Below are 72,089 nucleotides of genomic sequence, written 5' to 3'. Positions count from 1 at the left end.
ACATGCCTGCCTAAACAAGCAGCAGCGGATCAGATGGTTCTAAGAGCAGACATTATCGACATCGAACCAATTAACCAATCGAACCCAATTAGCAGACATTATCGACATCGAACCAACGGAGCTCAATAACGTTTGCGAAATTACAACAATATCGCTCTTTACAACGCCCCCAATATTCACCCGACTTGGGGTTTCTCACGGGAACAATCCCAACATCAATTTTAATTGTGCACTGGATGGGCCCAGCGTCCCTGCGTCGGTCTTGGGTGGGCACGACCTCGATCGATCAATTGGAGTCGGCGCGAGATCGGCCCAACGCCAATTAATTATCCCCAAAGGAACGGAAAAATGCCGATTAGATGTCGGCAAGAGGATAGTCACATGTCGGCTCGAAGTTCGATCTTATAAAACCACTTGCCGATTTAGATCTGCCATATCTTCTCAGAGGGTTCCACACTCCATGTGTGGCAAAACGATCCTAGCAAAAGGGAGTAAAACACATAGGCCATGATCGCTGCGGTGTGCTTTCTGGGACAATGTAATAAACGTTTTATATAATGTATTATATGCAGTGCCAACTGAAAAGGACGGACGCTTCCCAAAGAACCCTTTCAGGATTCCATGCAAAACATTATCTCAAATGAGCTCAGGACTATCTACGCGGCTTCATTTTATTCTTTCACTTAAGGAAATGTTTTTGTAATCTATTATAGCTTGAAAATGCTGCTACGGAGTTCTTCCAATCATAATACAAGGCTGGATCCAAGAAGAAAACAGTGATAGGTTAGTAAATACAGCAGTTATTTACTAATAACTTTCCAAACACCTTGTTCAAATACACGAGGCAAGCAGCAGAACCTTCAGATTGGAGAGACGCCTCGGCAAACTTCATATGCTAAGCAGTCATTGCGGTCCTGCTGCATATTGGAATGCGTTTCAAAACCGACACTTCGTGATGTAACTTTTTACTACGTTGAATAGGACGTTGAGATAGGACTGCAAGTCACCGGAATATCGGTACTGTGTACGCTGCACGTCAGTCTATTCCATGCATTCGTTGCCACCGTTTATAAGAATGTAGTAGCACCTTAACATGAACATGTGGTGACGCTGGGTGATTTCATGAGGAACGAAGATTTAGGTAACTGGCGTTGAAATCAAAATGTACCAGCAATACGGTGAGCCATATTCAAACGCTACTGTGCGGATGGACCCTTAAATTAAAAGTTAACGTAGCCCAGAATTCAACTAAGGCATTTTCAAGAATTCGTCATCAGGCGCCTCTAATGCAATATTGATATATATATATATATTTTTTCCATTTTGCATGTTCGTTTTTTAACAACTTAGAACTTCAGACCGTAAAAAAATATCAAAATCTTCACTGGCACAAAGATGCCTCAAACTGCTGAAATAGAATGGGCCGTTCACGCTTTCCTCAGATGTCACAACTACTTAGCACTACTTAGCTGAATAAATAATAAGAATCTCCATGTTCATCATTTATCGAGGAGTAAACACTTCTTCCTCATTCTCTTCTTAAACATGAGGCAATTGTATCTTCTGAAAAGGTATTTGATTTTTTTAGGAATATTTATATCTTCAAATATCATTTAATTTCAGAGCTATATACTTCACATTTAGCCCGAATCATTGAACAGCCTAGCCACTTTTTCGCTTCTACACCATTTGTTTTATTTTATTGGCGCTTTTCAACAGAGTTCAGATTTGTAACTTTAGAAATATGCAATAACTGCTACGACAGCAACATGACTTTATGTTTCAAATTGTCTCAATGCAGATCATACTATTGAATTATCGAGATTACGCTACCGACCATATTATTGCCAGAATATATTAAACATGTGTGTGACCTTGAAGAGAGCTCCCATCCGTCGTGTCAAAATAAAATCATAATGGTAGGCTGATTGCAGTGCAAACAGTTTCTTGGCTAATCCTTCTTGCCTTTAAAATTAGACATTGTCAGATCACGATGTGGGTACCCATTATTTAAGACTCCTTCCATGAACACTAAATTTAAAGAGAAAAATACGAAACATTTTAATGTTGCTAAAAAGACGTGGTGCCCCCCCCGCCCCCAGATCAAGGAACTCACTGTATGGCGGTAGTTGGTATACACGACGAAAGTGCATCAACATTAAACTAGAACTCCAGCTGGCATTATCTACGTAGCACGTTTCACTTTGTGACTGTTGTGAAGAAAGCGCGTGAACAGCTGAAAGTCAATGCCCCCATTGCACTGGAGCAACACAAAAATAGTGAATAACAAACAGCAACTAACATACTGAAATATGTCTCCTGGCTGGATCAACAGCCCCAGCGATACGGTGCCACGACCGGCTGCGAGGTAGAGTTTATTCACACGCGTGTTGCTTTGTTTGGTGTCATCGAACCTTACTGTTCCTCTATAAAATAATAAAAAAAAATTGTTTAAGTTCATTCACTCTCTTGTTGCTTAGTATGAATTTTTTTTCGACCTGTACTGTTCCTTTAAAAATTTAAAACAGTATTTAGGAGGAGGATTAAGCAAAAGGTGATTCATGTGGGCTGACTAGCCCCATCCGCTTGTACATTTCAGCAACGCAGCAGCGTAAAGAAACAGAAAAACATTACCTAGTTGTGTTTTTGAAATAAATTGCAATAATAAACACCTGCTTGAGCTTATTTGTCTCACATTTTTTATGAATTGAAAAGATACCAATTGGGAATACTGTCGATAGTGCAAAGAAAGAAATGATACAACGAAGAATAGCACACTAGCCTTACCTTAAATGATAGAAAGAAGAATAGCACACTGGGCTTTCCTCATCTATTATAATTTCTGCAGTTGGGTCGGCTCATCCAGAAGTTAACTAGAATCAAATGTCGGCTCCATAAAAGCCTGATTGTAAAACAAATACACGCGGAGAATAGAATACGCACGTTTATTTTTACCATTCTGCTTTGATATATAACAGCTCAAACGTTTCTTTTTTCTTTTTTTGTTTCGAGCAAAGTTTTTAAAGAACTGTTTTTTCTATTGCAAGCGACGAGCGTTATCAAGATTTTAAGGCATATAAGGTAGGCAGCAAAATATATCTCAAATTCTTCTTTGATTCTTTTGGCTTCTTGTGGGTATTGCCGACTGAAAATGATATCACAGCTCGCTAGCACTTGGCTGTCTTCAACCGGCAATATATAAAAATGTATCAAGTGAACGTCCTCTAGACGTGTACTAGCAACTATCTTACCGGAAACTCGGTTATATTTTTATACAATCAAGAAATGTACGATGATACGTTGAGGATTGCTCGCAGCGCCAGTCGTCGCTTAAAAAAAAAAGTATCCTTTAGGAAAGTAACTAATGTGTGTGTGTTTATGCATGTGTGTGTGTGTGTGTGTGTGTAGCGCTCGTGCACGCACGTGGTTGTGTGTGTGGGTTGGGAGGATACCTAATTAGTAAATAAATCATCCTCTGCCTGCGTTAGGGGAAACCTGAAATGAACGAATGATCTTAGAAGAAAATAAGGTAAAATAATCTGTAGTGCAGGAAACGTTTTACTGAATGAGTAATCGCCTTATAACCTAGAACAAATACATTATACTGGAGTCACTGACATTTTAAGAAACGCAAGACGTGGGCAGTTCGCAGGACTTCGTCATCTCTCTGTACCCAGTGAGACAGCAGCATTAGCAGATAAGAGGACCAAGGAGCAAATCACGAAGCAAGAAATGGGAGCCTTGTAAGCCACATCATGTGTTTCGTAAACTGTCAAAGACTAAGGGGACGCATCGTACCACGCACCACACGTTCCAGTGTTCCGCATCAGTGAGTCTACAACAAAAGAAGAATAAAACTTACGAATAACAGAAAAGCGAATTACTCGACAGATTTGTTCCCCCAACGATGACTAAGATGAATTTATAATTAAACAAACGTCAGTGAAAAAAAATAAACGTGCGTTGTAACAATCAGAGGAATGCATTTCAGGGTTCGCATGGTTGAAGATGGCGAAACTTATTTTTTAGATGTCAAACGCTGTAGGGCCTTGCTAGTCGGCATCCACTGGGAAATTCAAAACATTTTGATTATGTGTGAGGCCCGATATCGAATGCGCAATTTTTCTCACTTATTCCGCCCAAGTAGGACGAAGTGCGCTCCAGAAGGGGGGCCGACAGGTCTCCCACGTCGGTTCTGCAACTCGGGCCCAAGTCAGCCCCATAAGATGCCCACCGGGCTTCCTCCGTGGGATCCGCAACGGGCCTACTGGGGCAGCCCAACGTACTTGATCTCCCCCGCGGGACCTAAGGGGGGCTACCGGGCCAGCTCACATGGGTTGCACTCGTGCTACCTATTAAGTCGTCAACGAAAGAGCGGAGACCACGTCGTTCCAGATGAAGGTTCCATTTCATAACCATTAAGGCCGGTTCTCACATACAGCGAAGCGCTGACGTAGCGCTCCTCACGTGTCATCAGCTACTTATCGTATGCCATGAGCAACAGTTTTACGGTGCGATACAAAGCTGGTGAACGCTGTCGTCAGCACGCGCTTAGCGCGAGGTTAGCGCTATGCTTGTAGCGCTCCGCTGCATGTGTGAACGGGCCTTAAATCCGTGCCAATCGCGAGCTACGGCAGCGTGGCATGCGCCAAGCTCGCGCTGAGATCGCGCCGCAAATGACTGCTGGCATGCCGTCTTTTACAGTGTACAACATTCTTCCCCCTCAGGAGAAGTTGTCCGAAGTGAACCGGGAAAGGCGCCTCCGGGCTCGAGAGCCTCGTCGCAACGGAACATTACCTTGAAATGGCGATAGTTCCGATGACGTGGCTGAGGCTGTCGGAGCAGACGAACCGAAGTGTCTGGAAACTCCGAATCATTGGCAATTGAACTAGCTGGTCTTCTTCTCGGACTGTCTAGCGTTTCTTGCGATGACGGCGAATCGCCGAATGAACGGTTCCGTTGGTCTAAGCAAAGCGAAGTACTTGGTGGCTCCCGAGGTGTCTGCCGACGTCTAATGTGGTCTGCATGCACGAAGTGTACCTTTCTCTGCACCTGCACGAGATAAGTCACAGGGCTGACGACCTTCTTCACCACCCCTTCCTCCCAAGAACACTGGCCTTAAACCGCCTTGACAAACACGTTGTCGTTGAGTGTGAATGATCGCATTGGTGCACGATTTAGGTCAATTGTTTGTTTCCGTCGCGACTGCCTGTCGCGCATTGCACATATAAAGTCGGGCCTCAGCGACGAAAGTTGAATTCGGTGCTGCCTCTTCAAAAATAGCTCTTCTGGAGATCGTTTTGTCACCATTGATGGCGCGTTTCTGTAGGCCATGAGAAAGGCAGACAGCTTCTCTTGTAAGCTTTGTGTGGACTTGGTAAACTAATCATAAAGCACTTGCTTCAGCAATGCCTTTTGTGTGGTTTAGACCACCCTTTCTGCTGCTCCGTTTGAAGCGGGATGGTAAGAAGGTGTTCTGGTATGGGTTTGATTAGATTTCGTTTAATGAAATCCGCAGATTCATGACAGGAAAATTGTGGTCCATTGTGAGTAATCATTTCTTCTTGCAAACCGAAATTTGCGAAGGCGATGTGGAGTTTTTGCAATGTCTTGGTGGTGGTCATGGAACGCATTGGGAATACTTCAAGCCATTTAGAATAAGCATCCACAATGATCAAAAAATTGGGGGCGAAGTTAATGTGGATTCGTTGCCAGATTTGTTGTGGGTTCGTCCATGGATGTAGAGGTACAACCGGAGCGGCTGCCTGGACAGCTTGGCAAACTTTGCAGCCACGAACGCACTCTTCGATGTCCCTATCGAGATTCGGCGCCAAAAGAAGAAATCCTCGTGCTAGCAGCTTCATGCGGCACGTGCCGAAATGTTCTTCGTGTAGCAAGGATAGGACTGTACCTTGTAGTGTCGTCGGTATTATGAGGCGTAGCCTCCATGTCAGGCAACTCTCTTTCACTGAGAGTTCACTTCTGCGAAAGTAAAATGTCTGCAAATCTGTTACGTGTCCAGACGTTGGCCAGCCTCGCAGCGTGAAGTGCAGTACTCGGCTAAGCAGATTATCCACCGGGGTTCTTTGCTCACTTTTATGGCGGTTACAGGCAGGGCATTGAAGAGCGCCAAGCACTCGCTCTCTGCGTCTACAGGCTACCTACACGAAGGAAGACGTGAGAGCGGGTCTGCTGCTTCGTGGTCCTTGGCCCGTCGATAACAGAGTCGGTAGTTGTAGACCGACAGAAGCAATGCCCATCGTTGCATTCGAGCCACGGCCAAAGTTGAAGCAGCCTCGTCGTGAGCCAGTATTGCCAAGAGAGGCTGGTGGTCCGTGTATATTGTGAAGAATCTTCCATAGAGATAACGATGAAACCGCTTAAAGCAAAATATGATAGCCAGGGCTTCTTTGTTTCTTTGTGCGAGTTTTTCTCTGCTGGTGTTAAGTGGGCTGCTTCAGGGGGCCCACAAGGAGGCTACTTGGGCAGCCAACAACGACCCTCCCTGTGGGGCCCACAGGGAGTCTAGGTGGGCAGCCCACATGGGCCCCCTCACGGGGCCCGCAGTGGGCCTACCTGGGTAGCCCGCGTGAGGTCGCCCAGGGAACCTCGTTTCGTTCGGGGTCATTTTATAATTTCCTTCAGGTATGGGTAATTGCAGTACATACTAAAATGAACATGCCTCAGTTTCCCAATGTGTCTACAGGAAATATTACTATTTTGATAAATCAGTTAAATCTCTTGAGCAAAATCATAAGAAATTTGGCATTTCAAATGTACGAAATGAAAAAAAAAAAAAGATGCTCACATTTTCTTATAAAACTCTGTTGGACAGGTAATCGGGATGCATATTCAACTTGCGCCACGCCGAATTTTAAAACATATACGACATTGTTACGAGAGTGTTTCGAATTCACTGTCAAATTAAATACTCTACGTAAAAAAATTCAGCTCCTCGTAAAATGGCCTTCCCAAGAAACGCGCTGAGTTCTAAGTTAGCAATAAAGTTTTAGATAGCCTAAAAATTTTCACTCACGCTTAGAAGTACAATCCTCCGTAATGTAGTATAAAATATGGCCGGACTCTTATGTTGATTTTCCAGAACATGCAGTAAACATTTTCAATATTAGCTTCTAAAGTTGTAACACAGTGCGCAGAAGATAAATACACGGAGTAAAAGAACACAGTACAAGCGCTTGTCCTTTGTTCTTCTTTTACTCAGCGGTTATCCTGTGCTCTTCTTTTACTACGTGTAGTCGTGTTTTTGGGAGCTATGTTACAATTTTTGATAATATGCACCAACTAGCCCGAAACGCCACCTTAATTCAATATTAGCGGAAAGTGCGGTTTTGGGAGTTGCACATGTAGTCCAAGTTGAGCATACCCACGCTTGCCCCATTGGAGCCCACACCGTTGCTACTTGGCCCACGTGGAGCCGAGGTGGGTCCCAAGGGGGTTTTGCATGGGCAGCCGAACTCGTGCATGCCTACGCTCTGCCACTGTGGAGCCCGCATTATTGCTTACATGGCCCATGCACAGCTCAGGTAGGACCCAAGGGAATTTTAGTTAGGCAGCCCAAGTTGGGCGTGCCCACGCTTTGCCACCGTGGAGCCGGCATCATCGCTAACATGCCCAACGCACAGCCGGGGTGGGACCCACGAGGATTTTAGTTAGTCAGGCAAAGTCGGGCCTGCCCACGTTTTGCCACCCGGGATCCCACACCGTGACTAACCTGGTCCCCGCGGAGCCGAGGTGAGACCCGTGGATATTTTACGTGTGCAGCCCAACTTGTGGATGCCCAGGCTTTGCATCGCGGTAACTCCATCTTCATAAACGTGGCCTCACAGTGCCGAGGTGGGACCTATACGGAAGTTTAACATGGGCTGCGCAACGGGGGCACGTCCACGCTTAGATGTCGTGGAGGCCACATCATTGCCTTTGGCCCCCGTAAAGCCGAGGTGGGACCCACGGGGGTTTTATATGGGCAGCCCAGGTTGGGCACGCCCGCGCTTTACTGCCATCGAGCCACCATATTCGTACACTAGGCCCTCGCAGAGCCGATGTGGGGTCCATGGGGGTTATACATGGGTAGCCCAACTCGGGTGTGCCCATGCTTTGCCCGTATCTTCGCTAACTCTGCCCCCGCTTTGCCGAGGTGGGACCCACGGAGGTATTGCACGGACAGCCCAAGTTGGGCATGCGCATACTTTGCCCCCCTTAAAGAGCACATCTGCGCAACTCTGCTCGGCACAGCCGAAATGGAACCCACGGTAGTACTGCACGTGCAGCCCAAACTGGGCGTCCCCTCGCGTAGGCGAGGTGGGACCCATGAGAGTATTGTATGCGCAGCCTAAGTTTGGCATGCCCACGCAGTGACCACATGGGACCAACGTGGCTTTCGTAGGGGCTGATCGAGCACCTATCGCCCATGTGGGCCCCATATAGGATATACCACTTGCGCTACCTGGGACCTTTCGAACATCCGTGACCCAGTAGGCAGTAATTGAAATCGTTGGTAATTAGCAATAACGTTGCGCTAGAGGGAGTATGAATCACTACATTGGCTCATTATGGCGATACTAGTTCGGAAAGTGCATATATTTACGATATACAAAAAAAAGCGTTTCTTATGAAAACGTTGGGCTTCCCGACATCACTTCTATAGGGTGTACTTTGTTTGCTTAACTCTTTAAATGGCCCTTTTAGTGACTATTAATTTCGAATTTACCCCTTCTAACCAATGGGGCATATTGTCTCGTGAAGAAATGGCAACGGGTAACAAAGCTTTAACAAATACCGTTTATTTGAAAGAGACTGCACTGGCAGGCCCTAGAATGATGATGCCGACCATTATAAAACAGGAAGAAAATAAAGATCACACAACACATATTAAATTATTTCTAACCAAAACGTGGATATGTATTCCTTCCTGCAAAAAACACTCAAAGCTGGCAGTGTTGAGAAACAAAAACAAATAATACATAAAAACATTGGCAGCAGAGAATGGAAGAAATCGAAGAAGTCCCGTTTGGACAAGTGTTCACAATTTCCCTTCTTGCCAATATTTATACTCACTTTAGTATGATCGTTCATTCCAACGGAAGGACTTTTTGTGAGTCTAAATGTTCTTTGCCTTTATATTTATATAAACTTCCAAATATATATATTTGTACCCCAAAAAAATTTTAGCAATCTCGTTAATTCAGCTCATTGCCTCCTCGTCTCCGCAATTTTTGATTTAAATTACCAGCCAGCTTTACCAACTTGCGTTTTTATTAATCTGAACACCACACATTCAGCAAGCTTCAAACTGTATGATGGTAAAGGACGCTCAAGCCAGTTAGAACTCATCACGAGAAATAAAGTATAGATCTATTTAATATTTCACCAAACCTGAAATTAGGACCCACCTGGACATGCATACACCAAATTAGGCGCTTTGCGTCATCTGCAGCTTCTTTGGCCGTTGGAAGTGGGAGCGGCATGCAAATCCGGAATATCTTTAATTGATGTCGTGAGCACGCAAATGCACCGCCCTGTGTTTCAGGCCTTGTGAAAGTACATTCCTATTTCATCCTTCCCACATCGAACACTCCGTACGATGTAAAAGCAATTAACAACATATGTTGTGAAGAGTATCCAGCATGCATTCATCGAATGGTGCAAACTTTCATAGCATACAAGGTGAGAAGAATCTAAGACCAGTTTTCTGCTTCAACTAGCCGGTTCTCAAAATAAAACGCTAACATTTAGACAGCATTTCCTTTGCACTCACTACTTTTCGCAAAACGTTTTTGTGTGCCTCAGGTTTAATTTTCCTCAGCCACATACGCTATTTACGAAATAACAACCACGTGTGCGCAAGGCTTCAAAGGACACGAGTCAATACAACCCAATGAGGCAAAGTTTATTTTTCAACCCCTATTCAAGGGCAGTAGTTTTCGCAATTCTCGGAGGTGGGCTTTACCAGCGAAGGCCTCTGAGCTCGCTAGATTACAGGTCGGAGTGTACGGCAACAGCTTCGATGGCCACCCGAGCTTTCTGTAAAAACGAACAGAATTCAAACAAATAAATAAAACGACAAAAATGGCAGACCTTTATATCAAACTAAGGGGACGCGTAAAATCAAAAATAGGCTAAGCGTATTTTGAGATACAGCGATTGATGTTATCTCTCTTAATTGAATTCTCAATGTCGCCACTGACACGGCAGAAACTTGTAAACTTTTGTACATACAGAGAAAGGAAAGGCGGTGGTGGGAACATTATAGATATATTGTATAACACAGCAATGTGGTAATTCCATACAAAAAGGACAACCGTCTTTCTGATGAAGCAATCGAATAATATAAGAGCAGCGGGGGCAAAAACCAAGAGGTTAACCAAGGCGGCCTGCATCGGTTGGATGCCCCGAGCTAGGGAGGAAAATGAGAAGACGAATAAGAAAGGGCGGGGGGGGGGGGGGGGGGGGGCGGCGACTTTGATTTTTTGTTTTTTGACTTGAGTTTGGATATATATATATATATATATATATATATATTTTTTTTTTTTTTTTTTTTTTTACGACAGGGTGGGCCTAAAGTATCAATGTGCCAAAGCGGCTTCCCACATTTTTACCGGTTGCGTCCTCAATGACCAAAACGAAAGCAACATAGAGTCACGGGGAAAACTGCGGCTGATGATTCTTTTACGGTATATCTTGCATTGCTTGTCACGTTGTGTGCGGCAAAGAGTTTTCCCGATAACTGGATTTTCAGTGTCGTTTGGGTCAATCTGAACGGGACCAACGCAATTTTCTTAAGCAGGATTTCTGATATAATTTATTTTGATGTACCTCACGCCTCCACCACATCCGAGAGAAACAACATCGTATGAACAAACGTGGAGAACGGAATGCAGCAAGAGCGGGGACGGTGGAGAAGCCTCAAATATAGCGCGGAGGCTCTATAGTTCGCGCGGCCGCCGAGAGATGCCGCTAATATTTAATAAGGTCTATTTGATTTCTAATTTGTCTCGCCCGCAAAAATGTGCAGTCTCGTCCGAAATTTCGAAAGCCCCTATACGTATCGGGAATTCACAACCAAGTATTGATAAAAGTTAGGTTAATATTAAGAACATACACTAGCTAAAAAAAAACATATTGGCCGCAAAGTCACTGAACTCTACGAGACAGATTTTTTGCATTTTTGGTATGTTATGAAAGTGCATCAACACTAAACCAGTACTTCAGCTGCAAAAGGTATACGAGCCGGTTTCATTTCCTGGTTGTCGATGATCCAAAGCGAGGCCTGGTCAGAGGTCATTGTCCCCATTCCACCGAGGAAACACAAAAGTAAGTAAAAAACTATAGACTAGCTTACTGAAATAAATCAGCAGGGTAAAACAACAGAAGCACCAACCCCATACTATGCCCCGTTGCTAAGCAGTGTTGTTACGTGTGCCCATGTCATGGTGATAGCAGGAGACATTTCTCTCAGTCGTTCCATTTTGCTTCGAAATAAAAATCAGCCGTCTGTCGCTCTACATAGTCTCACAATATTTATAGAGTTCAATAATACAAACTGCGAAGAATATTAGTAACAAAAATTACAAAGGGCGACAAATTATTCATTTTTGAACCCTTTTCTTGTTTCTTTTTTGCTCAGATTTATATACAGGGAGGTTCTGGGGTGATTGAAAATTTTGATTTTAAAAAGCATTTGATATGAACAAAAACAATCCTTCGGAATAACGTTGTACACTGGACATCGTGGCGCAAATGGAGAGTAACACTTAGCAATTGAATTGTCCAAACTCCCCTAAACAATATTTAAATATTCGCCTTATCTGACGCAATCTCATTAGGGATGCATCAACATTTATGCAAACATTATGTAGCAGCAGTTGAAAGCAAGAAAACAAAATTTTTATCTGGGCTATTTAATTGCGAATTTGGGCTCTCTAGAGCCCATATCCTATTCAAAACCAAGGGATAACTAGTGCAAAAGCTTTGGAGCGCGAGAAGACATCATGTGCAGTGCGCCTTTTCTACCACCACGTGACCCTTAATTGTCCTTTTTAAAGATATAAAAACGCCTTGTTTTTTTTTTTTTTTTTTGTTCTCCTTTAAAGTAGTGACGTGACTACCGGTGACGTAAGTGACCAAAAGTGACGGTGTTGTCAGGCTCATAAAAGTAGTCAAATTGGGATTAATTCCGCTTTCGTTGACGGAAATAAGAGTGATCTCAGAGTGGCGAGGGTGAATGTGCTGTTCTAAGAACGCTATGAGCTCAAACATGTGGTCCAGACGAGAGCCACTAAATGAGCTGCGCTTAGGGTATCGGCACTCCGTTCCCGGACATTGTTCTGGGCGACGCCATTGTGGTGCTTGTGCAAAGCAGACGAAAACTGCCGATCGCCATTATTCAAAAGTGCGACTTCCTCAGTCTTATATTCGGAGTTAGGAAGCTCATGTAACATTGCTTTGCTTGGTCGCGAACTGTTAAAACAATTGTGGAGGACGGAAAATCGTTTCTTGTGATTTCAGATGAAGATTCAGATAACTGGCAATAACTGGCAACCATGATTTTAGGACACAATATGACCAAGTGTCATTACTTTGAAGCGTAGCTTATTTAGTGGCACTACTCCAGACATCAATCGTACATTATCACGCATATCTACATCAAACCCGCACCATCGAAATTGTCGTTCAGGAGTAATAACCGTGGCTCGGACGTCAAGAATATAAACTGTAATTGATTGCAAGCAAGGCCTCTGGCTGCCACCATGTCTGTGCTCGTGCGGATAGACCCTTTCTGGAATTCAGTGCAATCTGGTGACTAAAACGGCAGTTTAGCTTTTACCGTACTAATGGCGGCAATGAGCCTGTGGTCTGTAGTATTTTATGGGACACCATCACTTTCGCAAGTAAATGGTAAACGAGAATGTGTGCTTCACTGTACAGTTGTTTTTCAATCTCTTTCAGTGTCGATGGCGAAAACGATGCAACCAACCAGAACGAAGCGCGAATCCACATAGACGCCTTGATAAAGTTCCATACGTCAAAGGGCTTTGAAGCCGAGTGTGTGCTACGAACAGATTGACTGGGCCCGAGTTAGAAATGAGCGCTCTTGCATCCAATTCCTGATTCACGTTGCGCTAGCGTCTAGAATGTATCGGCCTCGAATCATCTGCTTAGGAGCATCTTCAGCTTCTTCCTTCATGAGCTAACAGAAGGCCACCTTTAGTATAGCACATATGCCATTTTTCAGATTATGATTGTGATCAAAGTGGCCAGACTGAATTCCGGAAAGGGTCTATTTCAAGCGTGCCAAAGCTATGCTCACGAGCAAGCTGCACGTGCTTGCACTCATGGGGCACCAATCCGGGCGCCATGCTTGCAATAGACCGACCGCACTAAGTGCAACGCGCATGCGCGTCGCCGCCATAACTTTTGTTTACAGAAGGTAGACGGCTGTACATGCAAGGCCTCGTGCCATCTCGTGCTCTACACGCCCAGAGCTACAGCGAGGTTTTCGCACATGCAGAAAGACTAAACTGCCCTCGATGCATTGCAGCACCGGTGGCGTAGTCAAACTGGCTGGTGAGATCGGTCTACAGGATGATTCAAGGAGACGCCAGGCTCTTTAAATCGACCGCAAAATTCAGTTTCATAACCTATCACGCTACGACTTTGTGCAGCGTTGCCCACAGATGGTACATTTTTTTTTTTTTTTGTAAAATTTGCAAAGAGCTAACTTACGTGAGGAAAAAGTAAAGAAAGAAAAAGACTTAGCTCCTATGAAAATGCAGCGACGCCACCGGTCTTCAAACAACACGACGCCGTTTCGCACGGGAGACAGGAGATGGCGCAACGAACGCCACCAACATAGGGTGCCTACATGTCTGTCTGTCTTAGGGTGCCTGCATATCTCTCTGTCTCAGGGTGAAGACATTCATTGTTGCCCTGAATGTGACTGCGCGTGACGCTCTCGCGCACTCGGTGCTAGACTTCGGCGGTAAAATGGCGTCTATGCATTAGGCAAAGGTACGCGCTCGAGCTGAGTGACACCGTATTTCGCGCACTTCAAAATGCATAAAAAAACGATTGGGCGGAAAAATGGCTGAGATGTCACCACTCAAGCAAAAGCGCGCGTGTGTATGAATGCATTCTAGTCCATCTCAGGGTGAAGACATCCATTGTTTTCTGAATGTGCCAGCGCGTGACGCTCTCGCGGACTCGGTGCGTGACTTGGGCGGTAAAATGGCGTCTATGAATTAGCCACAGCTACGCGCTCGAGCTGAGTGACACCGGATTGCGCGCACTTCAAAACGCATAAGAAAACGATTGGGCGGAAAAATGGCTGAGTTGGCACCACTCAAGCAAAGGCGCGCGTGTGTATGAAGGCACCCTACACCAACAAACGGGCACACGGCGCCAAGAGCCGGCGTTTTTAGCAGACAATCTTTTCGACTCAAAAGCGTCGCGCGTTCCGACAGTCGCAAAAACAAAAACAGGCGCGGTAACAACAAGGAAGTGAAGTTCCTTGTCTGCTAAAGACGCCGGCTCTCAGCGTCGTATGCTCGTCCGTTGGCGGCAGTTGGCGTCGCGACCGCTTGCGCCATCTCTTGTCGCCCGTGCGAAACGGCGCCGTGTTGTTTGTAGACCGGTGGCTTCGCTGTGTTTCCATAGGAGCTAAGCTTTTTTTCTTTTTTTACTTATTCCTCAGGTAAGTTCGCTCTTAGCAAATTTTGCAAAACAAATGCACCATGTGTGGGCAACGGTGCACAAAGTCGTAGCGTGATAGGTTAAGAAACTGAATTTTGCGGTAGATTTAAAGAGCCTGGCGTCTCCTCGAATCACCCTGAATTGTCTGTACTCCGTTTAGTTTTAAGGCTGGTTCAGGCATCTCAGTTGGTGGCATTCGCAAGCAACCGAAACAACTGTAACGACAAAGTCACTGGGACAAGTGTTCGCGGTATAAAGCATGCCAAGCGATGCAAGGGGTAGGTTTGCGAAGCAATCCATGAGTCACGGTTGTTGCGGTGTTTTGGTCGTTACGGTTGTTTCGGTTGTGTGCGAACGCAACCGTTGGAAACGGTTGAATCAGCCTTTAAGCTCAGACTGTAACGACAGCTACATGCGCGAGCTAGCCCATGCTCCTGGATTTGAGAAGGGCATTTCTAGCGCGGGTCAGCGGGATAACATTTCAAAGTATCGAGCTTGCGCTCTCGCACTTGAGGCATTGACTGCGCAGGAAGTTTTCAGATAAGATCGAACAATCATGTCCGGTGACCATTTTTAATTTTGATGAAAAAAAAATAACTTGCTGGCTCCATGCCGAGAAGAAAAAAACCAACCCTTGTTACAAAAAAATAATTTTGTCTTTAGAAAAAAAATTGTAAGCACCCTCTCTGTCACTTGCGTGTTTTGCGTATCGCGCAATGTTGGCATTCCAGGCGACTTCCCCGAAAAAACTGTTCTGGCTACGGGTCTCGAAATATTTACTGACAAATTAGGTATAGGAAGGATTGAAAAACGTATTAATCACCGAGTATTAGGGTCGTTCTTTTGAGAAACAAAATCGCAAATATGGCACATTACGCAATAACGCTTTAGATTACAGGTTCTTTTTCTCCGTATCTATAAAAGCTAGGTTTTCAAGCATTGCCAGTGTATTTCCCTGTATATAGTTCAACTGTGCATGAAATATTGTTGTCCTGGTTGGTGTTAGAATTTTGGAAGAATTGCTCACACAGGCCATTTAACTAAACACTAACTAAATATAAATTAAAAAAAGCACGTAAAAACGCTATGAGGTGGTCAGAAAAATAGAAACTGACAGCACAAAGGAGGACGGTAGTTTTGAAGAGAAAAACCTTAATACATTTTCGTTTAACCGACTTTAAACTGTCCGTGGGCCGGAATGATCGAGACGCGCCACCCTGCAACATGTTTCGCGGTGCCTGTTTCTACAGCCGGCGTGTAGAGTATCCGTTTACGCGACGTAAAGGAAGCAACTGGAGTGACTTCGCAAACAGATCAGCCTACAAGCTTGGCGGTAACATGATATAGAAAGTAGGGCGCGGCAGAACCTTAACCTGCGCCGCCCGTGAATGGCAATATATCCGCCGCCGTGGAAAGCCGCACAACGCAAAAAAAAAAATAAGTAAAGACACTGAAAACAAAAATTGAATTGCGATTAAGTGAGATTGTCTGTAACCTAATTGATATGTCTACGGTTTGGAGAATCGTGAAATTCAATATGGGTATGCTCATGTGACCTACGTCATGCTGCAGCAATTGGCCACTTTAAAGGAGCTGTGCGACAGTTTCAGTGCTTTGCTTAATTAATTTGGGAGTTGGTGTCTCGACCTTTCTGAAGTAGAGTACAAAAAACCGCTTTTGCCTGCATGTCCTAGCTTTTATTTTAAAAGTTGACAAAGATTGATGTTTTCAGCACCTCGCAACTAATTCACTATCTTCTGAGTAACGCGCGCTGCGACGTCAATGGGGGACACGCTCTTTCTGTTAAGCTATTTCTCTTGAGCTATCAGTCAGCAGCGAGAACACACCCGCTGGTGACCACGTGAGCATGTGCTTGCCCAGCGCGCGATCAACCTGGCGAGAAAAGGAAAGTCTCGTCCGGGTCCGGCTATCCCCGTCCGGCTCCGCCCCGCCCCCCTTCCGGCTTCTAGCGGCTATTCGCGGTAGCAGATAGAGCTGGCGGTTATGTTGACCTCGGATAGATGGTGCCACTATACTTCCCTTCAATAAATGTTTTGTCGATGATACCAGGTTGTTGGTGCATTTATACGCAGGGACGACAAAATGTATAGAAGAATAATCTTTTATTGAGTAGGTATTTGCACAACTTCCTATATTTTTACAAGTCCCCCATTGACGCCGTGCCGCGTGCGTCTCACGGCCGCCGCTCGCGGCTGCAGGTCAGAAAATATTATAATTTTTGCCTCGCGATTACGGGGCGGAATCGCAACATTTCGAAGGAAGAAGATGTGTTTTCTGTCCTTTGTGACAAGATAAACGATGTCAAAAGTAGAAGATGCAAATTCTTTTAGCGTCAAAATCGTTGCACAACTCCTTTAAGAACAAATACCAACTACAAGAGTTGCAGAGCAACAAGTACACATCAGTGAAGTGGATTTTTTCCGCAACTGAACATGTCAAGAGTACCTGCGATGAAATCGGGGGTCGTGTCAAGCACCAGGCAACGCTTTGTGCAACCTCCGACCGCCCACCAACTCGGTGGTCAAGTCGGCGTCAGAGATGGTTGCCCCACTGAACACTGAACTGCAGAACGTGAAACTAAGCCCCCTCCTGAAAGCTGACGGTAAAGCGTTCAGGAACGTGGAAGCAAAGGAGTGGGACACTGTCTCTGTCGTGCGTAGAATTCAGTCTTGTCACTTGTGGCAGTGTACGTGGTCCGACACTTCGCAACCGCAGCTGTTTTAGCAGGAACAGTAGACGCAGAAAAAGATATATATTTGAAAGTAAAGTCTCCTATGGCAGCGAAAAGCAGATCGAGGTCGCGAGCTTGTAGTGCCACTGACAAGAAACGGACAGTGATCGCAACAGGCACAATGAGAAAAAACATGTTCCTCCTGGGAGTGCTAGGAGAGCGTCGTGACCGACTCAGGTCAGCGTCCGGCAGAAAGAATGCACGCGACAAGCGCCGAATATGCGCGCAGGATCTTGGTTCATTAAACTTGTTCCAATTGCACCACTTTAAATATGTGTTCCTTCTTTTTCCTATTGAAAACTGGTCGTCAGCAGCCCAAGCTCCCAACGAATGGTAGGCTCCAAAATTTATTGATCCGAGGAATCTGTATTTAAATAGTTTATTTGTGCTTCAAACTCGCATGTAATCTTTTGTATGAATTCTTATTTTTCACGGACTTCTTTCACAGTGTTTTCTGTTCACAGACTTCCTAGACTTTTCAGCCCCTTTCTTGCCCTTGTTTAGAATCGGCAACATCTTATCTTTCTCTACTCCCGTTACGGCAATTCTGTATATTTAGCGCTCTGTACATTCAAAAATACAAAAATATTGCAGAGCATATGTGAAGGGCCTGGTAGGACAGATAAGCCTTCCTTCATCTGTGAAGAGTATAATAAAAATTAAGATGGCCTTCCTTTTAAACTAAATTTCCGATGATTACAATATCGGTAACCTGTCTACATTTGAGTGTATTTTTTAGAAAGGTTATCGTTTCCAATTTTAATAATAATTTATGCGAACATCGAAGAAACGCGTCCAGATCATGTAAAAAATGTGAATATCCAGTCTTTTAAGATCTGGATAAATAAAGCTCTGAATTGCTTTGTAATCTGTAATACATGTTTACCTATTTTTATTTTATGTACAGTCTCTGCACACGAAACAAATATTAAATCTAAGGCGACAACAGTTTTTCTTTTATAAATATCAAAATGGACTGTTTCACGCAACTTGCAAAAACGTCCGCGTATACCGACAGCTGCTTTGTGATCTTTGTCCCCCAAGAGAAATTTTATTTTCCGCAAAAAAGTTTGAATATGTATTTCGCGGTTGCACAACAAGAAAAATATATATTTTGGCAACAATAAAAAAAAAATGTCTGCCGGACATGATCATTAGATCCTATCTGAAAACGCCCAATACAGATAATCTCAGTCAGTCGTATTTATTTTTTCAGTATTTTTATTTTCTTCGCGCTTTGCGGCCCTCCGCGTCGGCGACTCTACTGGCGCTCTCAAGCGGCGCAGGATTTGTCGAGCCCTACCTCCTATATCATGTTACCACCAAGGTTGTAGGCTGATTTGTTTGCAAAGTCACTCCGGTTGCTTGCTTTAGTCCACCCAGCACAAGGTATTCCAAGACTTAAGAACAAAATAGTTTATACGGAGGAAGGGAAATCCTCCTCCCTATATCCTCATCCCCCTCCTCCAGAACTCTTTCTATGACACTGTTACCCCTCCCCTATGTTTTTATTGGGGGGGATGGTCCTAGACCCCTTATCCCCCCCCCCCCCCCGGCCACTCCCTCCCGCTCTCCTCTGGTTATCTTTTGTCGCCCCCTCACCTCACATACATATTCGACGCCAATAGCCACGCCGTCTTTTTATTACCCCGGTCGTTGTTGACGGGGCTGAAGATGATCTGCAAAAGCCGCGTAATCCGTGAACGGCACCACAATATAAAAAAGGTTCACTGTTCGCCTTGGTTGAGTAGCGAGGATTTAGATCTCAAGAAACCCCTCTTTGAAGTTGAGAAACGTCGCTTCGTCTACGCCAAAGTTCCACAAACGACAAGTCGAGCGACGAGAAAGTTTGGAGTATTAACAACCCACCTTGGGATAATCTAGACTCAATAGACCAACACAACTCATTGACGTCACGCCACTGCGGTGGCGCTGCTGTCGGTACTGCGCATGCGCAGACGCTTCACTCCTCCCGAATTTAGTTTCTGCGCACGCGCAGTGCCCTCACCTGGTGTGCGCAAAGCGGGCTTATTTGTAAACCCTATGCTGGTGTATAGACCGATCTCACTAAGCGTTCCACGCATCCGTGTCGCTGCCATAACTGCAGTTCATAGGAGACAGGCTCCAGTGCACGAGTCATTTTGTGCCGACTTGTGCTCTGCTCGCGCACACCTTCAGCGGGTTTGTCGCGCGTGCAGAAAAACTACAGACCACACGATGCGTGGCGGCAGCGGTTGCGTAGTGAAACTGGCTATGAGATCGCTCTGCTGACTCATCGCGGCGTACGGATGGAGATACCGGCAGTATGAACGTCGTCGGTGAAGCCGTTCAATAGACGAGCCTTACATGTAGTTCGAGCGCCCTCCGATGAACCTCAATACCACATTGCGTTCCACAATCTCGCTGGAATTAGAGCAACGAGAACGTTTGGATGATGAACATCTCGTCCCGCGTGAGATCATCATTGCAAGAGTAAAATTAGCACGCTCCGCGAACTTCTGCCCCAACTCTCTGTTTCACGAGCCTAGCGAGCCAAGTGTGAGATATATTATATTATAGAACGCAGCTCCTAGACGAACGTTTCCGGGTTTCGCGGCGCCGACGTTGGCGTCGCCGTCGGCGTAACCGCGCTATATTTAGCGGGGAAATATCCCCTCTAAATTTAAGGGGTTTCGTTTCGCCACTAAATATAGCGGGGAATCGAATTGGTGTTGAAGTCACGTGACGTCAAGTTTCTCGCTAAATCTAGTGGAGAAACTGAGAGAGAGAGAGAGAACATGTATTTATTTAATGAAAGGTTCACTCGTCTATGGGTTGGTGTCCCTGAGGCGAGAGGGAAAAGGAATGTAGGGATTTATAGGAAAGGGTAAGTGACAATGAATAAATTTAGATGAAGTGATGGACCCCAGAGTCCCTGATGAATTTGTTCATAGGTGACGTGACACCAAGTGATGGGACGTCATTTTTCCCCTAAATTTTGCGGGAAAACAATTGGTGTTGAGGTCACGTGGCGTCAATTTTCCCGCTAAATTTACCGGGGAAACTGTGGGAGGAGGGGGGGGGGGGTAGGGAGGAGGAGGATGGCATAGTACGCATAAGGGGGAGAAGAAGGTACGGAGGAAGAGGAAGAAATGAGAAGGAGGATAGGAGGAAGGGAAGCAGGAGGGGAATTGCCTTACCGCCGTATCCTCCCCTCCTCCTCATCAAGAGCTGCGCTCTAATTTCGCATTACAGAGATTTGTAGACGTCTTTAATTTTTTAACTTGAATTAGACAAAATGTAGAAGTTTAATTAACTCATTGGCTATATTGTACACGTAAAGGCCCGTATGGATCGATCCAGTAATGAACGTTCTAATAATATAAGTTATCAACCCCCAAGTTAATGGATTTTGAAGAGAAGAAAATCAGCACAAGAGGAACAACATGATCTTTAATATAGAAATATAAAACAGTGAGTTTACTTTAAAGAATACACAATTCCTTGCTGCGAAACGCGGAATACGCCCTGAGTGTAAACCAGAATTTCAACCAGGCGAGCAGGTAAACGCAACATATTACCACGCTCTGCTTCTTCTTTTTTCGTTAATTGGAATTTGTGGTACACGTGAGCGAAATATATTTGCTGTGTATACAAAAAAAAAATGTGTGAGGACAATCAACCCAGAACATATAGTTTTAAAGGGGCCAGCGAGCCAGCGTTCGCCATGTGACTGCACTTTCGAACAGATGTGAGCTTGTCGCTTTTAAGTATAATGAAACCAACAGCAAGAACAAAAATATGAACCATATGTGCACCTTACTCTATGATTGTATAACAGAGTGTGTTCTATATTTGCCACATATATACAGCAACCAAGCTTATACTCGTCGACAATATTCAGCAAAACCAAAGCTCCATCTCGGAAAAGACAACCAGACTTCCATAATCCTCCCTCCTCAGAAATAATGAGCCGTCAGCTGTTCCTGATGTTTCTGGTAAACCTATTCATATTCTCTTTAGAATAAAATTTGGCGCAGGCAGTCCGGTCTGGCAAAAACTATACAACGAATAGTTTCGCTATCATCCGCCTATTCACGAATATACTTAGCTCGAGTGTCGGGTTTCAGGGCTCAGCAAAAAAAAGTACACAGAGTTTCACATTGAAAATGAATAAATTGCTATGCCAGAATAAATTAACTGCCACCTGATAGGCTCCAATTCAGGTGGAAGTGAATTTATTATCTGCCACTCACGACTATTTCTGGTGACCGCTGAAAAGATCCTTCAGGTCTGGGATTCGAACCCGAGGCCCCTCCAAGACTAGCTGAGCGCCTTGCCATCTGAACTAAGCAGGAGCTTTGCTTCAGTAAAGCAAAGATGTTAACAGTTGCCACCAGCCCTGATCGCAGCCACCGAAAGGGTTAGATCAGGCGTTAATAAATAAAAAATGTGTCAAACATTCCACCGGGATAAAGCCATCGACCGTGGCGCACGTCCGCTTACGAGCTGAAAGTGATAATCAACGAATTCATTACCTAGTAACCACTAATTAACTCTTCAAATGTCCTTCTTAGCTGGCAGATAGAAAATGGAGTTGCTGCCAGTCTTTGAGGGATGTCATACTGTTAGAATTGTCCTCTGATCTCTAAGTATATTTGCTAAATCGCGTTTCACCAGCTCCGCCTATGGACGGGAATGCGGCCACGGTCGGCCATCGTTTTTGTAGCGTTAAATTATTTCAGGCCATCATAGTAATATGCCGGACAGCCCTGTGGCGGCAGGCTGTCATAAAAGTAGCCGTGGGTCTAGTACACTGTACCGTGGGTGATATTTTGTGCTTGATTGAATTTTTCCAACGAAGCAGAATCTTAAAACCCGGCGTGGACGGTAGCCCAATCTTTGAGGACCCGGTGGTAGTTTTACGAAAGTGCAGCTTGACTCGAAAGCAGACGCCATACCGCATTCGATGCTGCTTTCCCCAGTGCTACAATTTCGTGAAACTTTCGCCGGGTCCTTAAACATCGGGCAACCGTTCATGCCGGGTTTGAACAATATTTTTCATCGAACAATTTCAATCAATCACGAAATATCACCCACGGCTATTTTTATGGCAGCCCGCCATCACAACTGCCACAAAAATGTCTGCCATGGATGGACGATAGCCAACGTTATTAGATTAGCTCAGTTACGGAACTGCTCATAGACGCCGCATGCACGAACAGTACCCCCCCCCCTCCCCCTCACTCACCACAACTCGCCCGGCGTCGCTCGACGCGCCGCCAGACGGCTGCTTTGGTAAGTGAATCAGGATACGTACGTTTCCACGTTACTAGAAGCGTAAAAACCAACGAGAAAAAAAAAAAAAACTCTTTTTGTATTAACTTCTTTTGGAGTTTAGTACAAAATAAGGGGCGCGTGATGTTTTCTAAAATCTTTAGTTTGCAAGATTTTGCGGCACAATTAATATTGTTTTCATACAACCATGCCTCAGCGGTGATTTCAGGTAGCGCGTCCCGACCTAGGCTCATCTTAACTTCGGTGGAATTTCGCGGCGCGTCCGCTGGGGGGGACGGGGGTGGCACCCCTGTAACCCTCTCCACTGTATCTGTTTCGGCTCCGAAATGGCCGATTGAAACCAAAATAGATGATAGGTGCAGTTCCTCGAGTGACTGCTGCAGGATAAATGGCGGCGTTGTGTTCGCCATTTGGCGCTTCGGCTGGGCTCTTTAGAACACACAGTTATAAAACGAAAATATAAATGGCGCTTCGAACGACGGCTGGTGGATTGAAGTGAGTGAGGGGGTAGCCCCCTCCGCGGGAGTTCCGCAACTGAGGTAATCTAATAACGTTTACGATAGCGGCTGCACCAGCTGTACATTGGCTAGAGGTAATATAACTCTACCAAAAAGATGGCCGTCAGTGGCCTAACTCGCGGAGCGGCCGAACACGACCCAGCAAATAGACATAGAGATCAGTGGAATTCCCACAACTAAATTATGCTCCGCGCCGTTATTCGGCAGATTCAAGCCGGGAACAGGCTGAGATAGGAAAACTGAAAGTCAAAAGAGCAACAGTAGTCCCACCCGGAACTGAACTCAGCCTCCGCGACATTCGCGGTTAGTGAGTCGTCACGGGGCACTTTTTGTATGAAAGAATGCATTTTAGCTTAAATAATTGTATGATTTCTGTAGGCGATGCATGACCGTAAACAAGCCGCACCGTCGCCACCACCTTCCGCAACACCATATATAGACCTTTCCAGCGCTAATCACTCTGGAGCAAAATGCTGAATCATTGGGCTGCGCACGCAAGCGGCGTCTCATATACCGGGGTAGCGAGCCACTGCGCACTCTCAGAACGCGTACCTTAGCCACGTAGGAAAAATAAAGGCATACCACAGAAGGCAATTGTTGGAAAGGTGGAAAAGTGCATACACCGTTCACACCATATCCGAGCGCAGGTGATACTGCAATCCGATTGAGCCAATTATGTAACGCCAAAAGTGCATCGTCATGGCGCTGGTCGTCTCAGTGAACTTGTCAAATCCGGTATATTCGACGTCATCCTTGTCTGTATTTTCCTTTGCACGATTGGTACAGCCGCTGATAGCAACTGCAGGCAGACGACGAGGCGTAATCGGGGGTGCATCAGTTATTTTCGGAAAACGGGTGCGAACATCAGATAAAGTCAAGTGGCCACAAAGTATTCTTAGAAATGGCGTCCAAATTGAGAAGTCCCTCCGTCTTTTTGAATTTGGCACCATTTGCACTGGCTTGCTCTCAAAAGGGTTAAACATACTAGCAGAGAACATGCCGCTGACCCCGCCGCTTCCACAACCAATCCTCCTGTGGAGGAGTGTCACCTTCTGATATTTTTAACCTCCTTGCTCGCACTGACCGAGTGAGCACTTGGAAGTAGCGAGATTTCATAAAGCTGCGGGAAAGAATGCGTCGTCTGATCGCGTTTCTGTGAGAGTAATATATCCGTATCGGTATTTCTCCAGAGTTGATAAGGCATAATTTTGTATACAAATATAACGAGACCAAATTTGGAGATTTTACTTTGAAGTGGGAAGTTGTACATACCTACAAGAGTATCAAAAATAGGTGACTGGTGCGCTACCGAAAAAATCCGCCTGGTCTCCTTTGTCTCCTTTGTTCCCCTTCTCCAGGGATTATTTTAGTCCTTCTTGTCCAGCTCGCTTGCACCTTTTGCACTTGATTGCATTATCACCGCAAGGACACGCTTTGTCGTTTGTATAAAATGCACCTTTGGAGCCGACGTCGTGTGGCAAAGTCCTTGTAACAAAGAGGAGCTAATTCAATTTGACGGTTTGTTATCGTTTTTCTCTCTTGGGAATCATATGTTGCTCAATGTTTTGTCATCATAAGTTAGTTCAAAAGACACTACAGACGAGTAGGAAGGGTTAAAAAAAATATGAAGCCTTGTTTTTAATATTGACGTGCGATTTTGCCACGTTACGTAAATCAGCTGCGTTTCTGCATTAATAGCACAACTACAACAATGTCTGAGCTTGTTTTACGTCGTGGGCGAAATGGAATGAACGCAATTTAGACTGACCGCATAAATCGGTTTCTTAACTTATCGCGGTGGGATTTACTACGGAGGTGCTCAAAGCTGGCCCATTTCTTAACTGAGGGTATTAATACATGAAACCTCCGGAGTCAAAAGAAACAAAATAAAACTTGTTTTGTTTATGGAAAAATTATCGTTAATATTTTTATATAAAAATCATTAGAAACCCGTTGTGGGCTATTCTGGCGTTTACTGCGACTAAAAAAGTTGTAAAATGGAAATTAAATAAAATTGGCTTACCTATTCTTCACTTTACTTGGCCCAGACAAGCCCTACAGTAACATATAATAATTTTAGTGTACATGCAAGTATAAGGAAATTATCTCTTTCATTTTTCTTGACTTACTCAGATAAGCCAATCTTTCCATAATTTTAGCCAAAGCTTTCACCAACTTCAGGCACCTCTGCAGTAAATTCCTGCGCGATCAGTTTAAAAACAGGTTTATACGGTCTTTTTAAAGTACGTTCAATCTGTTTCTCCTACGTTGTACATTCGTGAAATGCATTTAAAGTTGCTGATTTTGATGTATTGTGTCATTCTATATAAAATTGTATGTTGGTAAATAATTTGTAAATATGTCTCTAAAACCAGTTTACTTAACGTGTTCCGTGGCTTTTTTTCTCATCGAAATACTTTCTTATGATGTTTAATAGTCTCTGTAGCTATCGTAAACCTTTATAAAATAAGCGGGATATATTATTACTACATGTATCCTTTGGTATAAAATTTATGTTTGTGCAAAGTACCATAGTAAACCTTGGCAATCTCCACGCCTCGAGCCCCGAAATTTCACATCTCCGAGGAATAAACTTAGCTGCAACGTTCACAAATAGCTGCATGCTCCTTCTAAGAACGTGGGTTTGACATATATTGTCACGAATGACAATTGATGAGGCGACGAAAACTGAAGCAAACTAAACGTTTAATGGGGCGAACTTGTGCTCCAAACAAAATACAAAAAGGCTAGCGCCGCAGGCGTCGATGACGGCGAAACAGCAGGATCGAATGTTGGGCTTTCTCCGGCTCGCCACTCGGAGCCCCTTATCTACATGCGAGGATTCTGGAACAATCGGCGTTGAAGGTTCGGTGCGTAGAACATTCGGACCTCAAACAAGCAACAGCGCTCTTGAATTTACCAGGAATCTAAATTGAAATACTAAATAAAAGTCGCGTCGCTCCCAGGAATCGAACCCTGGGCATCCACCCGAAAGTCAAGCGTGGTTACCGCTCGGCCACGCACGCGCTCGCTCGCCGACGCGCGTGGCAATATTTTTTTACATACATATACAAAATATAACCCTTGAGGTAAGCAAAACAAACATGGCGAAACTTCCGGGACGAGTATGCTTCTTGTTGGCTATTGTTTTTGCTTATTTTCTTTAGTAGAATCCGTAGTGCGTAGCAAATACTTTAAAAGTATCACTGACAATTGGACCAATTGCGGTACCTTCTAAAATTTTCTTATAAGGGACGAACAAGCTTTCCTGATTCCTTGAATGAAAAGGAATATCACGCGTTCCTCATGGGAGTGACAAATCTACCGAAGGTATCGTGGGCGCATTTTCACGACTACTCATTTGAAGTGCCTAGTTCAAATTCCTAAGAAGACTTAAAGCATACAAGTTATTAAAAGCGCTCAACCATCTTCCTGAACGGCAGGACACCGGCGATGGGCGCTTCACTCCCGCCGGAGTCGACGATACGCGCTGAGCTTCCCCACAGAGGTCGCCGAGTCGGGTCTTGGTTTTAGCAGTCAACCTACCCAAAGATTTTATTATGCTTCCTTCAGCGCGACCCGAGTCTCTGTAATGCACAATTTTCTATTGCCTATACTTGCTTGCTGTGGTATTCAAGGTTGCTTTCTTAGAGCACTGCGTCAGCTTGCATTTATTCGTGCCATACTGGCCCGGTTGGCACCTATCGTTAAAGCCCTGCCCGGATAATAGGTTGATCATCCTCATCCCATCCGTATCCGAAATTTTGTATACGCATCCGAAGCGCATCCACAAAATACAGAAGCAAATCCCACGCTCAATCCGCGCATTGATTTTATAAAATAAAATCAAGCATAAAGAATAATGAAAAAAAAATGATGGATGGTATCCTATAGCCGTCTGCTTGCTTTTGTACAAAGAATACGGTTAAAGTCATTTCATTGCATTCTGCTTTGTCGTATTTTTAAAATAAGCGATTATCCTTCCTAAAACACTTCGCATCGCTGGAAATATGATTACGATTGCTTTCGGTGTCCAAGACACTGCCTCTCTATCCAGAAGCTGCGCTCAAAATCAAGGACATTTCAATATTTATTTTACGTTTTGCTTTCTAAAACCCACTTAAAGCAGAACTATATTCTACAAATATGAAAACTTTAGGAATTACAAACTAATATCATTGTGTCATTTAGTTTAATTGAAACGAACTATGTACGGACTGCAAAGGGGACAGAGACCTTCGTCAGGCATTTTCTGCCTTTAGTCTCTGTTCCCCTTTCGGTTGATCCGAAAGAAAGAAAGACTTCAATTCACTTCAATTCAGTTAGGCCGAACAATAAAAAAGTGGGAAAGGAAATCTGCTCTCTTACCGAAGAGAAGTACTCGGTATGTGGTAATGCGCGAGTACACCTTTGGGAAGATATCACAATATTCAATAATGGTAACACCCCCTATCGGTTTCAGTTTTAGACACGAACCCTCAACTAAATGCTCGGAACTATGTACTTGAAAACACCTCAGTACCAGCTGTCAAGAAAAAAAAGAACGCACACCCCCGAAATGAACAGATTCCCCCCCCCTCTCCCCCCCCCCCCCCCCCCCAGAATGGTTCTCCTCTCTTAAATAAATATCCGCTAATAATTATTAATCCCCGCTGATGATAAATATTACCATCTCCCTCCATCCGTTCACTTGATGCTGGGGTGTCATGCACGAACGGCGCAACAAGAATGAGGTGCGGAAACTCGTGCTGGCGAAAGTTCCACCTCTGCAGAGGATCGAATTTATTCTCCTCGATCCACTGAAAAACGAAGAGGACATTTGCAGGCTTCTTGTACTTTCTTGTGGCTTGTAAGTTTTGGCTTTTCTTTGCCCAAAGAACGTATTCCGCTCTTTCCCTGCCAAGCAGGAACACACTTTCCCCGAATGACTGATGATCCTGCATTCTTCACTTTTCACAGCGAAGCAGTATGCCTCTACCAGCCAAGGAAATATTAGTGTCGTCGATGGAAGCGAAAAACTCCCGGCGAACAATTGAAGGCAAAAGAGCATATCTCCTTTAAAATCAGGGATACATCATAAAGTTCAGTATCCGTTTCAATAAAGAAAGCCACAAAACCAGCATCAAAACCATATGATGCATGAAAAGGCACCGTGCGACCAATAGGGACACCCCTCCACGCGTTCGGGTAAAGATTAGACTTGCTTTGAAAGGGGTCGATGTCGTTCGAAGCCCTCGTGTGAAGTGCGAACCGCATAATAGATGATAACGGCACCTGCTGCCGCGGCGACGGCAGCTTGCAACTTGGGGAGTGACGTCACTAGCCTTGCATACATAAAAGAAGAACCCGCATACATTCTCACCGTACGTCCGGACACAGCGGATGCTACGAGCTGTCTTAGCCAATTCCGTTTAGTGGACGCGGCCTGTGATACGCTTTCCGCGCGTCGCTGTGCCCCCTCTTTATAGGGTCACGTGACACGCACACGGCCTACGATTGGCTCTGATGGCTCGTAACATCCGCTGCGCTTAATCGTAAGATGAAACGGGGTATGGCAACTGATTTCATTGTTGCTGCAACACCGCGATAAATAGGCCACGCATAGTTAGGACTCCCGAATAGCAGCGTGACTACTAGGGGCGGCAAAGGGAAAAAAACGGCAATACGACCAGCGCCGGCGTGCTGCGACCGGCGGCGGCATTTCCTGTAGTGCAGCAGGAAATCGTTGCAGGCTTCGCTACCAACCACCTTCATAGCGTGAATTGGAGCCCCATTTTTTTTATGAACAGCATTTTTGACGGGATAGAACTTTCTAAAGCGATCTTTGGTGAGAATCAGTTTTTCAAACCTTTCTTGGCGTAAAGACCAATGTTTCTTCCCGATTGGCACCTTTTATCCAAGAGTGCTAATCGGATGTACATCATCGAATGTTTGGCTCCGCAATACATTTGATGATGTACTTTATTGTATCACTCACTCATTCACTCTATACTGTACAGTCGCACAATTTTATGGGTGGCCTCAACAAAAATATTGATCCGGACCCGCTGATATCTGCATCCGACCTGCAGCCTCCGGAATCCGCATCCGATCCGCAACCTGCCAAATCCGATTCATTTTGATCCGCATCCGGCAGTCTACTGCGGATATCCACGGATGATCCGTGGGTAATCTGCGGATATAACAAATTCTACCTATCGTTGTAGATAGGTGGTCGATCAAGTCGCCGAATCCTTGCATTTGTCGCGTAGCGCTATCTGTCGGCAGCACATCGAAGTAGGCGAGCACCGTCAGCTTAACCAGGCTTAAAACTGCCGTCCAGCGATTAATCAAGCTAGGTGGCCTTGGGTGGCGTCGGCGGCGTTCCTCGTCTTGAGAAACTTCACTTGTGACATTGTGTTCATGCCAGTGAGCGTTGCTAAATAAAAAAACACGGCACTGTGGCATTTTCAGAGCATAGCTCTCACTCAACCGCCCGCTAGAGAAAAAAAAATGAAAGCCGTTTACAACTCCCTGTAACGCCGAATTAGAGCGCAGCTCTTGAGGAGGAGGAGGGAAGGGTACTGAGGTTCACGTGTTTTCAGGGGAGGAGTCAAGGGACCTCAAGGGGGGGGGGGGTCACGTGACCTTGGTGGGGTCACATGACCCCCTCCCCAAGGTCACATGGGGGTCACGTGACCTGGGGGTGTCACGTGACCACGGGGGTCACGTGACCTCAGGGGGTCACGTGACCCCGAGAAAAAATTTTCCGCTACATTTAGCGGGGAAATTTTTTCCGCTAAGTTTAGCGGGGAAATTTTTTCCGCTAGATTTAGCGGGGAAATCTTTCCGCTAGATTTAGCGGTGAATTTTACAGCTAAATTTAGCGGAGAAATTTTTCCGCTAGATTTAGCGGGGAAATTTTCCGCTAAATTTAGCGGGGAAATTTTTTTGCTAGATTTAGCGGGGAAATTTTCCCGCTAGATTTAGCGGGGGAATTTTTTCAGCTAAATTTGGCGGGGAAATTTTTCCGCTAGACTTAGCTGGGAAGTTTTTGCGCTAAACTTAGCGGGGAAATTTTTCCGCTAGATTTAGCGGGGAAGTTTTTCCGCTCGATTTAGCGGGGAAATTTTTCCGCTAGATTTAGCGGGGAAATGTTTCCGCTATATTTAGCGGGGAATTTTTCAGCTAAATTTAGCGGAGAAATTTTTCCGCTAGATTTAGCGGGGAAATTAATCCGCTAAATTTAGCGGGGAAATTTTTCCGCTAGATTTAGCGGGGAAATGTTTCCGCTAGATTTAGTGGGGGAATTTTTAAGCTAAATTTAGCGGGGAAATTTTTCCGCTAGACTTAGCTGGGAAGTTTTTCCGCTAAATTTAGCGGGGAAATTTTTCTGCTAGATTTAGCGGGGAAGTTTTTCCGCTAGATCTAGTGGAGAAACGTTTCCGCTAAATTTAGCGGGGAAATTTTTCCGCTAGATTTAGCGGGGAAATTTACCCATAATGCACCGCGCGGTTACGCCGACGACGACGCCGACGGCGACGCCAACGGCGACGCCGACGCCGCTCAAGCCGGGAACGGGCGCCTAAGAGCTGCGCTCTAAAAAGAGTCGTCGTGCACTTAGCGTAACATAAGGTAAATATAGGAGAACCAGAAGTATTTTAGAGTGCAGCTCTTCGGCGCGCGTTTATGGGTTGAGCGGCGTCGGCGTCGCAGTCCGCGTCGCCGTAACCGCGCTAGATTTAGCGGGAAAACTGAAATCACATGACGTCAACACGAGTTCAATTCCCCTCTCAATTTAACGGGGAAATTCAGTTTCTCCGCTAGATTTAGCGGACAAATTCAGTTTTAGAGCGCAGCTCTAAGGGGTCCGTTTCCGGCTTGAGCGGCGTCGGCGTTGGCGTCGCCGTCGGCGTAACCGCGAGGTCACGTGACCTCGGGTGGTCACGTGACCCCTGAGGTCACGTGACCCCCTAAAGTCACGTGACCCCCTTGAGGTCACGTGACCCCCTGTCATATGACCCCCTTCAGGTCACGTGACCCCCTCATGTCACGTGACCCCCTCAGGTCACGTGTCCCCCTCAGGTCGCGTGATCCGGCTCAGATCACGTTACCCCCTGAGGCCATGTGACCCCCCTAAAGTCACGTGACCCCCTTGGGGACACGTGACCCCCCGAGTTCACGTGACCCCCCTGAAGTCACGTGACCCCCGCGGTCACGTGACCCCCCTGACGTCACGCGAGCCCCCTTAGGTCACGTGACCTCAAGGAGTCACCTATCCCTCAGTACGCTTCCATCTTCCTCCTCAAGAGCTGCGCTCCAATTCGGCGTTACAGGGAGTTGTAAACGGCTTTCACTTTTTTTTCCGCCATATTTAGCGGAAAAATTGAGGTCACGTGACCTCAACAGCAATTTAATTCCCCGCTAAATTTTACGGGGAATTGAATAGCTGTTAAGGTCACGTGGCGTCATTTTTTTAGTTATATTGAGCGGGGAAATTCTGGGAGGAGGAGGGCAGGGCATGGAAGGGGAGAGGAGGAGGCGGATGGAAGAACGAGAAGGATGAGAAGGGGGTGGGGAGAGAGAAGGAAAGGAGGAGGAGGAGGAGGAAAGGAGAGGAGGACGAGGAGAAGACCAGGAGGGGAGGAGGACAGGGTACAGAGGAGGAGGAAGGGCATACCCTCCCCTCAGTCCCCCCTCCTCCTCCTCCTCTTCCTCGAGAGCTGCGCTCGAATTCTGCATTACAGGGATTTGTAAACGTCTTTCATTTTAAAGCGCATCTCTTAGGCACCCGTTTGCGGCTTAAGCGGCTTCGGCGTCGCCGTCGGCGTAACCGCGCGTGGGACTATGGGACGTTCTCACAACGACGTCACACGTGCCGTCACGTGAGACGTGACATCACTCTGCGCTTAAATTTAGCGGGAATCTTTCCACACTAAAATTAGTGGGGAAAGTTTCCCACTAAAATTAGCGTAAGAAGTTTCGCACTATATTTAGCGGAAACATTTCTCTGAAAAAAATTCCCCGCCAAATTTAGTGGCAAATTTTCCCCGCTAAATTTAGCAGAAAAATTCCCAGCAAAATTTAGCAGCAATTAATTTCCTGCTGGAAAATCTCCCCACTAACTTTAGAGAAAAATTCCCCCGCTAAATTTAGCAGAAGCTCTTCTTTGCCAAATATAAAGGAAGAATTTCCCTCTAAATTCAGCGGAAAAATTTCCCCGCTGAATTTAGTGAAAAAAACGTCCCCGCTAAATTTTGCTGAAAGCTTTCTCAGTAAATTTTGCGGCAATATTTCCCCGTTAAGTTTAACGGAACGATTTTCCCGCTAAATTTAGCAGAAAAAATTACCCGCTAAATTTAGCGGAAATATTTCCCCACTAAATTTAGCGGGACATTTAGCGAAAACTCTCCGCTAAATGTGAGGGGACAAGAAAAGGAGGACGGGAAGTGGAAGAGGGGCATACCTTCCCGTTCGCACCCTCCCCTCCTCCTCCTCAACAGCTGCAGTCTAATAAGGCATTACAGAGAATCGTAAACATCTTTAATTTTTTTTATCTCCTTTTAGGAGTTCTGGATTTCCACTAACGTTACGTTATTTTTTTTTCGGTCATGCCCAGACGCTGGCATTATTGAGAATGCTTGTTTAATGCAAGATGCTTGGGTGGCACATAAAAAGAGCGCCATATTTTATTTGTTTTTTAGTTATGGCAGGTTTTATACCGCCTAAACTTGTAACTGAATAACGAGCAGAATAATTTAGTTACCTGAATGCTGACACCTACTATAGCACATGTTTACGACAAGCAAGCAATCACCAATTGAAATGCGCCAGTAAATAAAGGACGAGAACAAACCAAATCCTAAAAAATAAGGGCCTTACGTTTCGAGGCCACGTCGGGTCGTCTTCAAGGGATAACTATGACGATGGCCGTTGACGAGCAGCATTTTTTTATCTTCTTCTTTAAGGGATGACACAGCCCGTTAACATAGACTTTTGGCAAAGCGCCAAGGGACCTACTTATGTTTCTTTGCGTCATTTGAGTGTACTGATTTCACGAACACTCTAAATTGAGGGTTAGTTTCTGCATGTATGATGCTGGTGCTGTTTAAAGCAATCCTGTGGTCTCTGATGTCGCAGTGCTCAGCGACTACGCTGCGCTCATGGTCGAACTCGCGCACGTTGTTTTCTTTTTGGCGGATTATTTTATTGAAACAGATTTCTTTCAGAGGGATTTCTCTTAAATGTTTACTGTCTTGAAATCCGTGAGAATCGGCAGATATTTATAGCTAGCCTAGTGGAGGCAAATTTATTGATTATCCCTTTTCAGTTACACTCTGATATTCGTGTGGTCAATGATATTCTCCATAAAGGGTCATTTCTTTGATTTGAGTCTGTGTTCTTAATCGTTGGTACAACAAACCGCCTATGCAGCTAATTTTAGTTATCATGATGTCTTTATTTCCGAAATAAATATAAACGACGTGCAAGTATTGTAGTAGATTAGATTGCGAGGAGAGTGACAACACGGAAACACTGTCAATCACCATCCTAATTTGTAATTCATCTGTTATCAAGAGTATTATTGCACATCTCATGACAGGTCGTCGGTGGCGCATTGGGGACGGCGCCGCAGACTACCCTTGAGATTCTAAGTGCCTGCCCTGTGACAGATAGTCCTTACAGGTGAGTCACTGTTCATGACACCCCTATATCTATGACAAGTCAAAAAGATACTGAAAATGATCTATTCATATACATTCAAACACTGCATAAGAGCGTACTCAAGCGCTGTTCTATCAAAATTAGGAGTCGTAAAAATAAATCAAAGATTAAGGTAATATAAAGCTTTTAGGAAAGGTGTATTTAGCGTAATTTTGCTTTGTGAGTGTAGGTTTCTGGAGAAAAAGAATAAAATAAAATATATTATTTTTATGCAAAGCGACAAAATCGGCACCAAACCATCTGGTTGGCTCTGTTACTTACAGATGGCGTTAATTGATAACAAATACCTCCGACTAGCATAACAATACCAACAATTTATAAGTAGACGTTTCATCTCCTATGCGGGAGACATCATCAGTGCAGCCTAGGAACGCCCGACTAGCTACCAGCAAGCAAAAGCTTGCTTCTTCCCTCTCTTCACCCGTAGCGCTGGTTCTGCCGACTTTTTCGTCCATGGCATACGGGAGGCATCATCATCGTCAAGAGACATCGTCGGCTCTCGTTGCAACTTTTTTTCGTCCGTCGTAGATGTGAAGTTAAATGAAACGTTATTTCAGGATGTCAGTGTAGACGTCGGGGAGGAGGCCGCGGTTAGAATTACAGGCGGATGGGTCACTGCGAATACACCATGATTCCAGAAACGGAGAGATACATTGTTGTGTCTAGGAGGTGCTTGCGGCGAACGTGCACCCCTGCTTTTGGAACATTTGTGCACTTATTCGTACTGTGTACAGCATCGCTACCCTGGGACAACTGAGAGAGTACCTCAACCAGGCAACCAAGATTATCCGCATGGAATGTCATCAACACTTCAATCGTGAGTGCCTGAATCACAGTGTGATGCATTTAGCTCTTCGTTGCAGGCCTAAGGAAGAAGCAAGCGTTTGGTTGCTTGTAGCTAGTCGGGTGTTCCTAGGCTGCACTGATGATATCTCGCGCATAGGAGACGAAACGTCTACTTATACATTGTTGGTATTGTTATGCAAGTCGGAGGTATTTCTTTTTAATTATGAATCCCGGCTTTTGGAAAAAAATTTTGTTTACAGATGGCCCTACATAAGACTATAACTTGAAAGCTTGTTCGATATGAACACTTTGAAAAAGATCCAGAAGATCCGAGCTTATGTGGAGTCATCTATCAACGACGCAGTTTGTTTCATTGAAAATAAAACTAAAGCATCCTTTTCTTTTTGCCAGATGCATAGATTTACCAAATTTTCAATGCTAAATGCACCACCTAATAAAAAGACTAGTTAGAAGTCTCATTGTAATATCTTCGTTGGCTTATTTACAAAATCAGCAGCAAATATCAATTTCTAATTCTTTTGTTTTATTACCCAAAGCACGAAGGTCGTACTCCGATTTCTTGATCCAATACCACATTGAGGTTCCTTGTCGACTACAATTGGTGACCCTGTATTTTTCAAACGACTTTTTCTTGACGAGCACCATGGCTAACAGTAACGACCACGCCCAAACATCGGGGCTGCAGGAACAGCAGCAGCAACCATCTTCCGTGCCATCACTGGCTCTGAAACTCCGACCGTTTTGGCCGCTAACCCTGCGCTATGGTTTGCCCAAGTGGAGGCCAAGCTGAGCACCCGAAAAATTACGGCACAAATGACGAAGTTTCATCACGTCATCGCTGCGCTGTCACCAACTGAGGCACCTGAAGTCTGGGACCCCATCCTGACTTCTACCGATGGCAACCCGTTCGGCAAACTGAACCTCGAACTTGTACGCCGCATTTCGGCGTCAGAACAGGAACGTCTCCCACAACTCCTGACGGCCCAAGATCTTGGATACAGGATACCTTCCCAGATGCTTCGTCGCATAACTCAGCTGCTCGGATAAAAGGCCACAAACGTGGACGGCTCCATCCTGCGCCAGCTGCTCTGCAGCGCGTCCCCGCCAACGTACCCATGGTTTTGACGTCGGGGGGTGACGTTCCACTCCACGACCTCGTATAGCTCTCGCGGACAAGGTGCACGAGGTGGCGTCATCCACGGTCTCCAGCATCCAGGCTCTTCCCCAGCCACAACAGGCGACTGTGAGTGCAAGCTCTGCTTCCCCGTCCAGCGCCGAATTCTGCACGGTCCAATCGGAAATCCGGAACCTGACAAAGGCCATTACTGCGCTCCAAACCTAACACTGTAGATCTCCGTAACACAGTTCTGGCTACCGCAGCCGGTCTCACTCCCGGTCATCTTCGACCAACGTATGCTGGTACCATTACACATTGGGGGCCAAGAAAATTGGTGCGGACCACCTTGCACAGCGGGAGCGGGAAATGGGATGCCTTTGCACTAAAGTCGGCGAACAGTGCGGAACAAACGGGGTGACGGCTTTTCTTCGTCAGTGACAAGCCAACTGGCCTCTAGTATATTGGTCGACACTGGAGCCGACGTCAGTCTTTCTGCAGCCCCCAGCGAGCGTCGTCAAACACCTTGCGCACTCTCACAAGCAGTGTACGGAAGCTCCATCCCTGTTTTTGGAGAACGACCCCAGACCGTCGACCTTGGACTCCGACCTTATCTTTCGTCGCATTCTCTATGTTGCCGGGACTCAATATACCATCCTCGGCGCCCTTTTTCTCCGGAGCTTTGGATTATCGGTGCACGTTCGCCGCAAACGCCTCCTAGACACATCAACGCATCTCTCCGTATCGAGAAGGCATCCAGAACGTTACTGCTCTGCCTCGCTGACATTCCACAGAACGGTACCTACCGTTTTTCTAACATCCTCAAAGAGTATCTCGACATCACCCTCGCCTGCAACACTGAGGTTCCCGTGCGACGTAACGTCATGCACCATATCGAAACATCAGGACCTCCAGTGCACACAAGACCACGGCGGCTCCCCCCCCCCCCCCCCCCCCCCGCACAAACTGCTGATCGCTCGTCAATAGTTCGAGAATATGCTTCACCTCGTAATCATCCCCCCGTCCGAGAGTCCATGGTCATCGCCATTGCACATGGTCCAACAAGTAACACCTGAAGACTGGCGAACATGTGGGGAATACCGGGCTCTCAACCGAATCACGACAGCCGACCGCCATCCAGTGCCTCACATTCATTATTTCACGACGCTCAACGGCCCCACGATCCTTTCCAAAATTGATGTGGTCCGGGCGTACTACCAAATTCCAGTTGAACAGGCTAAAATCGAGAAGACCCCGGTCACAACAATATTCAGTTTCTTTGATTCCGTCAGAATGCCATTTGGACTCAAAAATGCTGTCCAGACGTTTCTGCGTTTCGACGACCAGGTGCTGCGCGGTGTGCCGTTTTGCTACGCCTATATCGACGACATCCTCGTTGCAAGCGGCTCCGTCGAAGATCACGAACAACTTCTGCGTACGTTCTTCGCTCACCTGACGGACTACGGCATCGTCGTCAATGTCAGCAAGTGTGTGATCGGCAAGGATTAACTGGACTTCCTCTGACACAAAGTCAACGCATAGGGTATTCGCCGTCTTGACATCAAAGTGCAGGCAATACACGAATTCCCCCAGCCCGTCAATAAAAAAACCACGACGTGAGTTTTTGGGAATGCTTAATTTATACCGCCGCTTTTACCCAACTGCACCGAGAAACGTCAACCACAGACGCGCTTGTTGAAAGAAAAGCACAGCGAAACCGCAGAACTTCAGTGGGACTATCCTGCCCGTTAGGCATTTCACCGCGCCACAGAGCTCCTTGTAGAGTGCACAAAGCTGGCACACCCGAACGAAAACGCGTCGCTTACCCTGGTGACTGACGCCTCAGCCACCTCGGTGGGTGTGGTGCTATAGGTGGTGGTCGATAGGTATCCTCACCGTTGTCGTTCTTCTCACGCTAGCTGTCATCAACCGAGCAACGTTACACTTAGCGCTGGGCGTCAATTAAACGATTTAAACAAATTAATCGATACCGTTTAGTCGATTAATTAATCGCTTAATCGTTCGCTCATTTTCATGCATAATGTTTTTAAAGTTTTCTTTTTTTGCCATTGCTGAATTATGATAAACGAGGCAATGTGCAATTTTTTTAAAAATGAATTGAGGTGTTTCTTTGAGAACAGTCAAAGGACACCCACACTCGCAAGTTATTACGTCAGCCGCAAAAGCAAGGAGGTTTGTTGACATCCTCCCAAATTATCGCGCTCCTTCGATTGTTCACAATAGTCTCTGCTGAGCTAAATGGAAATTCGCGCGGTTTCTGATGAGGCGGGACGCATCTAACCCTCTCCCCTTGTTTCAAGTTACAAATCTCGACCCTACCGTTTACTTAGTTCAATATTCCACCTGAAGGTTTCACTTCATACAGGTATACTCGTCTGCACCTGCGTAATAAGAGTATTATTTCAAGCTTAATTTATTTTGTTAGTCAAAATTTAACCAATTAACCGGTTAAAACAAATTAGTCGCGATTAAAGCAATAGTAGATTAATCGGCAGGTTATTCGATAAAAGACCCAGCCCTAGTTACAGTGCCTTCGGTCGAGAACTGTTGGCAGTGTACTTGGCAGTAAGGAATTTCCGCCATTTCGGGGAAGGTCGCTACTTCGCCATAATGACCGACCACTAACCACTTGAGCAGACCTTCCGCCACTCGCAGCCGGATGGTGGAACTCGTTACCAACGGGAGCTACTTCAGATGTCCTGCGTTGCGGAATTTATATCCGACGTTCACCATATCCGAGGTCGCGACAACGTTGTTGCTGAGGCACTCTCTCAGAAAAATATTTGCGAACTAGAATCCTCTGCAGTAGTCGACTTCACGGAAATGGCGACTGCTCAGCAGACGGACAGCTAGTTGCAGAACCTGCATGACGGGCCAAGTACACTCGAGCTCCGGATAGTCGCACTACCAATGTGCGACACGGAGCTTATGTGCGGCACCTCCACCGGAACGCCTCGACCCTACGTACCCGAACCTTATTGACGCAAGGTGTTCGGCAATTGTATTGTTCGGCAATTGTATTGTTCGGCAACTTGCATTGTGCGGTTGTGAATGCTGGACCATTATCACTCACGATCGCATCCGGCAACCTATAACTTGCGAAGATGGACCTCAAGCATTTCAACGTAGCCTCTGCCGACGGTGACGGCACGCGGACTCTTTTTACCTACTTGGAGAACGCGTCCACCAACAAGAGGTAGACACCTTGAAAAGGTTCCCCGAAATCCACATGGAGGCGTGGCCACGGACGCTCCGAGAATGCCCACGGCGTCTGCTGCACTTCAAGTGGAGCCTTTCGTTGCACTTGGCAGACCGTACATGTGCCCGCTCTGGTCGCAATGTCATCACTGATGGCGGCCATCACACGTGACTTCGGCCCACCAGCTTCATCTTCTCCACCCCAGGGCGACCCCCGTGTAACAGATCCAGCACTGCCGCTCGCAGCGACGCTGGAACCACCACACGGCTCCTCTGTAGCTCACAGCCTTCCATCACCGAGAATTCCACCATGCGGTTAAAAAATGGCCGCCACTATGCTCCGGATGGTGGAGCCAGCACTAGGTCTTGACCAGTCGCCGCCTCCACGAGTGCGACAAACAGAACCGTTGGGTATGCCTCCCGAGCATGAATACATCGAGGACTCTCGACTCCTCCAACGCTTTGACTGGTAGTGGCAGTCGACTCAGGGCATCTGCATTACCCAAACTGGCACCTGGCCTGTAGGACAGCTTGGTAATTGTAGCCACTCAGTGTCAACGCCGACCGCAGCACCTGCGGTGAAGTCTGCAGCGGAATGCGGCAAAGGGGCCCAATCAAACCCAACAATGGCTTGTGGTATGTATACACTTCAAATAACCTTCCCCGGACGTATTGTGAAATTTCAGCACCCCGGACATCACGGCCTGAGCCTCATTGTCCAACTGTCTATAGTTCGTTTCTGCTGCTGTTAATCTCCTTGAAGCAAACGTCACAGGTCGCTCTGCATCATTTGGCATTCGATTGGCCAACACAGCTCCAATGCCGTACGGCGACGGATCGCAACATAGTAACAACGGCAACTTGGCATTGTAATAAATCGACACATCAGCAGGCGTTAGCAACTTCTTACTGGATTCAAATTCTGCCGTTTGATCACGACTCCACTTCCTAGATGTTATTTTATTGAGTAAGTGGTGCAGCGGATGCCGCACATATAACAAGTTAGGCAAAAAAACGTCGAAAGAAGTTAAGAACATCCAAGTAACTTTGTAGTTCACATACATCAGTTGGCTGAGCTGCTTGGGCAATGGCCTCGACCTTCTGAGGTGTGGGATGCAGGCCGACCTTGTCGATAACGTAACCCAGGTACTCGGCGCTCAACGCCCCAAAGGTGAACTTTAGCCGCTTCAGATTCAGTCTTGCGCTGCTCATAGGCCGCAATATTTCTAGGTCACGGCAATGTTCTTCCTCTGTCACGCCCGTCACTGAATATCATGAAAATAGACGACCACCTTGTGACAACCTTGCAACAGGTTTTCCACCTCCCGTTGAAACACTGCAGGCGCCGAAGCCACACCAAACGGAAGCCGGTTGTACCGGAAAAGTCCGCGCTGGGTGTTGATAGTTACATACTCCTTTAATGCTTTATCTAATTCTATTGTTTGTAGGCATCCCGGAGATCTAATTTCGAGAACTTCACCCCCTCCCGCCAACTTGGTCCAGATTTTTGCCACCCGCGGCACTGGGTACGTCTCTATGTCTGCCGCCTGGTTCACGGTAACCTTGAAGTCTCCACACAGCCAAATCTTTCCATCCTTCTTCAGAACTGAAACCAGCGGTGTTGCCCACTTCGACTTGCGCACCCGACTCAGGATGCATTCACGCTGCAACCGCTGGAGCTCTTGCGCCACCAGATCCTGAACTGCGAACAACACCGGTCTTGGCCTAAACAACCTTGGTCTGGCGTCTTGAAGCACCCTTATCTTGGCCTTGGAATTACGAAGGGCACCCAGACCATCCGCAAACATTTCTGGGAATTTTCCGACCCAATCCTCCGCACTGTCGACGCGGTGGACGTATAGCAGACTGTCGAGCGGCATGCCGAAAGCACTCGTCCAGTTCCTCCCAAGAAGGACCCGGGACACTCCACTTACCATGAACAAAGGCAACTCAGCGTGCCTTTCTGCTAACTTGGCAGCCACCGTAGCCTTCCCGGCAACCACCCCCAGTTGTCCAAAGTACACTCGCAATTTGACGTCGGAATGTTGAAGAGTCACTGCCGGGAAGCGCCTTTTGAACTCCAACTCATCCATGAGCGAGTAGACGGCCACCGTGTTAGCTTCCATATGCACCATCTGACCCTCAACCGTCACCGCAGCACACAAAAGCGGTACCCGTGGTTCCAGAACGTTCACGGCTTCGGTTTACACCACGACAGCAGTATTCCCCGCCGACCCGTGTTCCAGTAACCACAAGCTGTCGACGTCTGTCCCTCCGGACTCGTCGCCGGACGCTGTCTCCACCGGCATCACGGTTCGTCAGGCATTGCTTCCCACCCATTCGACGGCATGCTGTCTGCCAGTGACCGTCGTGTCTTCCGAATTCTTTGTTTTTTGCTCGTACGGACAGTTCCTTGCCGCATGTCTTTTCTTATGGCAAGAAAGGCACTGTAGCCTTCGGAATCTGCACGCAGACTCATGATGCCGCCCACCGCAACGATGACATCGTTGGCCGCCTCCCTGGAACTTTACACTAGATACAGAGCAGTCCCTTCCACCTGGCCAGTCATCAGTTCCCCTCCCTTAGCCACTGCCTCCATTTTCAAAACAATCTGGACGACTCGGTCCAGTGTCGATTCGGGCTCATTCAAAAGGCGTCTTCTCATGAGGTCGCGCCGAATGCCGTGGAGGAATCTGTCTTTAAGATTGTCGTCTAGCTCCCGACTGAGCTCACATGTATACACCAGCTTACGCAGCTCGACAATGAAATCCTTAAAGGCTTGACTTTCGTTATGCGTCCGGCAATAGAAGTGGTAGCGTTGGACAATCGCGGACGGTCTTGGTGCATAACGATCCGTAAGCAGCGGTGAACGTTTGCTAAGTGGAACTTCACTTGCGCGTCTGAATGCCGCCAACCTTGGGCGCAGGGAATACATCGGTCTTCCGCACGAATTCAGGAATACTGCACGCTGTTTGTCCACCGGAACGCTGTGAGCGCTGAGGTGCTGCTGAAAAATTTCAACGTACTTTTGCAACGCGTCCCCAACCTCTCCAGTAAATGCTTCCAACTTCGGCATGGCGCCGGCGCTACGTCGTCTCTCCCGGTACGGAACAAGACCGTTCACCTGCGTTTCTCCTCGTCGCGAGTTGTTACAGGTTTATATACACACAAATATACATACAAAAGGAACGAGCCAGCGTAGCCCGCCGCCGAGATCGTCCTGCCGGCATTACAACTGTGTCGTGCCTGCTGCACGCAGTCTCACGAGGCGGCCGCCCGGTGCGTGGCGCTAGCTGCTGCCAGAACAGGCGACTGGTCAGCAGAGGGACAGTAGGTTACAGAACCTGCATGACGCGCCTAGTAGACTCGAGTTCCGGATGGTCGTACTACCAATGTGGGACACAGAGTTTCTGTGCGACATCTTCACCGGAACGCCTCGACCCTACGTTCCCGAACCTTATCGACGCAAGGTGTTCGGCGCACTTCCCAGGCTCTCCCATCCGGGAATCAGGGCTACCCAGCGCCTGCTGACCACGAAAGTTATCAGGCCTGACGTAACTCCACGGCAAGACGCACCTGCACACCGCGGCGTACCACCCTTCAGCCAACGGTCTCGTCCAGCAACTCCATCGCCACTTGAAGTCCGCCCTCACGGCCCACGGTGACAGCACCCACTGGACAGAGACGCTACCGCTAGTTCTCCTCGGCATCCGCTAGGCCTACAAGTCCGAACTCGAGTGCACTAGTGCGGAGCTTGTTTACGGAGCATATCTCAGGCTACCTGGGCAGTTTTTTGAGCAAGTGAAAGACCGACCGCTAGATCCAACAAACTACGTCGACCGACTGCGGGCAATGATGGACAGCCTTTGACCAACGGCCACCAGGACATCAAAGGCCGCCGCCTTCATGATGCCGAAACCTGACACATTGCACGCATGTTTTGTCAGGCACAGTCACATCCAGCGTACGCTCCAGGCCCTGTACGACGGTCATTTCTGCGTGCTGAAATGCGGACCAAAACACCTCACACTCCGGATGAGAGGCCGAGGCAAGGTGATTTAGATGGACCGTCTCAAGCCCCCCCTCTCCCCAGGCCTACAACGACGGAACCTGCCATAAATGTCGTAGGAGACAACCACAACGAAACACCCTAGCCTTCTAACTTCCTCGCTCCCAGACTTGCAGCTGCGCCGGACCCCCGGGGCAAGCAAGGCCCTCCTACAGACGCTCGGAATCCCCTTCCGGGACGAACGACGCGTTACGGCCGCAGAGTTCGCTGGCCGGATCGGCTCGTCCTCAATGAGGCACAGCGTTCGCCTGCTCACTCGGAAGGGAGTGCTGTGGCGGCCCGAGTAGACAAGCCCCTGACGCGGACGGTCCTGCGACGTAGACAGCGCAAGCGGACGGCGGCCGCAGGGGTACCGTCGGGGTACCGTCGGCTAAAGAGCCAGACTTCTTAAAAGGCCACTAAAAAGATAGAAACACATTTTTTTAGACAGCCCGGTTTGGACACGCGTGTCGAAATAGAAGTTTTAAGCGAAAAAAAAAATGTATAGCAATATTGACGGCGCGAGACGCAATGTAGTGGGTAGTCACCTCCTTTCCACTTGTTTTCCATTGGCGTTTCAGGCTCGTGGAGCAGGGAAGTTGTGGCCATTACGTCAATGTGTAGAGAGTCTATGACCATCTCGTTGTGGTGGAAAGAGTGTAGGACCATTCCCTGACGTCATGGGCCTTGCGCACATAATTCAGAGGCAACTAGAATAAATCTCGCTCCGTCAATATTGCTCTCACTTTCTTTTTTTCGCGTAAAATTAATTTTTTGACTCGCGGTCTCAACCAGACTGTTAAAAAAAATTTTTTCCCTTTTCACTGGCCTTTAATGTATTCTCCCTCGCCTACGTGAAGACGACTCACCGAAAGGGAGTCTTCGTCCGGTGCTCGTAAAGGGAACATGTCCTTCGGTCCGCCTTGTTAGCTTTGTTCCTAAACTTAAATAGTCCTCGTTAAACAGTTATCTCGTTTTACTCTACATTATACCTATATTGAAGTTCCTTCGCGATCACATCTCTCTTTTCTCTGTGGTTAGCGCCGGCGTTCGCGTGGGGAACACCACTTACGTGAGCGGCAGGACGGGTGGCGATCCCCTCGATGGCCTGGTTCCAGGGGGAATAGGTCCGGAAACTCGACAAGTAAGTTTGATAATGCAATAATCCTGTCTTTCTTTTTTTTTTTTTGTCAAGCAATTTTTGTTATCACACTTGACCTATAGAAAGTTACAGGTAAAGAAGGTAGCGGCAAATTCCCCTCAAAGGGATTCATACATCCCTCCGCCACCTCCGCATTCAATAGCGTCCCATCGTTTCCGTGACGTAGTGACCAACGCGGGAGAGGGCTTTGCTTACCTGTAAATATTTGCTTTGACTTCCGACTTTGACTTAGCGTTGTGGAAGCCACGAGAGGGAGATTAGAGTTTTCCCCCTCCGATGGAAACAAATACGACTTTGGGGGGTTAGGTTCCCCCTCCGATGAATACAAAGGTCACTTTCAGGGGCTCGGTTCCCTCTCCGATGAATACAAAGGTCGCTTTCTTAAAAAGGGGGGGTCGGAGACAAGCTGGCATCACTCTTTAGCCGATATCTATTCATTGAAGTGGAACGAAGGGCGTTTTCAGTTAACTATTCTTTTGACTGCGGATGAATTTAAACGGGCGCATCACGCTTGTGAAAGCAGCTTTTCCCACCTTCTTGACTTGTAATACATGGCTTGCACGTGACGTCATTGAAAGAGCGCTCCGGTGACCTTTAGAGAAAAGGGGAAGAAGGAGCTCTCCCCTTAACAGGATGATCCTCCTTTGTGCCTCATGGATATTCACAGACGTCGCTATTCTCCTCCCAGAAGGTTATAGAAGAGTAACCTGTCACTCAGAATCTTTACAAAAGCAGCTTCCCTCTCCTCCTTTTATATGGTAGTCAAACGTATGTGATGTGACGTCCGTTCAAGGAGCCGATAGGAATCGCTTGGTGAAAAACGTGACAGATTTGGCGTACTAGTTTTTGTACTCTCCTGGACCCGAGAGTACATTTGAAGTATATTTTGAGTACTTAAGTCCAGGGGTCTTATGTTGCGCATTCTGGACTCCCACGGCGACTAGGGAGAAGGAAGTGACGTCAACAACGCAGCAAATGCAGATTGGATGTTGATTGGTGAGAGTCGTCGATGACGAATTTCCGCGGAAATTCGCTCTTAGGCCATTTTTGCCACCTAAAGTATTCGTACTAAAAGTATACATTGAAAGAAGTATTAGCAAACTACAAATGTACCTTAAGTATGTTTAGCAAATTGTTTTATAACATGACAAAAGTAGTGAACTATTAGTGAATATACATTACCACGCATCTACAGTGGGGCTACTGTCGACGCGGATCATGAGCAGACGTATCACTTGACGCTAATCTGGTTCCTGCTCACGCGCAGTGCTCCCACGTGGTGTTAGCAAAAGCAATTTTGTCTGTCAACAACGTGTAGGTCTATTGCTTTTAAACCAGAGAGTTCAAATGCTTCCAAACCAAGAGGTCGACACTGGCGCTATATGCATTAAACTACAAAAATAAATTATGCGCGAATGAAAACGGATTACGCATCCCAGACAAAATGTTTGACAAGAAACTAGAAACTGCCCTTCCTAAATCTTTGAAACGAGGCACCCCCAAAGAACGCGACGTTCTTACTTGTATCCTACTGAGCGTGGCGTTTAAGAAGTTCCTTAGCAGCTTAAAACTTTTAAAAATAAAATAAAAAAAAGTCCTTTTGCTTAGAGCCGCGCTAGATTCGCTTTTTATTGCATGTTTTTATAGTTGTAAATTTATACTGGTATAATTATATCTCGTTTGTTCGCAGCCTACCCATTGGAGGTCGCGTGACATAGAGGGTTACAAATACCACGTGTCTTGATGAATGCGATGTGGTTAAGACTGTGTACTTTTGTGTCGTAATGCTTCTTATCACCCTGCAAGTCGAGTTGTTTTCGTACAATACATGCCTTTCGAAATATAGGGCAAATATTTTGATGGTTACAAGATGTACAGCCAAACAAATAAAGTAATGCTTATGTCCGAGGTGAAGCTTGCATCAGAATGGCTAAAGAGGTGCAAACTCTACGTATCTGCTAGAAAACTTTTAAAATGTTTCTTGTGAATATCAAGGTCCGCTTACAGCCTTATACGAGCTTCATTTGCTTGATAGCATTTTTTGTGACATCTCACATGAACTGGTTAAAATGTAGACGACATTCACAAATGCACGTTATGTAATAGTGGCGTATTTACATAAAATAATAAACCACGTTGCTAAAAGTTATGACTCAAATAAGTACTTCTGATTTACTAACATTTTTCTATATACTTTAGTTCTGACCGTAATTGTAGTGGTTGAAATAAAAAGTGTAGCTTGAGTATATAAAAATCTTTACTTATAACAATATTATTGGTCCCGCATAATAACTGGCAACATATATACTATTTTAATTTTCAGGCACTGAATGCGATAAGGAGGCTCCTGCAGGTGTACGAATACGATTTGAATACCGGTGAGTATTTCGATACAAACTGGTGGTGAAATCGAATATTTCAAAAACATTTTGTGGCGTCTGATTTCTAGGGCACACAACAAAACATTACAAATGAACCAGTTGCCTTTTCTCTCACATCTATTTTGTAAACACTCTTATTGCTCATCAACTTTGTAGCAAAATATTAAGTCAGATATAAATCTGGCATATGCATTAGGATCCAATTTACTGAAACTGCAAAAAGGGACCCTCTGCGGTCCCCCCTTCCCCCCCTCTTGGAGTGAAGCTCTGTTCATTCAATGTTAATACAAGATACAGTTTATAACTGACTATACTATAATAAGTATATAATATTACCAGGGCCCTTCATATCCACTGATTACCTGTGGATCATTCGCGGATATCCACACTGAATTGGCGGATGCGGATATATATGAATCCTATTTGGTAGATATCGGATGCGGATGCCATGGGGTGCGGTTACGGACCAGGTTCGGGTATCCGCGGGTCCGGATCCACATTTTGGCCGAGACTGCCCAGCGAAATGCGAGACCACAGAGTGTAGAGTGAATAAATCTGTGATGCATTAATTTATTGACTTCAAAAGTAAGTACATAATCGAATGTTTCATGGGAGCAAATTGCTCCCTTAGAGAAAAGATGCAAACAGGAAAGAATATTCTTCCGTAGTAACCGGAGACACGGAACAATAACCCTCACTACGGAAAAAGAAACACCTCCTCTCCACTAGGTCACCGAAAGCCGGAAACTCGGATTCAATTGATTCATGGTGCCCCCCTTCCACACCAACCAGCCACCCTGACAAACTCATGCGAGGGCTGACCACCACATGCGATAACAAGCAACTCAAGTACAACCCTTACTTTACTTGAAAAGCCCACAAAACAAGACCTTGGCTACACAAAAAACGCTTCTTATCACTTTCCAATGCCAAGAACGGTGCGCTTATATAACTGCCAGAGGTCAAAATACGCAAGGTTTCCCCTCAGGAGTCTCCTACCATTTTCTTTCTCTTTGTGCAAAACCTAGATGTCCCTTCCCCTCAGGCTGACAGGCATAGCAGCCTAGAACATCTTTAGCAATTTTCGTGTACTGAGCCCTATCGTCTATAGCCCTTCTTTGTTCCAAGTACCTGTATTTAAACAACGACCAGTTTATCCGACAGAGGACTTTATTACGCAAAGAAAGTCCTGATTCTCACCAAAGATTGCTCTTGAGCGTTCAATTTCGCCAAATCGATGTTCCTAGAAAACGTTTAAAAAAATGCAGGGGCATCTATCGTCCTAAAAATGCGTTATTATTATTTTTTTTTTTTTTGGAAAAGAAGCAGAAAACGTTTTTCGGGCAAAGAAATCTCAAAACGTAGAAGGCACAGGGCAGTGGAAGCCTCCTCGACAAGTAAAACGTCACTTGTGTATTCCTTTTTTTTTTTTTTTTGCTTTTCGTTTTGTCGACAGTTGGATGGTTGTTGATAAGTATGTCGTTTGAAAAACGCAGTTCGCTGTCGTGTTTAAAGCAGACACATATTGGTGTTGATGTTACTGAATATTGTAATATTATGCCAGTGCTGTACATGCATGGTCTTACCACGTATATATAGTACTTCGCGGAGAGTGATTTCCTTTTCTTTCCTACTTTATGTTGTTCTTCCTATATAAAATGACGTAATGATATTAGAATGTCCTTTATTCATTTTATGCTTAGAAAATACGCGTCTGCTTGAAGTGGGTGCTACTAAGCAAAAAAAAAATATATATACGATTTTGTTTTATGTGAGCGCATCTTCTGGACAGAATATCGCAGATATTTTGGACGGTTTCAATACTGCATCATCTTACCACCTTCCTGGACGGTTTCAATACTGCCATCATCTTACCACCTTTCTAGCATCCCAGTAACTGCTTGTTCATCGTGTAAATATCTAGGAATTAATCTAACATCTGACCTGTCATGGACCACTCAAATAACAGCTGTCATTTCCGATGCTAACAGCACTCTCGGATTTCTTCGCCGTAACCTCAGACAAGCTACATCCCCAGTAAAACAACTAGCTTATACTACCTTGGTCAGAACTAAGCTAGAATTCGCTCCTACCATATGATCACCGTGGCAGGCATATCTAACTGACAACCTGGAATCCGTTCAAAGCAGAGCCCTCCGTTTTATTTATTCCGACTCTTACGCAAGCATATCAGGATTTCGCCAATCAGCTAACCTTGACACTTTTTCTCAGCGCCGCAGGGTGTCTCGTCTTTCTCTTCTTCATCGGATCTTTTATTACAACAGTCATCTCAGACAAAGTTTCTTATCACCTCCTTACCGCAGTTTCCCTTGTCTTGACCATTCTTGTAAACTCTGTCCGATTTCATCGTCAACCGCTACTCACCAAATGTCTACTTTACCATTGGCCATTGACGACTGGAACTCACTGCCTGTCGTAAATGTTCCCTTATCTGACACTAAGAAATTTTCTGCAGCCATTACCTTATTTTTTTCAAACATATAACTAGATTGCAACGTGTCTTTGTTGATAAATAGTTGCGTTTTTTTTTTTAGCTGTTCACTTCCTTGAATAATACCCCTGGGCCTTCAAGGAATAATAAATCATGATGACAATCTTTTCAGTGACGCGAAGTGTCTTTGAATGGATGATAGCTTATAATAGGAATACGATAAAACAATATACGATAAAATTACTTTCCCCATATTCTTACTCAAAGAGTTCATGTACAACGATATGCTTACCGCTTATAAAATATCATTCAGACGTATGATTTCATGATGGAATATTAATGCGAGGATACCGGGTTGAATACTCTTCCGAAACTTGCGGATGGGGTTCAGATGAAGAATAGAAAGTATGCGGATACGGGTCGAATGCGAATACAATAAATTAAGGACATCGCGGAGGTGGTTAGGGTGCGTATACTAAGTCTACAGTTGCGGATAAGATGCGGACATTAAAACTGCTATTAGAGCAGGGTGTTACTAATATTGAGTAAAAATGGTTGGTTTTATTCATAACATATGTTTGCCTACATTATTTAATAATAATAATATCAACCACTTCTAACTTGAAATTAGTGTATTATTCCAACGTGAAGAGGATTATATTTCACTACATTAAAAGCATACAAACTATTCATTTCTCGGTGAAAATGTTTTCTAAATGTAAACTTCGAAACAATGAACAATTGTCCTCACGTAAAGTTCTCTTTGGGAGGCCCTTCTAGCCTATAACTTTTCCTTACTATTTTTTTTCTGTCTGACATATGCGCCCGCTTTTTGGGGGATTTTGCGTTTTCAGGAAGTATCACGTGGTCAAATTTGTGCACTTTCTTGAGTGTCGTGTACCTTGTGTATGTTTTTAAAAATGCGTAAAAGTAATTTTCGTCTCATTAAAACCCATTTTGAGTAAGACTATCTTCAGATTCCCGAAATCTAATTAACATTTTTACAGTGCCCAGCAGGTTACGTGCTCTATAGATTCTATTATAGCTTATCTTGAAAAGTTCGCACTGCTTCAACACAAAAAAAAACATCAGGGATTTTTTTTTTCGTCTTTTCAACGAGGTGTTTGGCAATCGTCCAAATGCATCAGCTGAGAGTATAGCTTGGCATGCACAAAAAATAAACTGGTAGTGTTTCGTTTCTTGAATGTCCCACCATGACAGTGCAAAAAGCAAAACTGAAAATAATGAAGGTATCCCAAAAGGTCAAGATTGCCATTTTAGACTGATCACAGTGAAATCGGCAGTAAAGTAGATGCGATCGGTAATGTTCCTCGCATCAACCGTCCATGTGACCTCAAACCTCTTGACAATTTTGGTGCCATCATTTCCAAGGAAATACAGTTTGGTTAAAGTTAGAGCTTAGTGAATATAAAATGTGTCCTTCCTAAAGTCTCTTATCATTTCAAAGTAAAAAAGACGAACCTCTGCAAACAGTTCACGTTTTAGTCGGTTTAGGTTATATCATTGATTTTTCGGTAAACTTCTCAAGAATTTCAGTAGTACTTCCTTACTGTGGCGTAAATCAAATGACCAGTGCAGTAATATTAAAACTTCGTCGATCAGAGCAATATTATTTGTGCCTGAAATACGAGATTTAAATAATAATAATCGCACTATAAGAGGATGAAAGAGCTTTATGACCTGCAATAATTTACTTTATATACCTATCAAAACCAGCAGTTTTCAATTACGGACTACTGAAGGACAGGTACATATAAAGTTTCTCAAACACTGACATGAAAAGCGAAAATAATAATACTTAATTTTCTTTCCGGACTATCAGTGGTGAAGGTGACGGTGTATCTTGCCGACATGAACGACTACGAAGAGATGAATGAGGTCTACTCAGAGAGTAAGTTCTATCTCTCGTCCTTATATGGCTTTAACACTATAAATAATCGTGAACAATTCAACAAAAATGTATTTCCTTCGTTTCAGTTTTTAAGAACCACTACCCCGCGCGATCGGTAGTACAAGCGATATACGTACCGGAAGTAAGTTCGACTTGTCTTAACTTTCCCCAGATTTTAGTTCTGTATCTGCTGGCGTACTTTTCAAGTTGTTCGTTTGTTCATTCTTTTGACATTGCAGCAGCCAGCAGTAAAAATACGCAACAAATAAATATAAATAAACATGGGCAGAAACAAACAGCACAATATTATTATTATCATAACATTTACACAAAACATTTCATATTGAGACAGTGGCTTCATTGAAGAAGAGCAGTATACATTTAATTGACAATCCTAAACATAAGGCTATATGTAGTAAGAAATTTTAAACTATAATTATTAATGAGGACACGACAGAGTATATTTTTACGTGGTCTAAAAAAGTATTTTCAAATATTTACATAATATTTGAAAAATTAAAAAAATGAGGTATTAAATATGATAATGTATAATTCCCGTGGGCGGTATTCTGTAGTATTCATGCCTCAAATTATACTCAGTATTATTCCGAAGGAATAACTAACAAAAAGTTTTTTTCCTGATTACGTCATTTCGTACATAAATTGAAAGTTTTAGATAAAACAATTTGCTAATGTTGAGTAAATTGTGCTTTAGAAAATCAGAGCAGTATGATCTATGTGATTAAGATATTAGGTCCAGCGTACTGCCTTGTTTTCATGATAACAGACCTTTCTAAATTTGTTTTAGTTCTAGAACCCCAAACTAATAAGTACTCCGCATATAGCCCAATTACACTTATACCTTCATATTGCCTCAGTCAAACCGTAGGGACGTATCACCCCCCCGTTCCTCGTTTTTGCCAATCTTGTAAAATAGGCTCGTAAAACGTAAAAAAATGTTACGTGTTTTTTCTCTCATAGCTTTTCTTTAATATAGTCGGAATATTTTTATATAATTTTTTGCCTTTCTCAGGTGTGCACGAGAGTGCGCGCAGAGGTTTAATCAGTGCGCAAAATAGGAGAGGGCACTCCGCACGCATGCCCTTACCTTTGACAGCACTGCCAATAAAAGTTGTCTCCAAATATGATTAAAATGATCTTATTCGAAATCATTCCCTTCCTGTCTTCAAAAACTTAAAACATGGTAATGTACAACTGTATTAATGTCTTCCAGACAATTTAACACCAACTTAAGATAACATAGTCACTATGAACAGATTATAAGTCTTCGTAAAGTGTAGACTTTTCTTAGACTTTCGCGACAGTAAACCCTGTCGGAAATATTCTTTCAGCAAGGACGCCGTTCTTTTTAAACCTTTTTTCAGTACCTGGGCACGTAAATGAGGTGTAGGAACATACATTGTACTTTATGATGCAAAAACGTTTAAGCTTGAAACAGCACTAAGTGTTTTAGCAAAATATATAGCTACTTAAGAAATGTATTCGATATAGGTTGATATAATTTTCTTAAGGTGAAAACAAAATATCTAGAGTCTCTGCATACCCACCTACGTGTTGACAATGAAGCTTGTCTAAAAGAATGTTTTACATGTAATGACATATTTATTGCAGGGTTCCCGCTTGATCGTGGATGCAATTGCAGTCGGGAAAAGTATGCAATCGATGAAAATAACATCCTCCCCGTCATTGCAGCCATGGGCAGTTGGCGCCATGCTTGAGTAAGACGGCAATAAAAGTTCAGGTACTTTCGCTTCAATGTGAATAAAATGTCTGACCTGAAGAGTTCTGATCGAAAACAAGTTCTCACTGTCAAGTACACTGTTCTGTGTGGGGCACCACTCGCAAGAAATATGTTTTTTATCGACAGCCAGAAATACAAATATTGGCAGTTTAAGTTGAAACAGTAAGTGGTCTTCGATACGACTTCTTCTCTGACCGCATATTCAATATTCACTTGTGTCTGGGATGACAAAGTATGAACATATCAAGCTGAGATTGACAAATATTGCGCCTCTGCTGAAATGCAAAAACAGCTTTGAAGCCTATAAATGTAAAGGGTTTATGTTCACATTCAGCCATACAGAAACCTTGTTGGCTCATATTGCTCCGCTGAATGACCAGATTGCTCACCGATTTGGTCAATCCGCTCTCCTATTTGAGCGCAGCGGCCATTTCGATCTGTTCCCGCCCCATCGCGGTGTGATGAGCCGGTTCAAGACTAAACACCGGTTTGGTCTATCTGTTCTCCAGTCTGAGAGTAGCAGTAGCGAAATGTTCACGCTGTGCTCGGCGGCAGAGATAAAGAGAGCGCTCTGCGAAAATTTTTGCCTGAATTTCAAACCATTCGGACGTGTGACCGAGTGCTCTGGCAATCACTGCTGACCAGGCACTCGGGAAAGTGCGACAAGGTAAGGCACGTACGCCCTATTACTAAAACCGCTCAGTAGGGAAACTGCCATGGAGCCTGCTCTGAAAAAGTGGCACCGATCCGTACTCGAGAGCCGAGCTAATGGCGATCGCAACGCCGCCATTTCTCCAGTAGCGGACACTCGAGGAACTGCACTGACTTCTATTTTGGCTTTGGTGGGCCATAATGGCGCCGAAACAGACACGGTAGAAGGGGTTTCAGTGGTGCCTCCCCTTTCTCCCAAGCAGACGCGCCGCGAGTTTCTACCGAAGTTAGGATGTGCCTAGGTCGGGACGTGCTATCTGAAATTACCGCTGACATATGGTGGTATAAAAGCAATATTAATTCTGCCGCAAAACCTTGCAAACTAAAGATTTTCGAAAACCTCCCGCCCCCTTCATTTTGTACAAAACTCCAATAAAAGTTACTACAACGAGTTTTTTCCGCTTGTTTTTACGCAAGAACATACTTTCTAAAAGCTCAAGTGACCACAGAAAAGACAAAAGATTAAGAGTGGCGCTATTGTGGTATTTAGCTCGGTCTTGGTGGACGCCAGCGGCCCGGGTTTCAATGGTAAGTTTCCCAACTGAGTGTTTTAGTAACGTTTGTTAAGCCCCTTGATGTCTTTGTTGTTCTTGAAGCGGCATCGAATCATCAAATATGCCAATGCACGAGCCCGTGCCTCGAGCGACACTTGGAAGCAAATCGCGACGCAGCACTAAAATGAGCGGTTATGGAGCGGTTCTGAAAGGAAATTGCGGTGCGGCTATCGCTCGTGGTCTTGTCGTACGTGTCTTCCGCCAAGCGTGAATCCTACACTGATCTGTTATGCAGTAGGTTGGACGAGGCAACACCTGCAAGTCTATGAGAGAAACACACAAAAGTAGGAACAGTGAAGTTCGTACGCAGCGCTCGAACGCGAGTATTTTATTATGTGCTGCGGTCATTCCATCGGGTGTTTGGCGAGAAAATTTGTATCTGTCGCACGCTTGTTAAAAAAATCAAACGTGCCAGAGCACCGACGGCGGAGGTGGCAAGCTTGCTTTGTCATGGAGTAAACAAAGGAACTTGCCGTCGATAAGACCACCCTTGGGGAAGCCGAGATTTTTATGAATGTCGAAAAAGTTCCATGTTGACAGCGGATTTCCGGGGGTGAGCGAATTCCGCGTAGCAAATTATTCAAGCTTGTCGTCTGCTAAACCCAACTGATCAAAACCGCCACCGACTCCTCGGTAACACTAGGTAACTCTTTTCTCATTGAGTTCCACTACACTTTCTTTTTTTACCCAGTGGGGCCAATCTTAACCACAAAACATTTATTTATAAGAACTTCGAGGGCTGTCAGTATTAATGCTTGTGCACAAGCTATTTGGCAGGCTTCCCGAAAACCAGCCAAAAACTTTTCTGTGCCGAGAACAACTTAGAAACGTGGGAAACGGGACTTTTTCTCGTATTTCCCATAGATACCCATGCATTACTTGGTGTCAAGTAATGGCTGCCGGTGGTGCCACTCGACCCCAGAAAGACAAGCCTCGATATGCGATCCCGCCTATTACAATAGAGGTCAGTGGATTTCTGACCAGGGCCTTCAGCTCATAGCGCTTGTTTGGCTCCCTGGCTTCTATCGGCAGCATCACATCTCGATCATTTTCTGGCCCAACTTATGTTTGCAAGAAATATGCACTTTGAAATATCTCAGCGTCGGAGCTCATGCCATACTCCGCGTCGTCATCTACATCGTGTCCCCAAAAGATCACAGGTTACTTTTAAAGTGCAGCTCTTTTGCGCCCGTTTCCGGGTTGAGCGTCGTCATCGTCGGCGTCGGCGTAACCGCGCGTTACATAAATGGGACGTTTCCCATAATAACGTCACACGTGACGCCACGTGTGACGTTCACGAGGATGACGTCAGGAGGATAAAATTTTCTCGCTAAATTTAGCAGGCAAAGTTTACCCTTGTGACGTCACACGTGACGTTTGAACGTCACATAATGCGACGCGCGGTTACGCCGAAGCCGACGCCGACTGCGTTTTACCACTAAATTTAGTTAGAAAATTTTTGGTAAATTTCCCGCTAAATTTAGCGGGAAAATGTTGATAAATTTTGCGGTAAATATAGCAGCAAAAGCCAAAATGTTCCGCTTCCTTTATAGGGAAATTTAGCGAAAATTTCTCGCTAAATGGGAGGGAAGCAGGAGAGGAGGAGCGGAGGGTACTGAGGTGGAGCAGGGGCATACCCTCCCCTCCGCGCCCGACACTTCTCCTCAACAGCTGCGCTGTACTTCGGCAAACGTATCTTTTTTCTTTTTTTGCCAGAAAACGAGAACGCATTGCCGAATGCTTATCTCCACCCAACTGTGGTTGTAACGTTCTGAACCATTTGCCAAAGTTATAAGTGATTTTCTAAACACTTTAATAGGAAAATCTGCCCATTTTCATCCATTTTCTGTAATTGGCGCCCATTCGGCACCATGTATTCAAAAGCTCCGTCGGCCGCCATTTTCACATTGAAGTTTTTAGAAAATCATTTATACTTTTCAAATAAGGATAGGCCTAGTGCTGAAACTTTGTCATACGGTTCGGACCGCTGGCGCTACATCTGCGCCGAAAGGGAGCTTTGGGCGGTGCGTATAGTTAATTTGCGCGGTGAAAAAAAACGCTCTACATTCTTTAGGACGCCTGGTATTTGTGTCGAAACGCAATACAACGACTGAATGCAAACGCCTTTGAATTTGTTGCATGATCTAAGGAGGGCATTAATGGCTAACGTGACAACGGTGAATATGGTAATCCTACTCAGCTCGGCTTCTACGGCGTCGCGTAGCTCTCAAAGCAAGGGTACGTCAGTTCGGAGGATTTGGCGGTATACATGGCTTGTACTATGGACGTGACGTCGCTGGTCCATGCCGGCGGTCATCCATACTTGTTCTTCCCAAGAAAAAAAGAGTGCGATGCCACAAAATTTAAGCTGCATAAAGACATGTGCTCGGCAGCAAGGCCACTACAATGGCAGCTTATCTGGCGTCATTGCAGGCCATGGAAGTGAGAAAAACAATGCGCTCGTGTTTTCGGCTTCCCTCGCACTTATGGTAAAATAGGGCTTGAAATACAAATAGTTTTCCCATTCGTGTCAAAAGATGCAATATACCTTGCGATCTGCAAACACACAAAAAAGACTGAGCAACTAATAGCCGAAATAGCCGAGATGCATCATGCGGACGTTACAAGCAATCCGAGTCAATCAAGCACTGGGAGGATGTGATTTTCCGGTTTTGCCTTGCGCTTCGCGGAGCTCGTGGTCACGTGGTACTGGACTGGCTGGGATATAGTTTCTTTGTATTAGCTTGCTGCATCAGCCGCGGGCACACCACTGCTCTTGAAAGTAAACGGAAGGCGTGCGTCAGCGAGGCATTTCGCGTTGCTTGGGCCTCACTTCGTCCTACATGCATTGTCTCAGCCCCAACCTCTAGAGGGCAATGAAATCTCGATTTCGGCTGCAACCGGTGTCAAGCAAGTGCCACATGCCGGATGCCGTTTTTTTTTGTTTTTTTTTGACAGTACTTTTTGTGGGTATGAAGAAGAGTCTTCTATATGGGAGGCTATATGAGCAAAGCTATTGGAGTCCGTGCACTCTCTCAGCTTAAGCCGTGCCCAAAGGTGTGCACGTGCACTCTTCCCTTTTTTTTAAATGCCGTAGAAAGCAGGCTGGATTGGCTGGGTTATTATGCTGGGATAGCTTGCTGCACTTGCTCACTGCATCGGCTTTGTAAGTGAAAGAGAGGCGAGCGGCGTAAAGGCATTGCGCGCTTCAACGACATCACTAACCATGTTGAATGAACCTGAGACTGGGGCAGAAATGAGTATGTAAGTCGAAGGAACAGAAAAGGACAGGACGACATCTCAAACTCAGCTACCAGGTTTATTTAGACCGCCTCTTCATATAGCTTACAATCAGCCACCACCAACACAAAGGGGTAACATCTAACCAGTTCAAACGCCAAACCCTCCGACCAACCACCACCAACAGAAATGGACAACCTCTAAACAGTCCAACGCCAAACCCTCTAATACACAATGTAGTACTATAAACGGCCTTCATGCCGATTCACAAAGATAACTCTACAATCTCCCCCAAAAATTTAACAAAAAGATCAGTACCTATTTCATTATAACAAAGGTTCACAAAAAACGAAGCTTACTCCATCAGAAAAGAAAAAAAAAAAAGAAGCTTTATGCCAGCAATGAAGGGATGACACACACTGAACCTGGGACTGGGCAAGGTGTTCAGTACACGCATCCCGTACAAAAAAAAAATTATATTTTTAAAGGATTTCGGGATTTTTACTAAACTCTAACGAAGCCTGACTTATGCAATTACCTAGAGTTTTTATCCGCACCGTCTCCCTTACTAATCTGTTTGCATCATTCCTCTCCTTGTGAATAATTTCTGTCTCCGATCAAATCGCAGTGCAGTTACTTTCGTGGACATGTTTTGCAATTTTAGAGTTCGGTGCACTGTTCTTCACATTTCTTTTGTGTTCGCTTAATCCGCCGTTGATGCATCGTGATGTCTGACCTAGATACTTCAACACACATTCCAGTGTTATCTCATACACAACACCATTCTCGCAATTTACCGATTTTTCCCGATGTTTCTTTTTGCAGTTATTCGCACCTGTTTGAAATTGCGTCAATCTACTGAGTTTAAAGTCCGAGCTAAAGACCGTGTCTACTCCAAACTTCTTCGCACATGCCTTCAAGTTCTGAGAAATTCCATAAAAATATGGGATCACAGCAAATCTGGTTTTTTCACCTTGCTCCGCTAGTCTCCTTCCCTTAATAACCATTTCTAATTGCCGTTTGATAAAACTGTCTTTATACCATACACTGATCAACCTTTATATCTGCAAGAATTTAAAAAAGAAAAAATTACAAAAATTGTTTTTTTGAGAAAACCGACTTCAAACTTTCAACACTTGTTATTTTTTACAACGCTTACGTGACGGTGGCGGAACGGCTAGTCAACAAATCATAATAATATTATTATATCTATAATGGGCTTGCTTTGGCTTTCTATCGAACTAGAGAAAGAAAATTTACGCTAAGTACAGACAAAGTAAGGAGCCCTGTGTGACGAGTTCTACATTTTTTTAGAAAACAATAAAATTCCTAAAACTATTTGAAGACAACAAGGTATATTTATACTACGTATTAAATGAGAAAGAAAAGTGAGAAAGGTGGAGAGAAAAAAAAACTAGCGCCAGCAGATGGTGTCAACACGCGACCTGCGACGGCAGGCAAAATACTAGTTCCTGCCAGTGCGGCTTCTACGCTTCGTAACTCGAGAACAAAAAATCTGGGAAACATGCAGTCTTGCACCCTCCATTTGAAAAATGACCCCAAAACATTTTTTTTGTCAAAATTAAAATTAGACCCTTTTAACCTGCCCGATTTTTAGTCCTAAAGCTGATCTTCATGATGCAAACCATTTAAAAAACTCATGGCATTGTTAACACATAGAAAAGTATCTTGGCTGTGCTCCTTTTATAACCTGTACTGTAAATTTGCCTAACTTATTTTCCGTTCATTGTCATCGTGCTTCTTACAGATATCTCGACCTATGCTCTCAAAATTCAAATATTAGAGTCACATAGCAGTCGACATAAATATCCCTCACTTTACTTTGCTACTTTGCATCAGGTATATTCACTCCTGGAGGCTATTGCAACTGAATAAACCGCTAAATTTCGCACCAAACACAACACAAGAACACTGATGTTTGCAGTAGAACCAAGGAAACCCCAATTACTTTGTCACATTTTAATAACTATTTTAATAACTTGTACAACTCGGCTATCAAGCCACTCGTGACAGTTGGTATTGTCGTTTCAACGTCAGTGCGCTCTATGTCGAACTGAAGTTTGGGGTGTATTATATGTAACAAGGGGTGTAAGAATATACGCTTTTTTGTCTGTGTTTGGGGCAGTTTGTCGAAGGGCGCTGGACCCCGCTGGTTTACGCTGGACTGTAAGCACGGTTGCTCGGGCGCTTATCGGCGCAGCGTGACTTGGCGCAGTGACCGAAGAACGCCGGTTTGCGCAGGCGCGCGTTGCGTTCGTTAACGTTTGACTATAAACAGTCATTTATGTCAGAGTTGTGTCGCCTCAAGATTTCGGAGGTGTCCTGTTTTGACATGCCTTTAAACGGCGAATTCATTTCTCGAAACTCGTTTCATGAGTTAAGAGGCGCCAGAAAAATGCGCCGTGCGAAAGAAGCCTTAAAACAACACTCAACAGTTTCACTCCGCTGAGTCCGCTCACGCCTGCCCGAAAGGCCCGAAAATATCTTGATTGTCGTCTGCTCCCTCATGGTCCTCTCAACTTTTTAGAATCCGCCAGATTCAGCGAAAAATTTGTATTTGTAATTGGTGTTTCGCCGGTGAAACATTTGGTGTACACCGGCCGTCGGGATTTCGGACAAAAAACAATCCCAGGACCCTTCAGACCCTTTATAACGGCCTCTTCTATGAAAGGAAACCGATCCACGCTAGCGCCGGGACTGGGTGGGAGGGGGGACGGAGGAAACGCCGGCTTAGTGAATAGCGGCCGACCTACCGCAGACAGGCGGACCGACAGCGGTATTTTTTAACTCCCAATGCGGCTTGCGGAGTGCTGTCATACCAGAACTTTGGTTTAAAATGGGACTAAATTCCTGTGATGTCCCGTTTATACTTCGTCACTTACCGGCCGGAGTAAAATGGTAGTTTCTGGTTTATTTACGGCCATGTGCGGGAGTAAATGCTTTAGGCTTGGAAGTTTAATCGGCACCTTAGCCTTTAGAACTCCCATCTGGGTAACCTTTCGTTTACGGTGTACTGTCGCTACCCGCGCAATCGCAGTTGGCGTCGCTGCGTAACTCCACTTGATCGCGATTGAGTGAACTGTCGTTGGCTCAGTGAAAATTGAAAGCGCTCATGTAACATTAGTATAATAATCACTTGGCTACATGATTGCTGTTCGAAGAGCCTCGGTCATGTTTCCTCATAATTGGAAGATGTGCAAATGATCCTAGAAATGATGTTAAATATCCTGCATATTCTCAAGTAAATCAAGTAAATATTGTGATTGTACTTACAAGGTCAGTTCCTTTTACAACCCGACATCAAAGCTACATAAACATTTACTTTAATTTAACAAAAACTGTATACTGCCGTATATTCCCAGGGCTGAGGTCACTCTACTATTTCCACCCCGCAGAGGTTTGGAGAAAAAAGAAAAGGGATTAAACCCAAGCATTCTTCAGACGGCTCTATGATATTCCCTTAAAATAGCTGTTACCGTGTCGACTAAGCTTATCGGCTAAATGCCGTTTCTGTTAATTTGTAGTCCATTTTGTGTTGATACATGCTGCAGAGGGTTTGATGTGGAACGCTGTTTGTGCGGGTTAACCCTTGATGCTCCAGCGTTTAGGTTTCCGACAGCGGAGGGACAAATGGCAGCGACGTGTACCAGCGGGATACTTGCGAGAATGACTGGCCAAGAGAAGCAGTGTCCGTGGGGAGATGGAGATCGGTGAAACCAGGGGAAGTTTTATCTTCGAGTGTTCGTGTTTCGATCAAAAAGTAATTAAAGCATTAAAAATACCGCCGACGAATGTTGTTGATCGGAAGTCGTGTTGTGTGATGTTGCAGCGACAGTACCGGGAGATGTGTCATGTTCCAACGCTGTTGAGCCAGGAGGGCTCGGCGAATGGCGTTCTGGCCACTCGGGTCGTTACGCTGCGGCTTCACGACCCGAGTGGGCAGAAGCCCGCGTATGTTAGTGGAAGATAGTTACTAGGGATGATAAAAACAAACACTTGAATGTCGGGTGTTGGTATAGCTGGTGGGGCCAAGATTTGGAAATGCCAAGTTTATTAAGCTCTTGCCTGGTCACTAAGGAGAGTGAGGTCAGATTTTTACAAGCCCCTTGGGGACGATAGTTTGTGTTACGCAGCATTATGACCTCTGGTTCGGGGGACACTTGTATCTTGCTTTGAAGTGATTGTCGTGCTGTAACCACATTACGAAAAGAAAGTATTCGGCAGTGGAACAAGAGGAGAGATAAAACGACGGCACGCATTTGCGCCTTTGAACTTTGAAGCGACGACAGGCATTGAGAAATTGATCTAGAGTTTGACATCTTTGACAACTCGCAGTTTAAAAGCATCGTACGTAATCTCTTTTATGATATGAATTATATGGCCATCATCACCCATATTAGTTTGCCTATCGCAAAGGCGAAAAACATTTTCGAGGTAGGAGATGAACGATTCTGCGTGTGTGGAACCTCAGGAATTCATTTTGTTTTTAGCCTATAGTTTTGAGACCAGTCGGGTGGTTGAATTGTTTCTACAATTTAGACCTCCATATATCTCCTTGTAGTATGTCTTCGCGCCTAAGGAACGCTGCTTCAGTTGTGGCCGGTAGATTATTGTCTTACAAAACATCGCTGTGCCATCCCAGGGGTTGTGTAGAATTTCATCTTTATGCAGGTCAATCACTCTTTCACTTGTTCTCAACAGCCGGTGAAATTAGCAGTGCACCGATAGAAAAAGCATATTTCCTGGGTGGTAAATGACGGCTGCGCAAATCCAGGACGAGAAATTTTATATTTTTACCACTGGATTTACACTGTAAAATGTTGTTTAATGTGCAGATGATTAATTGGAACACTTCCTTAAATATCAACCCAATTAAATATCACGCCTTTTTTCTCTTCAGTTCTGCGTTTTCATTTGATGTACCTATGTTAAGTGCATGACGAGATATCATAATAATTATACTAAAACCCTATATTGCACATATTTTGTTAAACCAAAGAAGAGCATTCAAAGTGTAAAAAAGTTCATGTGCATGGGACCTTTTTTCCGCGGTTCCATTCGGACACATTTTTCACAGATCATTTTGTTCGGGATCATTTTCTAAAGAAGTGGGATGATTAAATTCGAATTTTAATCTTGAACTAATGTTGTCCTAACCGAGCTGAAAGGAGCCAATTACTTTATTATTGCTTCCAGAATTTCGCATGATTTTTTAACATCTAATTGTCCATATTTATCAATAATCAAGGCACAATTACGGAGTCTTATACAAACAAATTCAACATTAAAACAGACTGCCTACATTTTCAAAATAAAGTTGTGAATTTCCTTGAAAGAATAAACGATCTGTTCCTATCAAACGCTGAAAAAGCTCTGATTATAAAGCAGAATTTCCTTCTATGCAGTTTGACGCGCGCGGTATATGGATACGGTTTTGTATTTATGTGTGCTTGTGTTGCAAATTTGGGTTCATGGAACCTGTGAGCTAAATCTAATCGCTTCGAATATAACAACTTGTGAAAGGGCAGTCACCCCAAAAAGCGTATATTATAAAGAGGTAAGCGAATCAGCGTTCATTGTATATAATTTCTTTGTCCAACATATGTGAGCCTGCCGTACTATAAGCTACAATAAAACGGAAAGTAGAGATGAAAACAGGTGAAACATCTGCACTTCCCTTCCGGGATACTATAACAGAGCGCGTGTTCTAAATTTTCACAATAAAAAGAGCTATCAAGCTTCCACATGTCGACAATAGTCATGAGCGCGAAAACTGCACTATTATACCCTCACCCAATGTCTGCCGAGCCTCATTAATACATGGTAAAGTCGGCACCCGTGTAACTCCCACCCAGAGTTGTACGGGACTCATTGCAAGTAATCAACTTACTTGTAATCAAGTAATTCGTAAATTAACTTTGTAAACATTTGTAGACATTTATTAGGAAGCAACTGCAATAATTATCTGATTACTTTCGGAAGTGCCTAAATTACTAGTAGTCATTACTATTTCTACCTCCTCTTACTATGATGGCGTCATTCGTTTGTTCAAGTTTACTACTAAGGAATACTCAAATCAAATTTCGGACACAAAGAAGGTTTACCAAGATTGGTAAATTCAGCTAAGATCTGAGTTTTATAATTTGGTCATTCTAATCCAATAATGGACAGTACAAAAGATGAGTATTCAATCCGGCAAACAAATCTCGTATAGGTAACGACCGATTACTTTGCTTCTGAACTGATCAAGTGATAAAATTAATTTTCTTTTAAATTAGAGTAATTGTAATTGTAATTTTAATTTTTTTTTAATTGTAATAGACTTAATTTTTTAAATGTCCTAGTTTTTTAAAGAAGATTAGGGCCAAATTTGATTGCATAGGGCCACATTTGATTTTTCCTTCGCTTGATAAAAATGCTGCCTGATAAGAAAAATGACGCCTGATATACATGAAGTCATTAAGAATACAAAAAAAAGATCATGTTAACTTATTCAACGTTTGAAAACAAAAATATAGTGGTCCAGTACATGAGTAAAACAAACATTGTGTCATATTCACTTAAAAATCAAAATCACGAAGATTTAAATTATATATATATATATACCTATATATATATTTATATATATATATATATATATATTAGTTTCATTGGCACTGTACCAGTAAGGGCAACTTAAGAAAAGCTTTGAACTAGAGTCAGTGCGAGCAGTGGAATAAATTACTTGTTACCTTAGCATCATGAACGTAGCTAAACGTGCCGTAGATGAACCTATCGGACACTCTTCTAACACCTTTCATATTAAAAATAAGGGTGTTAAAAGTTTTTTTTAGTACCGTTACACCTTTAAAGGTGTAAAACGTTTACTGTGCACTGGGCTCTTTTCAGAATTCAACGAATTCAACCTAAGAACGCACTCACGACTGCACATACGGCTGTCTTCAAAGGCGGCCGGCCGATGGAGTGGCTGTTAGGTGTGGATACTGCGATTCAATTTCAGAGCAAAAGCGCGCAAATATGACGGTTATTTTGTGGGAGTTAATGAAGCGTGAGCGTGCATTGAACCGCCTCAAAGAACTCAAGTTGACCTCGTTAAGAAAGTGTACTCACTCTGGTTGCTCTCCGAAACAACGGTAAAGAAAACTGGGCCGTTTGCTCGAATACACCAAAGTTGCAGGTCTCCAGGGGTGCATATGAACCATATCTAATCGATGTGTAGATAATCCTATTACCTTTTTAGCACGTACGTGCATAATACCGCCAATATTAACATTTTGCCTCAAACTCCTTGACCTAATGCTTAGCAGCAAAACTGACATTGTATTAATTTTCTATAAACATATTTTTATTGATTTAATAATTGGCAGGAAACATTTATTATCTAGAAAGTCACCTTGGTATAACAGGTGGGCAGGCAACCATATTTCTAGACGAGAAGGGATCGGACCCCGTGGAAAAGCACAGAAACCTGGATATCACGACTGCATGAATTTACGTTCGTAGCTGCCAATGTTTATTAACGCAGCCATCTTTTATTAATAGAATGATAGCTATTCAAAACAAGTAAACTAAAGACATTTTTACACAGGCAAATTATTAGGGTATAGAAATATTGAGATACAGTGTAAGCACAAGGTACATAAATATAAAGTAAAACAGCGCAAGGACACGGACAATAGGTAGACGAACAATGCGCTGACTTACATCTAAAGTTTTTCCGTGCTTACGTCGAGTATAAATAGTGCAACGTGAAAGTAAACAAAACAAAACGTTTATTAACATTTTATTATTTGTTTGTGTGTTTTGACATTACAGTATTTATGCTCGATGTTAGCACGAATAATCTTCATTTGTAAGTCAGCGCCATGTTCGTCTACCTTTATGTTCTTGTCCGTGTCCTTGTGCTGATTTAATTTTTAATCATAGAATACCGACTAGCCCGAACCTCTACGTTAAGGTACATGGAACACAATGCCTCAAGGAAGAAGGGTTTGTTTTCAAAATTAAATGAAAACAGATATTGATGCGAATAAATCCTTTATTGCTGTGAAAATATTTTATCAGTTTTGGTAATTCACCATACTAAGACTCATGTAGGTGCTAGTACAGATAAGGACCTCTGAGTTCGAGGTACATTTTTATGCCAATGATATTACTGCGCTACGATCCAAGGAAACTGCAGAATTTTCGTTATTTTATTTTAAACTTGCTAGTTTTAGCTGGCGATTGCCGGTACGAAAATATATATGTTTGAGTAACGAGCAATACAGTTTTTGCAAAGACCGAAATCATAAGGCGAGCTGGTTAGGAAACATTGTAATCTTAAGTTGTCGGAGAATCCTAGAGCTGCTCTAACAATTTCACGGTTCTTGCAAAAAATATCCTGGAAACGTTATCAGGTGCTGCATTCAAACTGCGAGGGAGTTGCGAAGCTGGCACGTAGTCAAATGTCAACTTATGACCTGGCAATTAGGCTCTTCCTGCACAACTCAAAGTTTCGCGACAAGAAATATGGGCGTGCCGTGATTGTAAAATACTGCTTTGTGACAGACGATGAACTGCATTGAAATGACAATTATTTATGTCAAAAACCATTAATTTTTGAGCAAATGTATGGAAAGAAAAAAAACGACTAATTCAATGGAGATTTTTTTTTAATTTGAGGAACATAAATGTTGCATTGCTCCAAATTAAACGCGAGCATGAGCTTCATGGTAATAAACACAAAGAAGTATCTTGGTTATGGGTTTATTGACTTCCGAGAATATAGGGGTGAGTGCCTTCCTTTGTTCAGAGGAAATGTTCTCTGGACTCGGCATTTACAGGTCCGAGTGTACAACTACGGCTTCAATTTGTACGTGGGCATTCTGGAAAGGAATTAAAATACTTTTAGTTAAGCGAGAATTGTGAAAAAGTAAAAATGAGTTCCAGTACAGTGCAGCTTTGCGACATTCCGCAACGTCCAATGCATTTCTTGCACGCCGCGGAGGATATAAGCATGACTCTGATCAGACTTGTTCTCATTACTTGAAGAAACCCTGATGAATTAGGATTAGACGTCACTGAGCGTTAAATGGAACAGATTACCGTTCCTAATTACGTTTGTAGAAATATTTATTTACTCTACTCGTTAGTTTCTAGATTAATTGGCGGTTCCGTGTCTTCCTTACTTCTCAAGAAATAAAGGAACACAAATTCGAGAGCCATGGAGAAAGAAGATAATTCTAAATTTTCAAATATATTATGTTTTTACGATTGGTAGTGCAATACTACTTTTATACTCCATGTCACCTCAAGAGAAGTGGAAATATTGCTTTTTCTTCATACGCCGCGAGAAGTAGATCTTACAAGATTTGGTTGTTGGAGGAAAGAGCAATACTTTTGGCGTTTGAAAGCCTATGTCATGATAAGATAACATATTTTTAATCTAAAATGCACCTACATATAGCTTAAGTCTCCACATAAAGAGGGAAACAAGTAATGCAGTGCGAGTAGTCGGCATGTTTTTTTCCTACGGTTCTTGAGGGGACCGCGACTGTATCCCACTTCGCACTTTATTGCAGTCGGTGACCCCAACGAAAAATAAATCTTAAAAATATTAAATCAATTGCGTATAGTATTAGAAAATGACTGGGTGCGAGAGCGGAAAGTTTGGTAGAGGTCGAGCTGGCACTCGTACTTATGAAAACATTTTTATTGCCTTACTATTGCGCCTATATGCTATTCCTAGAAATTCTGACAACCTGTTCTCTAGAGTATTGAAAAAATGCACCCGAAAAAGTGCAGTGCAAACATTCTCAAACATATTCAAGCATTCTGAATTCAAAATCAGGCACGGGTTCTGTGGTTAAAGTGTTAAGTTTGATCAGAAATATTTATGTTTATAAGGAGCATTATTGTAATAAAAAAAGCGGAAACAAATTTCTTTTTTGTTTGCTCTTTTTTGCTTCCAAGTTATTGGTTATTGAAGCTGCGAATGCAAAAACTGGCATTTCTTCCACCCGACGGAGATTGCATATGGTTAACGCTCGCTATTTGGTCACGTTTTCAACTACTGCACTAGGACTCTTCTGTGCCACTCTCAAAATATATTATATTTTGCAAATTTTTTTAAAAATATAGACTTCTAAAATAATTCTGAAAAATAAAATGATCAAAGTATCCCGATTCGATGATGTTTGGCAAAGTTTGGCATATTCTTGCGTGGAATCTATGAGTTTTCCACATCAACCTGTATTCTACGGTTATATTTCTTGTTAATCAATACCAAGTTGGAGTTTTCCTCTATAGTCTGGAATTGTATTAGTTTTACGAGCCAAGAGATGAATAAAAATGTTCAAAAGCGTTTTTTAGAATTGTTTGTGATCGTTACATTGGTCGTAATCTTTATTATTCTTATCCGAGACCGTTGGAAAGATTGGAAATGCCCTACTTTGAGTTCTAGGCGGCGTGAGCGTGATCTTGTTTTTCTGTATCAATAAATGCATTCATGGATTAATTGATTGCCCCGATCTCACATCTGCTCTTAATATTCACGTTCCGAGTCGAGTTTGCAGGCCTCACAGACGTTTCATGTTAATCGCATCATCCCAACCAGTCCCATGACCCGCATTCAACACTTTTACAATACCCTCAATGGAGCAGGTATCGATGTTTTTAAACCAAATTTCGTAGAATTTAGGGCTTTTGTAACTAACCTGTGAACATTTTTGTGCATCATTATCAAGGCGTCAAGCTGTTCATGAGCACAGAAAATAAAGAAATGAATGAATGAATGAATGAATGAATGAATGAATGAATGAAAAGGTAGTTCAATGAACTTGATATCACCGGAACGCTAAACTTGGAGATTTCCATAGAACAGAAATGCAAGATTATCTGTAAAAAAAAATGAAACTTCTTATTTACGCCTCAATATGCAAATGGTTTGATAAATTAGCAAGTTGGAGAGTGATTTTTTTAATGTATTTACTTTATGTCTTATTATACTAAGTTTTCGGTATAATTATGCCATTTCAAATTAGCAATCGAAGATATAATTTTTTATTTGTTCGACCACAATTTAAGCACGAATCTTTTCAGTTGTGCGTTGTGACTAGTTCCTCGCATGAGTGCTATTCTGACCGACATATTGAAATGAATATGTTTAATCACAGAACATTAAAACCTAACATGTAAGCTCAAAAATAATTAAAGTGTGCTTTGCTGAATAATATATGACTCCTTGAGCTTGATTCGTGCACTGTTACAGCTCTCTGGCGATGTAGAATCCAATCCAGGCCCAGGTGCTAAGAAACAACCCCAACTGGACGAAATTCTTGCCATTGTAAAAAGGTTGAGACCAATTCTTCTAAACTTGAAGAAGGTCAGAGCTCGATTAGGTGCGATGTCAAAACTCTTCTTCAGAAGCAGGCCCAGTTGGAGGGCTCACTTTCTGCCATTAAAACAAAAATCACAGCAATTGAGGCTGAGCTTGAAACCCTTTCCGAGACTAGAGTCGAGGTAACTAGCATTCGGAGTGCACTTGCTGATCAAGCCACGGCTACGGCGTCATTGCTATCTCGGAATAACGACCTGGAAAACCAATCCCGCCGCTGAAATTTGCTTTTTCGCGGCATAACCGACGTCCGAGGAGAGTCATGGGCGATATCTGAACAAAGAGTACTCAAATTCGCCGAAGAGAACCTTGGTATTACTTTACAAACTTCTGACATTGAGCGTGCGCATATAGGATTGGCATATTTCAAGAAGGGAAAACCGACCCATAATAACGTGTTTTTCGTCTTTCAAAACTAAAAATCAGTTAATTCAGAATGGCTCTTGCCTCCCAAGGGTAGCTTATTTTCTATTTCCGAAGACTTTTGTGAAAATACATGGATCGCGCGCCAAAACCTTGTTACTTCTGCCAAAAGTCAGTCTTTACTTTACAAGCTTCGGCTAGATAAACTTCACATTGGCACTAAGACATTCATATATGATGCCCAGACAGAAACCGTAATAGAAGTGTTAAGGTAAGGGGACACGGGGAGTGCTACTGATATTGCGGGTTCCGAAAGTTTAATCAGTGTTTTGTATGCTAACGCACGTAGCGTAATACCCAAGCCTGATGATGTGCCGTCTGTTATTACCTCATGTGATGCTAACGTTGTTTTGCCATCAGAAACGTGGCTTCAGTCTCACGTCAATGATAGTGAAATAATGCCAGACCATCCCCATTTCAATATTTATCGACATGACAGAGCAAACCGTCGAGGTGGCGGAGTCCTTATCGCTGTAGACAGAAGAATCACAAGTCAGAAGGTTTTGTATCACATTGCTCTCGAGATTGTTCGGGCTTCTTTAAGTTGTTTCTTTGGGTCCTTTTTGATTGGCGCATGTTACCGTCCTCCCGACACTTCCCCCGAATTTAGTGACTCGCTTCGTGATGAACTGTCAATGTTGTCACTGAGTCACACCAACAAACCTATTTTTCTTTTTGGTGATTTTAATTTTCCTGGTATAGACTGGAATGCTCAGAGTACAAGTTGTTTTGGGGGATCAAGTGTGGACCGCGATTTTATAGACTTGTGTTTTTCTTTTAACCTCACCCAGTTGGTTTCCTTCCCTACAAGGATCACTGAAAAAAATAGTTCAAATTTCTTCTGGATTTGGCACTTGTCAGTGATCCCTTTTTAGTTAAGAATTTATCTCCACTAGATGGCATTAGCGACCACAAGGCTCTTCATTGTTTTCTTGATATCAAACCATCAAAGTCGACGTGCATTTCTAAAAAGATACGTTTGTACCACAGGGGAAAATATGACATGATGAACTCCAAGCTCTCCGACTATTTTTTTTTCTTTTAATGAAACCTTCGACCGCCATAACGCTGATGAAAATCGGCAGGCTTTCAAGACCAAATTGTTTGAACTTATTGAAAAATACATACCGTGCGCAACAATTCGAACTACCGCGTCTAAACCATGGTACAATAATTCTCTTCGTCGTGTATCTAACAAAAAGAAAAGATTTTTCAGGAACGCTAAAAAAGCAAATACACCAGAAGCTTGGTCTAAGCATGCCACTTGCTCCTCTGAATATAAAAGTATGTTGAAGGAGTGTACGCGCACATTCTTTCAGCACACTCTACCTAATGTGTTACTAAACAACCCTAAAAAAAAATTGGAGCTTTGTTATTGAAAATACACACTCAGAAATCAATCTAGTGAATAGTTCTGGTGATAACATATTGAATAGTGAATGTGCAAATATTCTAAACATGGTATTTTCTGATGCTTTTACCGTTTCTACACCCATTACTGGAATTGCTCCTGTTACAAAAATTATTTTCCAATGAATCCTATTATTATAGACTTTCAAGGTGTAATCAGCAAGATAGAATCCCACAGAATGTCTTCATCATGTGGCATAGACGGTATTAATGCGAAGGTTCTAAGCAACACTAAATTTCCATCCGGTCTTTACCTCACAAAGATATTTCTGCAGCCCCTGGATACAGGTGTGCTACCTTCCGACTGGAAAATCGGTATGGTAATTCCGGTCGACAAGTCCGGCAGTAAAACATCTCCACTAAATTATCGGCCAATATCACTCACTTGCATCTCCTGCAAGATCCTCGAGCACGTCATCTACAAGCACCTGATTAACTTCCTGGATTCCTGCAACTTCTTCACCAACGCAAAGCATGGCTTCCGGAAACACCTGTCTTGTGAGATCCAGCTACTTTTTCTCACTAACGACCTGCTTAAAAATCTTGACACTGCTTATCAAACTAACGCTGTTTTTCTTGATTTCGACAAAGCTTTTGATAAAGTTCCACACAATCGCCTTCTCTTTAAACTTAGTTCGCTAAAACTGGACCCTCCTGTTCTTCAATGGATTGAATCATTCCTTACTCATCACTCTCAATTCGTTTTCGCTAACAGCACGTCCTCCTCTTTCTCACCCGTTTCTTCCGGTGTTCCACAGGGAGCTTGTGCTTGGGCCCTTAATCTTTTTAATCTACATTAATAATCTCCCTCTTCACCTCTCGTCCTCTGTTCGTCTTTTCGCTGATGACTGTGTTGTTTATAGACTAATAAAAGACCCATACGACCATATTGCACTTCAGAACGACAATAAGGAAATTGCTGAATGGTGCCGCACATGGCAAATGTCTCTCAATATTAACAAATGCATGCACCTCCTGCTTCACACGTTCCTCCTCCCAGCCCTTAAGCTCTTTAACACTCAACGGCATTACCGTTCAGACGGCTGCACAGTACAAGTATCTTGGAGGCCATCTAACCACTAATATGTCCTGAAATGGTCATGTAGACAAGACAATATCCTCTGCAAACCGTTCACTTGGCTATATTTGTCACAATTTCAAGTCTGCTCCTTCTAACCTCAAACGTTTCCTTTACGTCACGCTTGTTCGCCCTAAACTAGAGTACGCTTCAGCTATCTGGCACCCCCATCAGGCTTTTCTAACCAACGCAATCGAATCTGTTCAAAATCGTGCTGCTCGATTTATTCTTTCTGATTGCTTTCGCTTTTCTAGTGTCACTGCAATGAAATCTCAATTAACTCTTCCTGACTTTTCCATTCGTCGCAGAATTTCCCGTCTTTGCCTTCTTCATAAACTTTACTATTCTGAACCATTACGACAGTCTCTCCTCAGCTCGCCCAGCTATATTTCTGCAAGAGTGGATCATTCATGCAAGATCGCCCGTCCCAAGACCACCTCAGCAGCCCATCAACATTC

General features: G+C 44.2%; 1 protein-coding gene across 1 annotated transcript; it reads left to right on the top strand.

Moving 5' to 3' along the window:
* Positions 1-33,479: 33,479 nt before the first annotated feature.
* On the top strand, positions 33,480-52,798 carry LOC115309051 (2-iminobutanoate/2-iminopropanoate deaminase-like). The gene is made up of 7 exons (XM_040223670.1): positions 33,480-33,500; positions 33,839-33,921; positions 44,190-44,292; positions 46,634-46,688; positions 50,987-51,055; positions 51,142-51,197; positions 52,688-52,798. The coding sequence occupies exons 1-7, from the start codon at positions 33,480-33,482 to the stop codon at positions 52,796-52,798; spliced, it is 498 nt and encodes a 165-aa protein (XP_040079604.1).
* The last annotated feature ends 19,291 nt before the right edge of the window (positions 52,799-72,089 follow it).

This window comes from Ixodes scapularis, unplaced genomic scaffold (genome assembly GCF_016920785.2).
Source record: "Ixodes scapularis isolate PalLabHiFi unplaced genomic scaffold, ASM1692078v2 PGA_scaffold1__304_contigs__length_218370807, whole genome shotgun sequence".
Lineage (NCBI taxonomy): Eukaryota > Metazoa > Arthropoda > Arachnida > Ixodida > Ixodidae > Ixodes > Ixodes scapularis.
The sequence above is the reverse complement of the archived record's forward strand: the minus strand, read 5'-3'. Positions and strand labels throughout refer to the sequence as shown.

Excerpts from the sequence above, each read along its gene's own strand:
- LOC115309051 (XM_040223670.1), top strand. The coding sequence starts at position 33,480 with ATGTTTACTGTCTTGAAATCC. Across the intron at positions 33,922-44,189 it reads GTGACAGATAGTCCTTACAG|CGCCGGCGTTCGCGTGGGGA; the intron begins GTGAGTCACTGT and ends CTCTGTGGTTAG. Across the intron at positions 44,293-46,633 it reads TAGGTCCGGAAACTCGACAA|GCACTGAATGCGATAAGGAG; the intron begins GTAAGTTTGATA and ends TTTAATTTTCAG.